The sequence below is a fragment of the Ammodytes marinus genome, assembly GCF_949987685.1.
Source record: "Ammodytes marinus genome assembly, chromosome: 11".
Lineage (NCBI taxonomy): Eukaryota > Metazoa > Chordata > Actinopteri > Uranoscopiformes > Ammodytidae > Ammodytes > Ammodytes marinus.
In genome coordinates, this window is record NC_137215.1 from 13,910,698 (window position 1) to 13,971,645 (window position 60,948).

The following is a 60,948-nucleotide window of genomic DNA, read 5'->3' on the forward strand; positions in this document are numbered from 1 at the left end:
AGTGCCTTTCCCCCCAAGGAGCTTTTTCTTGGCAAACAAGGCTGTTTATTTTACTAAAACGGGCCCTCACTTCAGCTGGTTTGTCTAATTAAAATGTTGCAAACACGTCGAGGAGGAGGTATTTTATTTAACAGCTAATTGTGCTGACGCCAGGGACTAGGATATTTTATGCATACACTTTACAGGATCTTAGAGAAAGATTGTACACACACACACACACACACACACACACACACACACACACACACAAACACACAGGAGATCAGCTTCTTGCTCATTGGTAGGATGAATTTTAAACAGTCAGGAGTATCGAGTTAATCAGTGAGAATTCTATGGGGGAATATCAGGTTGCCTTTTAACAGGGGAGGATGTGTGTATGATTAACGGTGGGCTCCCCATTGGACTGAACTGAATAATTGTCTTGTTTACCAACAGGTGTTTTTAATTTAGCCGCAGGAATTAACAGTCCTTGTTTGTAAGGGCGCTCGGGGGTTGTCATGTTTGAGATGTAATGACTTGCCGTTTTTCATGTCAACAGCTCATGTCATCCTAATTGAGTGTTTTACGTTGATGGGTTTAGAAAGGACAAGACGTATCTACACAAAATGCTTTGTTGGGGTTGTTTGTAGAGGACATTCCCTCAGTGTTAACTAGGAATTTTACTAAGACTTTGACTTTGACTAGCTATCAAAAAGTGAGTGAAAACAATGGTGATTGAGCAGCATATGACCAGCAGTCGAAAGCTCTTGTATTTGCAGCTTTATCGAGTAATACGACATGAGTGTCTGTGGCGACTTTCCCACACTACAATGTAAGCAGACGTGTACAACGGCCTCCACACACATCCTGCGTCTACCTCTGGAGCGCGTCGCAGTCCGTTACTGCTGCCTCTCTCGCACTTTTTTCGGCCACACACGGAGTAATCCGTGCGTTGCCTTTTTTTTGACACATTTTCGCTTGTTGGAAGTTTTATTTTGAAAAGGACACACCAGGAAATGGTGAAAATACAGTGAAAACTGCCGGTTTGAAGTCAATATATGACTTTCAGTATTTCTCTATCAGTTAAATCAGAGAGACCCGAGAGAGACGCGCGGCTCTCAGAAAAAAAGAGGCGAGCCTCCTGAGGTAAAGTGGAGCGTCGCTGCAGACTCGCCTCCGACGGGCATGGGCAGCGCGTCCGAGGTTGGATGTGTGGCCGCTCTAGGTCGGTGAAAAAAAGTCAGACGCAGACGCGCAGTAGACGCGCAGTAGAGGATGTGTGTGGAGGCTGTAAGCCTGGAAATCCAGACCCACCACTGGCAAATTTAAATTTGCTCCACATACTGTTCTGGGAACGAACCATGGAGTTAATTTACTATGTCGGAAAATTCGGAGCCACCAATCAAATCGTACTATCTGATACGGGAGGGCATGCGCCTTCAAAGTCGTGATAGTAAACAACAAAGATGGATGCGGACATGTTGTTGGAAACGGCTTTGGCCTCGACACTTACCAATTTGGAAGATGGCACTCAAATATTTCATTAGCAAGAAAGATGAATTTTCTGTTTTGCAGAACGACCACGGCAAACATTTAATTTACCAGTTAGCCCTGCTGTTCACTAAACGAACAAGGCTGAATATTTCACCTTGTTCATTGCTCTGACTGGTCACGGCTATCCAATTGCGTGCAGTGGTATTTGAAATGTGTTGAGTTGGGAAGGTCTTCTGCTCATCGCCAGACCCTATATCGTTCTAGATGTGGGTTTTGATTTCTCTCCAGGCAAGTGGTGTGTTCTATTGTACTCAGAACACGGAACTTCAGACTGTAGTTCAGAGTGCCAAAGCATCTAGAGTGCACCACATATCTTACTGAATTTCAAAACATAGGAGGAACTTTTACTTCACATCTATGTGTCCATACAGTACAGCGTGTGTGGTTTAAATAACACCCTGTATGAGTCTTCCTCTTAATTTGCTCTGCCATGACTTAATGTTAACGATGTGTCTGTTTGCGTGTATTTCTACTGACTTTGTATCCAATTGCATCACCTCTACATTTTGCATTCAGTCTGAAGCTTTGAAGGTCCTGTCAGACCAGAACGAGACAACTGCAGCAACCACTAATGTACAGTAGAGTAAAAGGTCTCACTAGAACCAGAGAGCAGTTAGTACAGGAGTCTGCTCTTTGTCCAGAAACCACCAGCCAAACAAGGGTCAAACCTCAGCAATAACAGCAGCAGAAAACTTAAAAGTCCATGTTCGTGATAGAGGGATGCAACCACATGTCCCACTGACACACAGGAGCATTATAAAAACCATGGTGAGACAGGCTAAACATCAACATAATGGGGTGGTCATAAAATCTTTTGCTTCACAAAACATCCTTTTAAGAAATTAGAGAATAACAAAAATCACTTAAATATTAAGGGCTTAAACTAAATGATTATTTTCATTATCCATGCCTTTGCCGATTACTTTCTTGATTTTGATAGTTGAATGAATGCATAAAACATCACAAAAAGGTCCAAGGTGACATCTTCAAATTTTTAATTTGGTTGAACAACCATCCGAAAACCACAAGATATTCAATGTACAATATTTTAGCACAGAGAAAAGCAGGAGATTGTTAGACAGGAGAAGGTGAAACAAGACATTCAACTGCACTTTTGCCTGAAAAACGACATAACTAATGAATCCATAATCCAAATTGCTGATTAATCAATTACCTTTTCAAGCCTCTAAAATGCCTTACATTTTAAACATTCATTGGAAGTGTTACTATACAGCATACAATTGTAAGGTATTAATGTTCATGGTCCGACCCTGTGGATTACTTAGAACAGATGTGATGCCATTGGGAAATAAATGTATCACATTTAATGTTTTTTACTCCCTGTTCTTTGACATATAGGGCAAATCCTCTTATTTAAGTGTTACCAATATGAACTACTAGCAGGATGTTTTTTCTCTAATGAAGTGTTAAAGCACTTGGGTTGTGGTTTTCTATGGCTTTGGATGGTTTGAGGAGGACAGTGTGAATTTGGTGCAGTTATTGCAGCCGTGAGGGGGGGGGGGGGGAGGCTAGCTTGTATTACCTTTTCACACGTCAGCCTGAAGCTGACAGGTTGCTAAAGCAAAGGTATTTTAACATCCAATTTCAGCAGCTTTGTGGCCCAAACGTGCGAAACTAGGGGTGAAAATTAAAATGGAGAGAGAGAGAGCGAGACAGAGGGACCTAAAGTTGGGAATGGATTGCAGTTTTTTATTGTCATTTATTTTGTCCTGCAAAGGGAAAAAAACTAACCCACACACCAATGCCTTTAATCGATTGTGCGTCTCCCTACTATCATTTCTCACCTACACCTAAAAAGAAAGGTAGTGGTTTAAAAAGTTCTAAATTACGAGATTTGCGCGCCAACAAACTGCATTTGGCTGCTCTACTGCCACGCTTGGACAGGATACATCTTAAAATGGTAACACCTGTTTTTTTATGTATGACCAACACCTTCAAATTTGCGGTCTACATTCAGTCAAAGTAGGAAACAGTTTGACATCCAGAAAAGCGGTCTGGAGGTGTATGGTGTTTGACTGCAACACTAGAGTCTGGGGTTCATTGTTCATCATTGGTTTACTTTAACATCAAAAACAATCGTATTGCAATAATTTCCTAATCTTAGCCTAGTACGGATTCAAGAATAATTCCTGTGAAAAGATGGGAGACATCAAAACATCTTCAAGTCAAAAAGACTCAGCACTTACCATAAACTATTCAGTACTGCAGCATAAGATTTGTTTTGTTGTGCACTATAAAGACAAGAACCCTAGCCTGGTCCTACCAGACCATCGTAATTCATTTCATTTGTACAGAAAGTCTGGAATCGCTCAATTGACAAACGTTACCTCACTTGAAGGCGGGTGTCTGTTGAAGTTTAAAACTATTGGATCTGCCCAGGGCCACTCTGGATCTGCCATAACCAATCGCATAACGTTTGGTTGTGACGTACAGTGCTGTGTGAAAGTTTGTGAACCCCTTGAGCCTTTTGGAATTTTATTTATTTTAACCATTATTAATAAAAAAAATTCAATACCAGTATTTTTTATATGAAATAACAGATGTTTGTTTATCAATTCAACATTTTTATTTTCCAGAAATCAACTGTTAAAACAGATAAAACCAATTATTTGACAAATGTTGAATCTACAAAAGTTTGTGAACCCTGAGCTGCATTGCTTAAATGGAGCAGGTAAACACAATCAGATGGGCCAAATTTAGTGATGAAATGGACCAATGTAGTGAGAGATCTTTGGGGAAGAAATTGGGCGGCACTAGATAAAACAGAGATCAAACCAGGTCAGTTTAGGCTCACCAAAGTGAACCCATACAGGTCAGACATGCTAAAAGCGAAAAAAATCTCAGAGGATCTCAGGAATAGAGTTGTGATGCTGCACATTTGTCTGGGGACAGCTATAAATTAATTAAAAAAAAGTTTGAGCTCCATCGGTCCACCGTGAGGCAAATCATCTACAAATGGAGAGCTTTAAGAGTGACTGAATATCTGCCTAGAAGTAGACTTCCTTCAAAAATATCCATAAGCACCACAAAAAAGTTATTTTTCAGTTAAAAGCCAACCCAAACATTACATCTAGTGATTTGCAGACCTCTCTTGCAGCATCTGGGACAGATGTGCATGGTTCCACAATAAGAATAAGAATAAGTCAACATGGCTTTCAAGGGAGGGTTGCTGAAGAAGCCTCTACTCTCAAAAAAGAACAAAGTGCGTGTCACAACTTTGCCAGAGAGCACCTGGAGATACCTGAAGTCTTTTCTGTGGGCAGATTTGTCCAAAATTGAACTGTTTGGTCACAACCAAAACCGCCATGTTTGGGCAAAAACGCAACTTTGCCTACCACCAAGAGAACCTTCTCCAAAGTGAAGAACGGTGGTGGCAAATGGTCTGCAAATCTCCAGATGTAATGGTTGGGTTGGCTTTTACCTGAAAAATCCCTTTTCTTGTGGCGCTTGAGGATATTGTTGAAGGAAGTCCACTTCTAGGCAGATGTTAAGTCACTCTTAAAGCTCTCCATTTGTAGATGATTTGCCTCACGGTGGACCAATGGAGCTCAAACTTTTTTATATGAATTTATAGCTGTCCCCAGACAAATGTGCAACATCAAAACTCTATTCCTGAGATCCTCTGAGATTTTTTCCCCTTTGAGCATGTCTGACCTGTATGGGTTCAGTTTGGTGAGCCTAAACTGACCTAGTTTTATCTTTGTTTTATCTAGTGCCGCCCAATTTCTTCCCTGAAGATCTCTCATTACAATGGTCTATTTCATCACTCAATTTGGCCCACATGATTGTGTTTACCTTGCTCGATTTAAGCAATGCAGCTCAGGGTTCACAAACTTTTGCACATACATTTGTCAAATAATTTGTTTTATCTGTTTTAACAGTTGATTTCTGGAAAAGAAAACATTTGAATTGATAAACAAACATCTGTTATTTTATATAAAAATACTGGTATTGATAAAAATGAATTAATAATGGTTAAAATACATAAAATTCCAAAAGGCTCAAGGGGTTCACAAACTTTCACACTACACTGTATGTCATGTGCAGGCTTCTGACTACAACTGAAACTGGCGCACATCGTTGTTCTCAGCCACTCCCTCTATATGCTGATTGGACCCTCAAAAATCTGGACGGAAGAAAACCCACAAATATACCACAGACCCAGACTGACAACTGAAGGGAAATGAAAATTTTGCGGAGGTACGTACACTGCGTCAGTGAACGGCAAGAACCACCGGAAAAGATACTGAACCAAATGTACCTCAGCTGTCTGTGAACACTCCACCAAAACCTCTCACAGCATCAACAGGGAAGGGATCAAAGTTATTGACTACAAGTCAATGGAGATCAAGGAGTAAATCACATCTGATGTTTAAGTAAGTCTCTGAAAAGGGAAGGGACTGTTGGGAGCTGGTGGGTTTACTACTGCTAGATGAATATAAGTGTGTGAAATTAAAATCAAGTTTATTGACAGGTACGTTTACTCATACAATTTGCAATTGTCTACTTAAAAAAGAGGAGCTGTACAATTGCAAAGTAGGCCTATATTTGATTGACCTACAGTTGTCTTCAGTACCAAGAGATCACTGAAAAGCGCAATGATTAATCAAAATAAATGATGACAAAAACATCTGGAATTACTACTTGTTAAGAGTAAGATACCACTCTATATGGTAAATAAAGATGTAGTGAGCAAACGCTATGCATGAATTAAAAACAAGAAACAGGGAGAAAAGGCTACCCTGCCTGCCTCCATCCAAAGGTAGGGGAAAATGCCCAGAAATGGTTAGAAAACTGTGAATAGACGTTTTATGAATTAAACAAACAAGATATAACGGAGAACTTTCTCTTCGCAAGATACACATAGGCATATTTACCAAAATGTCAAACCATTCCTTTAATGAGAGCATCAATTGAAGTCATCCAATATTTTTTTCAGTCCTTTACATTTCTATTTGTACACAAACTCTTTCTGATAAAATAAATCATATAGTATACATCCTAGATTGAGGGTAAATTTTGAGCTCCTCTTTAAAGCCCTCCTGCCCTCCAGTGAGCCTGGTATAGGATCTCGTCCTATTTGGAAAAGGGTTAGTCAGGATAAAAGGGTGTTTCTATTGCTCTTATCTAGCGTTTGAGCACTTGATCACGGAGGCGTGCCCTAATCCCAACATCGATGCGGTTCCATCAACACGCTCTCCTGGAGCAACTCGCCAACAAAGGGGCTGTTGGTGCTTGTTTTTTAGATGGGGCCACACACACCCACCCCCACTCTGTCTCACTCTCACACACACACATGGTTGGAGACTCACAGATCCCTCTTTAAAGAACACTGTTTCTGCTGTTGGTCGCTTTGATAGTTGATGCCAAACGTCTAATCTCATAAACTTCTGCTTGTTCTCTGCTGACGGACCAAAGACTTAAGATCTGTGAAGCGTGTGTGTGTGTGTGTGTGTGTGTATGAGTGTGTGTGTGTGTGTGAGTGTGTGTGTGTGTGTGTGTGTGTGTGTGTGTGTGTGTGTGTGTGTGTGTGTGTGTGTGTGTGTGTGTGTGTGTGTGTGTGTGTGTGTGTGTGTGTGTGTGTGTGTGTGTGTGTGTGTGTGTGTGTGTGTGTGTGTGTGTGTGTGTGTGTGTGTGTGTGTGTGTGTGCATTTGTTTGGAAATCTAAGTGGGAGATTAAGTCAGGTTGGTTGATCACCAGTGGATTTGTTTACTGCAGGCTTTAGACAGAGATGATAAGCTGTTTATGTCAGATCTGTTATGAATAATTGCAAATGTTGTCAGGGCCTCCTGATGTGTGTAACCTGATAGCCTACATGTGATGGGACTGTCCATCAGTGCAGATAAGCTATTGTATATTATTTGAATAGTACTTTAATTACCATTTGTGCCGATAAAAATGACAGTACGGAAAATGCATCATTAGACTCCATAGACATATTTCAACCTTGTCACTGCTTTCATTGCAGCCTATTAACAGATTTGGGGGGAGGGGGAGAGATTAAGCGTGGGTCTCCAAAAGTGCTTGATTTAGGGCAAAGGTTCCCAATTTCGGGGCCAGCACCCCCTAAAAGGGTCACAGGATTAATTTTAAGGGGTTGTGAGAGAATTATCAGGCAACAAAAGGACAACATTTAGATTTTGGGTAATTTTACTTCTTCAGGACACAAACGATAAGAGAAGGCAATTGGTTCAACTGAAATGGATTGAAAATTTCAGAGGCATTTAGGGCAAGTAGTTTACCGAGCCATGGGAGAAATTGAGCTCAACATGGTTTACAACAAACAACTAGTTGAACAATTAAAGACCATGTTTCATAGAAGATCAATAAATGGGGCTCATGAATTGTTTGTCAAAAGTGTTTTTGTGTGTATCTAAGAGAAGATATGTGTCTACGAACAAGGCAGAGACAGACCCACTGAGTATGGTCAGACATAGGAAAGAAATGACCCTCTGCTTCCCTTGTGTGCCTGCTGGCTATTTGACAGGACTGTATATCATACTCTTGGATGAGTTGTAATTGCAAGTGACTGTTCTGTTTCTCAGAAGTGGTTGTGCTGAATGTGTATGTGTGTGTGTGTGTGTGTGTGCGTGCGTGCGTGCGTGCGTGTGTGCGTGCGTGCGTGCGTGCGTGTGCGTTGTTGGGGGAGGCCAGTGGTGTTTTTGTAAAAATAAAAGGAGAAGTGTTGCGCTTGCTGCGGATTCTTTAGGAAATTGCTGTCGCGAAAGCAGCGGCTGGAGCCGGGGCCTGGCGACGGAGACAGAGTCTGGCTCCCAGAACCATTACTACGCCTGCTGGAGCCACGGAGGCCAAGCTGTGTGTGAGAGTCAGTGTGTTTTGATAGTACTCTTGCTAGCTTTTGGGGGCTTAGCTATAGACATTAGTTGCTAAGTGAGGGTTTAGAGCCATGTGTAAGTATTTTATTTTGGCTTAAGAATATGTAATGTTAGGAAAGTTGCCTCTTTTGTCACAACTACAGTCCCAGGATGACACCAGTCAGATCAGGGCCTTTTTTAAATCTACCAAATTAGAATCATGTTTTTCACAATCTCAATGTTTGCTTATTGTTTGTCTTTTGGATATGATCTCTATATCTTACATACAAGGGCCTTTTTCCAAATAGTATTTCATCATGTTGTCAGTTCTTTATAGTTAAAATGTGTGTATACACTTACATACCTAAATCAATTTCACAATGATATATTTTTGATTGGCATCTTTTGTTTTATGTTTTATTGTGTTATTGTTTAAATTAAACAGGAAGGATGAATATTGAACATGGAGGTGTATTTACTGTACATGTATGTGTATATATATTTTTTAAACATCAGCAAGAGGTTCCTTGTTGAGAAGGTACAGCTATAAATCAAGGTAATGTGAACAGAAAGTTGGAGTCGCCACACTGAAGGAGAAAAACACAGACTAAACACTGATGACCCCGAGTGCTGACCTTACACACACACACACACACACACACACACACACACATATTAAACATAAGGATTTTTCTGACCTGCTGTCCCATTGGTTAGGTTTATACAACAATATGTTGGTTATTAATACAGCAAGAAGAGAAAAATATGGTGTCCTAGAGCAACAGATCTGCAAATAATGCTCATTTGTTGTATTGATTAATCATTAGTCAAATAAAAAGGTGAAATATAAGTAAAATATAAAGTCACTGGATAATTGTTCTATGCAATTGACATGTTTATGCATAGATACTTTTTTTCCGTCAATTGACCTGCAAATTCACCAATCCTTTGCGCTCCCTTGTCCAATAATCTACTAGAATAAAATGGATTTTTACATATGTCTTCTCAGAACATAAAACGTGTATACTTTAAATGAATATAGTTCAAGTGAAGGGGCTTATCAGATGAAATGTGCAAAATCTGCAGTTTTAACGTTTCTTTTAATAAATACAAAGAAGTGCACCATACTCTCTTTTACTATCTGACAACCCATGTTGATGATTAGGGCAGTAGGCTACCCAGCAGCAGTGAGTCTCTGTCACCCTCTGCTGGAACATACTGGTGCAGAGTTGTGATGGTGACGCCACAAAGCAATAAAGCAAGGCAGAGGTTTGACCAGACTGGTAACCCAACGTCCCCATGACTTCAATTTGCCCTCAAAACCCCACAAGAACTGTTAGGTCGACCTTTGACCTGATACCACACACTGGGGCGACCTCATTTATCACCTGGATGTGGAGTGTTGTGATAGGGGGTGAAGGGAGGAAGAGGGGCTTTGGGAGGGGGGGGGGAGTAAGCACTCTTGAAGGGAAAGGAGGCTTTGGCTTTTATGTACATGTAGAAAAGTTACAGACAGAGTGACGCTGTCTGGTTTGATTCTGATTGGCCGGGGGGATGCAGAGAGGTCACGGAGTCAGAAGTCAGGGCTGATGAATGTTTTGTGATACTCAGATGGGGTCTCTATGAGGGGGGATTGCGGTGCAGTGTGGTTTGAATTAGAGACAAATTGCCCCCTTTAAAATCTTTTGTATACTGTTTTGACTGGGGCTGTTTCAACACATAGAGGTCGGAGCCGCAAACCCAATCCTCCGCACTAGATCTAAATATGAAGGTTTTAAGTGAAAGGCACACCAGAAAGGCAAAAACTCAAGAAAACATCAATACATTTTGTTATAAAATAATAATACTTTTAACAATATAATAAAATCACTCATTAAGTCAGTAGGACAGAAAACTAAAATTATGTTTCCACTCAGCATTCCCCATTTTTTTCCCCTTTTCAGAAGCTTCTAAGTTTGAGTTAACAATGATGGCTCCAACGTTAGAGAGACACCATTCAGGCTAATCTGTCACATGCTGCACGTAGTTTTCATTTAACATTATACTCTACACAATTTCAGGCCAAATTCGATTAAATTCCAGGACCCAACATTGCATAGTTTGAGAAACAGATCAACGTAATACTTACTGATATGTATGACATGACAATTTTTATAAGAAACAACAGTGTTACAGACGCCATTATTCGACTTCAATTTCTCCTGCATGCTTTAAAAAAACACTTTGCTTTCCCCTACTATGTCAAGTCAAAAAGTCTGCTTTGAATAAGGCTTACAACACAGGGGTCACCAACCTTTTTGAACCTGAGGGCTACTTCATGGGTACTACGTCATACGAAGGGCACCCAGTTTGATACACTCTTCTGAAATAACAAATTTGCTCAGTTCGCCTTTAGTTATATATTATTATTATTATTATTATTATTATTATTATTAATGATTAATGATATTCATATATGTGAAGACACTGATCATGTTAATGATTTCTCACAATAATGATCAACAATGACTTAAAAAAGGTGGGAAACAGATTATTATGCTATTCTTAGAACAGGTCTGAGGGCGCCTCATATGGTCCTTGCGGCTACTTGGTGCCCGCGGGCACTGTGTTGGTGACCCCTGACTCAAACCAACCCCAGGATACAATAGGGAGTCTTTTTGGGAATATACTTTCCAATGCTTTTCTTCATAACTTCCTTTAGGCCCCATACTTTGGGTGTATGGTACAATTAAGACGAAAAAAGCATCCGTCGTCTGTTGACTGTAGCAGTGCCACCAATTAACTCAGGGATGCAGGATTGTACTGGATTTAAATGTGCTGGGAGGAAATGCTTCTAAATGTCATACTAAATGTAATCTTTATATCAGAGTATCGAGTAAGATCCTTTAAAGTGGACCTATTATACTTTTCGACTTTTATGACCTATAAACGTTGTTATAATGATTTATGGTCATGTTTAACCATACTAGCGTATCAAATAATTACGTACATGCATTTAGACGTATTCCCTGCTGACCGTCTGGGGTGGCTGTGCAGAGCGCTAAACACTAGGGCAGCCGGTCGAGAAATGACGCGCGCTGCTGAAATTGTTCCGGAAGGAAGGTAACCAATCACAACGGAGGGGGGTTTGCAGGAGGGGGAGGGGGGGGGGGGGGGGGGTAGGGGAGAAGCACAAAGCCGAGTGTGGAGAGTTACTGCTGTGCGCGCTAGGGTGAGAGGAAGAGTGTCCCGAAAATCTACATGGTTTTTTGTGATGTGATTCGTGTCAGGTTGCTCTATAGCAGTTTTTAACAAGAAATTAAGACCAGAAAAGTAGTATAATAGGAGATCTTTAAACAATTTGAAAAAAAAATCTCACAATTGAAAGCCAACACCAACACCTCATATATCTCAAAGCAGACACGTCAATTAAAAGTGATTAACATGAGTGAACATTATGGGAGGGAGAGAGAAAGATAGGGTGGGAAATCTATGGCGGCTATGATAATCCAACTTCCACATTGCATGGGTGACGTGCAAAACTATCAAAACAACGGCAAACCAGGTTACGCTATTTAATTATACTGCAGTGCAATGAGAAAATACACCTTTGATTGTGTTATAATAAAGAGCTGCAACAAAGTCAGCTAGACTTGAGAAAAATATACTGTAATTCATATAACGAATTATCTATTTATCAGTTTTATAATTTATTGATTTCCTTATTAATTTTTCAGTTAAAGAGGACCTATGATACTTTTCGACTTTTATGACCTATAAACGTTGTTATAATGATGTACAGTCATGTTTAACCATACTAACGTATCAAATAATTACGTACATGCATTTAGACGTATTCCCTGCTTACCGTCTGGGGTGGTTATGCAGAGCACTAAACACTAGGGCATCCGGTCGAGAATTCACTTGTTCAAATTTCCGGGTATCGTGTCGTCATGTCCCCAGATGTTTCCATGTATGTTAATGCTGCTCAGGCAAGCTCCGGCCATGCCCCCACCTTCCTCTCTCCGAAATCTCCCCGTGCGCTGCTGGAAATGTTCTGAAAGGAAGGTAACCAATCACAACGGGTTTGCAGGAGCAAACCTAAATCAATATTTCGGCTGACTATCTTTTTTCCATTGAGTCTGTTGGCAAAATGTTTTTAAATATAGGTTATAACATGATAACATTTATAAAACAATTACAAGACACTGAAATACAGCCCAACAACAAAACACAAAGTCTATTTCAAAGACAATGCCATGACAGCAACAAGAAACAGTAAAACAATAACACAACTATACAGCAAAAAGCAAACATTTCAATAAGCCATGCAGGAAACAGAAAATCAACACGTAGGTAAGCCTACACAATTCATGTAGGCCTATAGGCTGCAGGGTAGCAAACATGCATACGATAGGCATTATACGCAAGTCTTCATAAAGTGGCATGCAGCTTTAGGTCAGAGGTAAAAAAAAAAGTTTATAGGGCCTAGTTGTAAAACATAGGTAGGCCTCCATGTGTAAGAACATATCGGATTGTTAATGGGGCAATAGCAGAGCTTACATATACACACAAATATGATACGATACTACTCATTTAAAAATACAACCATCTTACCTTCAGCTGATTGGAGAACTCCATATGAAACTTGAGCATCAACTAGATTAGTTTCCTTTAGTAGCAGGTAGCTAGTCTGAACTCATTCAGCATCCCAAACACGACAACTTTGAAACTTTTAGTCGAACAGCTAATGAACTAGCTAACCGGCTAACTTGAATCTACTAAGCATTCATTCCAAACTTGAATGACACGTCAAAGGTTAACAGACACACTTGTGTTCCTGAATGCATAGATTATAGGGCAAGAGGGCAAGACTATGCTCCATCCTTACAGTTTGGGGTTTCCCCCAACTGAAATAGGCCTACACCTGTCAAACCGGAGGAGGGTTAGTGTTTCCTACATTATAGCTGTGATAGGGCCTGTTTTACTATTTTTTATATAACTATCTGGTAATATCTTTGGTCACCGTCAACGACCCCTTCAACGAAACTATTTTAACTATTATTTGACCAAAAAATGGTTACATCGTAACGTTTCATTGACGAAACCATGACGCAACATTTCTCCCGATTATCCGGATGTTGTAACGCGCATGCTCACAACGGGTCTGTACCAAATATCAACAGCCTCGTTTGAATAATAGCTGTCTTGCTCAGACCTGCGCAATTATGACGCGCATCTTGCTGAGCGCACAGCATTTTTGAAGCATTTTTGCTGTGCGCTCAGCAAGACGCGCGTCATAATTGCGCAGGTCTGAGCAAGACGGCTCCTTCTCAAACGAGGCTAATATGTCCAAGAGACTAGGCTACTGCACAACATCAGTCCACTTAATAAAATGCGCCTACAGGCTGGTTTGAGGATCGATTATAATCAGAAGGTATAGAGAAAATAAGGTTTGTGACACGGTGGATTTAGTGTGAATATTTTAATTATTCATTTCCAAACACTAGGCTACAACGTTACAAAATTGCAGTCTCGCCAGGCCAGTTCCTCTTAATGGGATTTATTAGATTAATATCACATCTCTAATATCGATGAATATTATAGGCTACATAATTTCATTGTATTAATCCTTTTGAAGAGCATGTTCTGTGCTTAAAAATGTATTAGACTTAAATCGTTCAAATATGATATGTCTCTTTTATGTTAGCCAACAGTAGACTACACACACATGCGTCTAGATAACTTAAATTATTTTATTATTGTATTTATCCTCTCAGCTCCGTAAAACATAAAAAATCTGAATTGTCATTTATGCCTGTTGTGTTTTTTCCACACAGAGTTGAATCAACTGTTGTATAGTCCCTTGAACTTCACCCCCTCACTAAAAAAAATCTGGGTATTGAAGTTGTATGAATCTGTAAATATCTTAAGCTTCAATTGAGCTGCGAAAGTCGACTTTCAGTTCCACTTGACAGTTATATAAGTTGCATATGAACCATACATGATGTGCTTTGAAAGCAACACGTTGTGGTGCCTTTATTGAAGGATTAGACCACTTAACATATATGTCATATGATATCACTGTGAAATTAGGATATTATGAGTATCTGTCTCCCATAGCTGGGAAACAGAAAAATGAGAGGGAATCTGTCTGTTTACTCCACTGATGATGAATGAGAGGCTGACTGTGTGTGGACTCATTAACTGTGTATATACACAGGGGAGCTTTGGATGAATGACCCTTCAATACCCTGAGGGAAAATTGCTGTTGCATGAAGTACATGCAGAATATAAAGCAAATATTAGGACAGCATAAGGATACAAAAACAACACACACACTGACAGAAACCAGACACAAGTTAAATTAAATATTGTACCCACCTAGTTTTGCTTCTTATGGTAACAGAGTTCTCAAATATAAAAAATGCAACTTGAGGAAATGATTTAATAACATAATAATCTGGTGACATTCAACATGTTTTAAGTGCATATGCATATAGTAACCAAGCTCAATTTCAAGTCAAAGACAGGTTTGTCTTCCCAACAAGGAATAAGTAGATGTTTTGAAATGCAGTGAAATGATGTGACTTCGCCTTATACATATATGGCATATTTATAAAAGTATGTTTTATTTTGTTTAGAACATAAGATGGTACTAGCCTGGCTCCACCCGCCCGGTCTGGTAGCACCAGGCTAAGATGGTACAGGACTGCAGCCAAAGCGTGCTCCTTTTAATGGTGAATATTCATGTTTCTACCACACGGTGGCAGTCTATATGTCATGATTTCTCAAATTACAATGAGATTTTGCGCACTAAAATTATTTGAGGTATTTGGAGATCATAACAGATGGAGTTTATCTTTAAAAAAAGAGAAAGAAAATAAGTTAACGACCCAACTTTGCAGCTTGCAAGGTATGACATACAAAATAAGTGTGTGCATTATCAGCTGCTTCAAAGATGAGTAATTATTCCAATAAACAGATACTCACGCTCCTCTATCTGAGATTCCGAATCCTCAGAGAGGGCCATGCATTCTATGTAGTAGCTAATACAATTTTGTGTACCTTATTGTAAAGTGTTACCGAAAATAATTGTCTAGAGTCCACTGTTAAAAAACAGGATGAAAAAAAGCTGATTGTGGTGTAGTGGTTAGAGCGCCCCCCAATAGAGGCTCAGAATCATGGCTCAGAATAGTCCTCAGAAACAGCAGACCACCGGTTCGATTCTAGCCCGTGGTTGTTCTCTGCATGTCGTTCCCCTCTCTCCAATGTTTCATCTCTGTATATCCAAACTGTCTGATGGAGCATCAAAGATGCCACAAAATAATCCTAACCAATCCAGAAGTCTTGGTGTAGTCATGGACTCAGCAGGATTTTGGAAAAACTTGACCACTTGACCACTGTATCAGTGTCTGTGCAGGTCTTTCTCAATCACTCAGACAGCTTCAGCTGATTCAGAACGCTGCTGCTCGCGTCCTCACTAAGACCAATAAAGTGGACCACATCACTCTTTTTCTGAGGTCTTTGCACTGGCTCTCTTTCATTCAAATAATTGATTTCAATATGATGATTTTGGTTTATAAAGCACTGTATGGTTTAGGGATAAAATATATTTGAGATTTGCTGCTACAATATGAACCATTCAGACCTGTCAGGTCGTCTGGGACAGCTCAACTACCTGTCAATTTTATTTGTTTGTTTTCATTGTCTTTTCAATGCAATTACTTTGAATTTCTTAACAATTTGTCTGCCCTTTTTTCACTTTTCTTTGACTATCTTTTAAATGCAATTTTCAATATTGTCAGGTGGCTTATTTTCTTTATGTATTTTTAGCAATTTGAATGATTGTATGTCTGAATTGTGCTATATATATAAACTTGCCTTTCCGAAAAGTGCGTAGAACACAAATACTGTTGTTTTGAGAGAAACTACTCCATGAGTTTCTCTCTGTTAAAAATACAGCTAAATAGGAATATTTGTATGGCATATAACTACATTATAAATAAATAACAAATACATATAACTTCAATAAACTGCAAATTAATCAAGTGAATCAGCAGCAGTTTTTTGGTAATGCTGCTGACTTTTGCACGGATTATTTGAAAACACAGCTGATGAACTGGATTCATGTAGTAGGTGCTCTTTAAAACTGTTCGAATGATACAAGTGTCCAAAGGAGCCATTAGGTATGACAATGAATATTATGTCAGTTGATTTGTGAGGAAAGATCAGTCGTTTGCTTCTGAGCCTATGATCCACTCAGTTGCTCCTTTGATTGGGATGTCACAATCGCTGAGCTATTCACTAATCTCCCTTATCTTCTTTCAGTCTTGAATTCCTCATCAACGGTGTAGTCACTGTGTAAACTCTAAACTCTGAGAGGTTGAAATAACAGCGTTTAGGAGTCTAACACTACTAATTAGAAAAAAATGGCTATTTATTATAATGATTATGTCAAAAGTTTATTTAAAAAAACGAATTGTTTTAAATATGAAAAGTTACCTCGACTGCAATCTTTTGGTCAAAATCCTTACATCAAACAGGTAGGGTGTGGGAATCGCCGGCTGAGGGCGCCACACGACCACAGACTTAAAAGGAGCTGGGTTGACCGTTCGCCCAGGCATGAACCTGAAAACAATACTGGCAACTGTTTGTTGCATGAACTAATTTGGCAGCACTAACAAAAGCAGCGAACACAAGTCTTTTCAAAAAGGCAATAAAAGGCTACACAGTTGATAGGGATTACTCACAGATAGATTAGTAAAAAAAAATGAACAAGATTAACCGGAAAGCCCATGTAATCTGTTTTTGGTTAATCAGGCATACATTTGAAGTTTATACATTTTAATCTTTCAAAAAATAGCATATGTCATGAGCAAAAGTGTTGGTATAATAAACTCCGATTGACATAATTATTTAGTGCCTCTAGTAGACAACCTAAAGACATCTATTGGAATTGACTGTTATTTTGGTATTTTTATTTTCCTATGGAATATCTCTAATGCGCCTATCCTAAAAAGGAGTTCAATGGATTTTCATTTGAGAACAAAGGTGACATGTCCGGATTTGAAATCAAGGATCCGGATGAGGGGAAAAGAGGGAGGGGGTCATTTATCAAGGGCCCCTACGGCTTTTAGCCATCGTGGGCCCTTTACCAAAACGTAGACCGACGTCACCGCTTCCGCCCTGCACGCCCTCCCTCCTTCCCTCCTCCCTCCTCTCCCTCCCCCGGCGTCGTTGGAGAAGCTCTGCTGCCTGCAATCCAACATGGAGTAGAGAGAGATGGGGCTCTAGCGGGGCCACCCCTCGGTAACAACAGCGACGAAGCGCTTTTTACGCACAACTGGAACCGGAGTCGTCGGTAAAAACATGCGCCTTAGGATTTAAAAACCGAGTGTGTGCCTTGTGTGTGCGTGCGTGCGTTTGGGGAGGGGGGGACGAAGTGAAGAGCTGGAAACGGCTACTAAACAGTCCGTGTAGGCTACGTTACCTTCCTTCCGAAAGGCGATGGGGTGTTAAAGTTCTAGGAAAGGGGCATTTGCGATCCAGAAGAAACTGGGTGGCTCCTGCGGGGGAAAGAGGGGAAAAGTGAGGAAAAGAAGAAGACGGAGGCACGGCCAGTCGAAGGCAAAGCCAAAGAGCCGACACTCGCACAAAGGCGCAGGGGGGATTTATGCGGAATTGGAGACAGAATCGGAGGAGCCGCGGTGAAAGAATGACGAGCGAAAAGTATGCAACCGCCGTGGTACATTACCTGAGGTGAAACGAGAAAATGATAGAAGAAACACACCCAAACGAGTAAGTACTGTGACTCTTAAGATTTCTCTACCCGTGTGTCGTTTTTCGCTTTTCCCAATGCTTGCAAGTTGGAGATGATTAGGGCAACTTGGGGGAAATGTGCATCTTTAAACTCTTACACGAAGCTGTTTTGCACTGTTTTTTGTGTATGTGTTTTTTTCAATCGATTTGACTGTGCTTGTTGCTGCTGTGCAGTAATGCATTGACAGAGCTGTGGAAGAGGTTTTTAGGGCCCCCACCTTGGTGTAGACTAGTCTTGAGAAGGCAAAGAGTGAAAGAAGAAGAAGAGTAGGAGGAGGGGGGAATAAGCGTGGGTGGATCGGAAACATTTTCTGAAAGGATCTGAAGCGAGAGCAGGCCCTGTTGCAGCGTAACTTAGAAACTCAAACACGCCCCAAGTTACACCTTTTATAAACACCTAAAACAGCAGCGAGCGCACGCAACGTTTGTTTGTGCGTTGTTCGGCGGAAAGAAATTGAAAACCCGAGGCGTTTGCAGAGGCTATTTGGCCACATCTGTATGTGTTTGTGTCCAACCGAAGGGGGAAGTCTCACAGGATATGAGATATCCGATATGCCTCATCCGCCATCTCTTTCTCAATCGCCCTCATTTGCATAGCCTACCGCGCTCCATTCATAAAAAAAAATACCGCTTGTAAACGACGACTTGCCCTGTAAATAATAGAAAATATAGGCGTCTGTTTCTCTCGGAGTCGAGTCTCGTGAGCCTGTCTGACAGACGGTCCCGTGGATCGGGGCTGTTGCGTCTTGCGAAATGTAGCTAATATAGAGCCGTACAATGTGTAGGCCCACAGACCTGTTTATACGGCACCCCATTGCCAGGCCTATATGGAAGCGTTTGGAGTTTAAAATTAGCTTCACCGAGAGATAGATCGTAGCTTAATCTGAATTATATTAAATAGGCCTATTGGGCAGGTGGCAGAGCGTTTATAGCCTTTATGTGAACGTTATCGTCAACACAAACACGAAACTCCGGGATTTCTGTTATGAAGGTAGATATGCAGTGGAGGATTTGCCAAAACAATCTATTTAAGGCTTAAATGGAAATGTGCAGACATATGAGCAGGAACCGTTTAAATTACTGGCTCCAAGTGCCTCTTTTTTCTCTTTCTTTTTGTTAACAAATCCATTCTAGCCCTGGCTGTATCGACCACGTCCCTGTCTGCCAGACTACACGGGGCTGTGATCGGTAGGAATGCCTGCCTTGCAGATCTGTGTTGGCGGGGGTGGAAGGGCGAAGGGCACCGTAGGGGATGTTTGCGCTGCTGTGGCGGTGACGCCGGCTCATTCATAAAAGCCCTCTAACCTTCAGCGCGTCCCCATTCATGCCTGCTGGCCGTGCTTTGCTCTGCGAAGCCAGCTATAGCTACACACCAGCTTTGTCTGGCTGGCTGTCCACAGACCCACAAGTAGACAGACAGGACAATTTTAGCCCCATTTTGTGCCTATATAAACTGGCCCTGGGTCTGCTGCAACCATGATACTGGTCTTAAAACTAACCTGAATCCCTACTGGGACAATTTAAATGTCCCCCCTGTTCCTCCATGACACTATATCTTCACGACCTTGTCCTGAGTCACAAATGTCTAAATAAATAATTGAAGCGTTTCTATGGTAATGACGCAAATTGGGCCACGCCCAGCACGTCCTTCACGGTTTATTGCCTTTTAAAAGCTAGCAATTAGGCCAAAATTCAAGACTTTTTGTCCTAGGATAATGTTAAACGAGAAATATGGTTAAAAAATAGATGTGTCAAAAATAGTTGGGGACCAGTGTAACGATATGAAAATCACACAAGCCCAACAAAAACGCCTATTAGCGCAGAGAGAATTTGGACTCCAGGAAAATGGTAATAAATAGGCTACATTTGGTCGAATTCATTAAAAAGTAATATTAAAGCCAATCTATCATTGAACCATGTTCCCTTCACGATATACTGAAATTCGACTGTAATATACAGCCTTTGACAGAATGTTTGCATGTATCTTACGTTTCAGTGGCACACTGTTGTCAGTCTAAATTCATTTATTTTGCATTGTACAGTACGGTACATTTAAACTGAATGTTTCTACAAACAACCCTTTGTATGCTTCCGTTACTACTATACTGTTTCATACTTAACGCATTTATTGTCCCATGCTGGAATGAACTGAATCAATCTGCACTTATCTGCTGTTTGTATGTTGCGGTTTTCTTATCAGAAGTTAAAGCCTGTTATGGGATTAAGGCAGGGTCAGGAAACAGGAGACACACCTTTATACCTTTTGTGTCATGTTCAAAGGTGCAGCAGTGTGACTTCTCTTCAGATTTTGCAGCATGTGTCACAGGTTATATATTTCACTGTGTCCCTTTCTCTTTAAAGGCGTTCATTGTATGTATGTAGTTAAGCAGCAGTGGACGTTTTTCTATCTACTGAGGCATACCTTGGAGATTGAGTCACATGCACACATTTGAATGCCTCACCTGCTCAATGGAGCGATCAGATTTGATGTCAGTTGTGTTATCAGCAGTCAATGTGACTACACATACATAGGCAGGCTACACACTCGCACACATAACGTTTGTGAGGGCTTTTTTGTTGACTACTACATGACCTAAACACAACTATAACTGTAGCCATCATGTCCTCAAATCTTCTCAATAGAAGAATGAGATCTCTCTCTCTTTCACACACAACACAAGCAGAGGACGTATTGATCCGGTGTGTGCTGCTGCAGGGTCAGCATGTGCACAGTCAGTATTGGACAGGAGATGCCGGGTGACATTCAGCTAAGGTCAACGTAGCAACGAAACATAATCCATCCCAGAACAAAGAGCACTCATCAACTGGCAAACACAGCACGAGGAGTTAGCAGGTCTGCATGTTCCCTCAGCATGGTTGTTCTGTTCCTCCACACATACATTTTTCTGTTTGCTGCATTTAATACATGTACATATACACACTCGCACACATAACGTTTGTGAGGGACCATAATAAAACTTGACAGGTGTGTAATCCTGGGGACAGTGGAAACATTCATTACCCTTCATTTTGAATGCAATAATCCAGCTGAGAATACCTCTGAAACAGTTATTAGAGTAGGTGTGTGTAGAAAGCTACTTACTTTGTATCCACCTTCCGCTCAACAGGCATGGTCTCTTGTCTCATTTGAATGATTTCCTACATTTCCCACAATACAACAACCAGCCACAAGGCCTGGGTGTGTTAGTTGTACACGTGAAAGCGGAAAGAGCGATTTGCAACAAAGGCAAAATAGGGTGTTTCTTGTACTAAAAAAGAAAGCCCAATGACTTCCAATGCAACATGTGTTGGTGCTGCATTTTATTCTGGTCTATCGAGGCTGCTAGTAGCGTAGAAAATGGTGGTTCTGACTGCGATGATTCGGAGGGACTGACTATAAAGCCTGACATTTTCTGTTTATGTTTAAAACTGCTCATATATTTCTTATTGTCCAACGCTTGTTTCTGAATAGCTGGCATGTGTGTTATGTATACAGTATTTGCGTTTCATGTAAAAAAAAAAAGTTCCTTAGTTTTACTGGAGACGAGTACTTGTGGTGGTTGATATCACACTCAAATGCTCAGTCATATAATGAACACACATTAACAGAGAGAATATCAACACATACACGATGTCCACAAATTAACTTCCTTTGCATTCCCCTCTCTCTGTCTCTCTCTACACACACACACAACCTCTCTCTCTCTCTCTCTCCACACACAACCAGACACACAAACAGACGCATCATGTGGAACAGATCCTTGTTCACAGTATTTCCTGTGTTTTACAGAGCAGCTCATCACTGGTTGCTATCAGGAGCCTTTATATAATGGCCTGGGCTGTTTATATCTGGAGAGACTAAACAATGGACCTGGATTGTTTGCCTGTAACTTTTTTTTCTTTTTCTTACTAATCTGTGCCCATCAGCTGACTGGATGACCAAGATTATAATAGCTTGAGTTTTCATTCACTTCACTCAGTGTGCTTTTGCCTTGTCACACCAAGTATACAACAACCCACCAAGCTCACATTCTTTTCAGCGCTTCAGTGAATGAACTCTGTTATGCGGGAAGTTCAGGTTTATGCATTGCTTAGTTTACTCAAAAGTGCTTATTTGTCTCCACATATGATTTGATATTATTTAAGGAAAGGAGATTGTTTTTCTGAGATAAATATACAGTATCTCACAAAAGTGAGTACACCCCTCACATTTCTTCACATTTTTCATTATATCTTTCCATGCGACAACACTGAATAAATGACACTTTGATACAATGTCAAGTAGTCAGTGTACAGCTTGTATAACAGTGTAAATTTACTGTCCCCTCAAAATAACTCGACACACAGCCATTAATGTCTAAACTGCTGGCAACAAAAGTGAGTACACCCCTTAGAAAAAATTTACAAATTGGGCCCAAAGTGTAAATATTTTGTGTGGCCACCATTATTTTCCAGCACTACCTTAACCCTCTTGGGCATGTAGTTCACTAGAGCTTCACAGGTTGCAACTGGAATCCTCTTTCACCCATTTATGACAACATCACAGAGCTGGTGGATATTAAAGACCTTGCGCTCCTCCACCTTCCGTTTGAGGATGCCCCAAAGATGCTCAATAGGGTTTAGGTCTGGAGACATGCTTGGCCAGGCCATAACCTTTACCCTCAGCTTTTTTAGCAAGCCACTGGTCGTCTTGGAGGTGTGTTTGGGGTCGTTATCATGTTGCAATACCACCCTGCGGCCCAGTTTATGAAGGTTGAGTGCACGTGGTCAGCGTCGTACACAGAGGTTGGCTTTGGAAAATAGACGTATGAGTGCTGCCAGCATTGCTGAAGGGCTTGAAGGGGTGGGGGGTCAACCTGTCAGTGCTCAGACCATACGCCACACTCTGCATCATACTGGTCTGCATGGCTGTCATCCCAGAAGGAAGCCTATTCTAAAGATGATGCACAAGAAACCCCACAAAAAGTTTGCTGAAGACAAGCAGACTACGGACATGGATTACTGCAACCATGTCCTGTGGTCTGATGAGACCAAAATACATTTATTTGGTTCAGATGGTGTTAAGAGTGTGGAGCGGCAACCAGGTGAGGAGTACAAAGACAAGTGTGTCTTGCCTAGAGTCAAGCATGGTGGTTGGAGTGTCATGGTCTGGGGCTGCATGAGTGCTGCCAGCAGTGGGGAACTACAGTTCATTGAATTCTAACATGTACTGTGACATACTGAAGCAGAGCATGATCCCCTCCCTTCATAAACTGGGCCGCAGGGCAGTACTGCAACATGATAACGACCCCAAACACCCCTCCAAGACGACCAGTGGCTTGCTAAAGAAGCTGAGGGTAAAGGTTATGGACTGGCCAAGCATGTCTCCAGTCTTAAACCCTATTGAGCATCTTTGGGGCTTCCTAAAACGGGAGATGGAGGAGCGCAAGGTCTCTAATATCCACCAGCTCCTTGATGTCGTCATGAATGGGTAGAAGAGGGTTCCAGTTGCAACCTGTGAAGCTCTAGTGAACTACATGCCCAAGAGGGTTAAGGCAGTGCTAGAAAATAATGATGGCAAAACAAAATATTGACACTTTGGGCCCAATTTGGAATTTTTTTCTTAGGGGTGTACTCACTTTTGTTGCCAGCAGTTTAGACATTAATGGCTGTGTGTCGAGTTATTTTGAGGGGACAGTAAATTTACACTGTTATACAAGCTGTACACTGACTACTTGACATTGTATCAAAGTGTCATTTATTCAGTGTTGTCGCATGGAAAGATATAATGAAATATTTGAAGAAATGTGAGGGGTGTACTCACTTTTGTGAGATACTGTATATATACGGAAGTTCATCTAGTTTAGTTTGTGTCTGGTGACCTGGCTGACGGTAGCTGAAACTATTTTAGGCTACAGGGTTCATTCATGCAACATGCACGTCAGTTTAAGTCCTCCCCTGTCCTGGTTTATGTTACTGTGATCTCTCCAACACCTAAAAGTGTATATATGTGAAAAAGTTACACTCATACAACATGTGTGTGAATATAGTTTCAATGCTGAGATGTAGAGTCACGAAAAGTGGTTTCAGACGGATACTTCTTGGAAACTGCATTTTTTCATGTTAAATTATAAGCATTCCTACAACACAAAGTTGAGACTACAAGCTATTTAAAAACCAACCACAAATAGCATGAGGAAATGTTGCAGCCCTCCATGTGTAGTAATAAATATACCGGCATATTTAGGCTAGGGAAGCCCTAAGAGAACAGACTTCCTAGCGTTCATTATGCAAATCATTTTCAGTTGGTTTGGGACCCGGGAGGTGGACCACAGGCCATGCAATTACTAGATAAACCATTGACATCTGACAGTTTATGCAAACGAAGACTACCTGATGAAACACACCGAGGCTAAGGAATATTGTGACGGATGCAGAGACCATTAGAAAGCCCCTTATCACTTACATTGACCATAAGCGGTAAGCCTATAACACAGTATAAGAGGATATGAGGCATTATAAAGGGTTTTGGTTTGGCTTTTCAGTCGCTTTTTAAGAGGTTTAGAACCAATCTGCTTACTTTCAGTATGGTTTCAACCTGGCTAGCGATGGAAGCACTGCGACAGAGTCACCTTAGGGATTCCTCTTGGAGTCCAGTCAAAGGCTGGTGGATAACATGTTGGAGCTGCAACACAATTTGGACCAAACAACATCAGAGAGTTTTCCAATTTCTTTGTGCATAAGGGCTGCACAAATAATGCATTCCACCTTAATAAAGACTGACTTAGTGTGATTTTGAGGCCTTGCTTAGTTGTTTTGCCAATTCAAAACGGCTTTTGATTAAAGTTGTTTATATTTTTAGTGCTGAGAAGGACTTAAAATTACACAGTATTAAACAGTATTTAAAATTATTTTCTGCAGTGATACTATTTTTTTTTTTTTTTCAGCCACATGGATTAATAACCATGAATAGGTCACCCTAGACATGTGAGCGTTCCACATAACTCTGGCTGATTGACAGAAAGCCGATCAAACTTCCCCCCACAAGCCTCCAGTGTCAATAGCGGTGAATGATCTCGTTTCACCACACAACTCTTGTCTATTGCTCTCTTTTAACATTCTCACATTGAAATGAAAAAGAAAAAAATATATAAAAATGGTATATCTTATTTCCTTCCTAGCTAGCATCCAATTTAACAGAAATGCATTGAGATATCAATACAAAACTCCATAGAATTTCTATTTTTTAAGTTGTCCAGTACATTCTAATAATGAATCCAGAACAACCAATCATTCTTATGCATATATGGCACATTCTCTACTTTAAAAAATTGTGTTTTTATCAACTAGGGGTGGTGAAAAAAATTCCTATCTTATGAGATTTTGATTCGATTCATTATTTGCACAAATCGATTTAAATATTATATGTATTTTTCTGCCGCTGATAATGTTGACTTGCCTTAAAATGACATGAATTCCAAGTTTCATATTAACCAAAGTCAATGTCATATAGAAGGTCTGTCCGCATGTGTTGTGAAAACACTTTCAGCATTCAGCTCATCAAAAGTACAAACCAAGAATGAAATAATTGTGATAGTGAAGCCCCTTTCAGTCACTTCCTTTTTGCTGTGTGTGTGTGTGTGTGTGTGTGTGTGTGTGTGTGTGTGTGTGTGTGTGTGTGTGTGTGTGTGTGTGTGTGTGTGTGTGTGTGTGTGTGTGTGTGTGTGTGTGTGTGTGTGTGTGTGTGTGTGTGTGTGTGTGTGTGTGTGTGTGTGTGTGTGTGTGTGTGTGTGTGTGTGTGTGTGTGTGTGTGTGTGTGTGTGTGTGTGTGTGTGTGTGTGTTCTACAGAGAGAGGCGGACCCTGTGCGGGGTGTGTGTGGTTCTGTTGATCAGGCAGAGGCGCGGCCGGTCATTCCTTATCAGAGGAAGTATAGCAGCCCTTATCACACATGGCTGGGCTGCCCTCACTGGCCCTTTTATCTGTCACACATGAGCTGGATTCCAGGCCAGATAACCAGACTGCTTCCAAGACACTTTACTGTTTTATTGCAATATTGTTACAAACAGACCACATTGGGTATTTGCTGGGCCGGATCACTAAGTAGCACTCCTTACAGTATATGCCCTTAAAGTAATTATTTTAAAAGCTGTACTTTTTGTTTTGATGGTAAATGGGACCTAATGTGGATGCTGAAATGGCTTACAGGCAAATAAATTTAACAAATGTAACTTAAGAGTTAATTGATGCTGTGTACTAATGTGGCTTGGCAGGGAAACAACAGGTGTGTAATCCAACCATTGCTCATTTCCTCATTATGACGCTGACTTGTTTGTGAGGTTTGGACCAGACATAGAAATACAAAGTATAGAGCCAAGCCAACACAGCAGCGCTGCAGAGACCAAGAAGACATATGTAACGAGACAATCGATTGGCTAATTCCAGCTAATGCAGGTGTCATTGAGCTTATATTAATTATAAATGCATTATTTACAGTAATATATATATATTGCTTTATATATTACTGCATTTATAATTTATAATTCTAGCAGCTACAATCAAATATGTAGGTTAGGAGTGTAGGTTATCACTTGACCATGTGTTTGTGAGAGGGCATGCAACAGTAAATTGACTAAATTCTGGTTTAGTGAGAGGACTCTGCAAAAAGTTTGGCTAGGAACCACAGAGAAGTGCATTTCTTCAAGTAGAAGCTCATATTAAATTAGAAGAGGATGTGATGCATGAATGACTGCTCTTTCCTTATCAGTGAACAGGTGACCAAATCTTCTTAATTAATTGAGTCATCATTCAACTTGTGACGCAACATTTTACATCCTCATCCCACCTGAAAGAGGGTTTGAAAAGCACTTGAAAAGTGGAGATCACCAACACACTTTATTTTGTTCAAATATTTGGCAACCGTAATGTTTGGGAAAGTTGTGCATGTGACTTCCTCCAAAAAAGTGATTATTAATAGTATATTAACCATCTTTTCTGAAAGTGGGTGTCACAGTCCCCTTTTCAGCATCGCTACCTCGTGCCGCATTCGTGTGTACAGAATTAGATTCACAGTTCCCGAATGAATGTCTGTGTGTGTTTGTGCCAGAATGTACGGTCACTCCCAAGTGTAATAAAGTAGTGTGTTGCTCCTGGTTGTGGCCCTTGTGTGTGTGTTCAAACCACAGATTACAGGTCCTGTCGGCAGACGGGGCTCTGTACACGGGTCACGAGACAGCCCAAAATGTGTCAACTTCATCTCAGAGAGATGTTAGCCGGTATCGCGTATCTTAACGCACATGTGCATATATAGCACAGACTTTGGTGTTATTTATGTATGCCAGTGGATTTGCTGTGTGGTTTCCTTATTCAAATGTGGCGTAGCCTAAGTGTTTTTGAGTCATGTAAAACTGCTGTGGTACTTTGTCCATGAATGCAGCACTTAAGTTTTTCACGCTAAACATTTTTTTAGTGGTGGAGCTTCTCTGAGAGCAAAAATAATGTCAAAGCTTAAAGTATGTGCATTACAGTGGAGTGAACTACATACATGGCTACATAACTACAGGTTATTGAAAGCACTCCATTGCTAGCATGACTTACTTTATCTTTTGAGACAATGTGCAAACTACTGTGTATTAACCCACCACAGAAATTTAGCATGTTGCTTACCATGACAATCTTGTAACCAGCTATTTCAACTGCAACACATGTGTTGGTCCTACATTAGTTGACCAAGAAGAGGACACCAAATAAAAAGTAGGCTAGTTATCATAAAAAGCCAGTGAATGGAAGCCTGTGTGACCTTATATATTCAAATGAGCTATTTTAGCCTCTAGCTACCTGCTACAAGGTAACCTAGTTTAAAGCCTGACCTTTCATATCCAATGAAAAAATGGAAATATAAATAGGTCATTGACATTTGTATTCTGAATTGCCATTATGTCCTTTAATGCCATTCAAGTTTCCCATGTTGCTAAGTAGAACGCAAATGACTTTTTGTCTTTTCCCATTGTGGTTTGACATGACAAAATAAATTACACTTGCCTACACACTGTATCACAGTCTGCCAATAAAAAAATGTAGCTACTCTTCTAGTTAATGCCTTTGGGCAAATATTGAATTTCTAATGTTTTAATTGAATGTTAATAGTTTAAAACTGCTTACACAAAGGTATATTTTTGTCTTGCGTGTTGGCAAAACTTTGGTGTCGGAAAGGAAAGTAATTATTTTATGAAGTGGCTTCACAGGAAGTGTGTTTTTTTAAGTGCGTGTGCATGTGTGTTTACACGAAAAGCACAAACCTTGCGGGTGAATCTGTAGTTGCTTTTCTGTACGAGCTGTTTGTCTGCTGCCATTCAGTCAGTTTTATGAATGTGTGTGGGTGGGAGCTGGAGAACCAGTTTTGCCACCTGTGTGTGTGTGTGTGTGTGTGTGTGTGTGTGTGTGTGTGTGTGTGTGTGTGTGTGTGTGTGTGTGTGTGTGTGTGTGTGTGTGTGTGTGTGTGTGTGTGTGTGTGTGTGTGTGTGTGTGTGTGTGTGTGTGTACACACATCAAATCCCTTAGACTGTCTGCAGGCTAATTATATAACAACACCTCTCTCATTCACTCCCACTCTGCCTCTCCTCCCTCCCTCCTTCCCTCTCTCTCTCTCTATGTTTCTCTTTCTCTCTCCTACACACACACACACACACACACACACACACACACACACACACACACACACACACACAATGCAGCTTCGATGGAATACACAAAGGTACATCCTGTTATTGTTGGATCATTCATGTGGATTGTGACCATGTTCATTGTGTCCTTGTGTGGCTTGTCATGCTAATGCTTGAGAATGTCTTGATTTTACCATTCAGCCTCCATTGTATTTTCTCATGCTATAAGCAAGGACGAATAGGTTGACTGCAGAGGGAGGTTTTGTCATGTATTGTTTTGTGCTGCTATACAGACTAAAATGTAGCTTTATATGATGTGTTTTTGATCACTGGTCCCATCTACTGGTTTATCACCTTTTGCAAGTACTCAAACTAACTGGTGTGTGGTTAGAATCAGGGTTTTTTCAGTGAAATCTAAATAATGATCTGTTTATCGGATGTTTAATAGTTTGTGTAACAAAGTAATGTGGCCCGCCCCCATATATGAAACACTTTGAGAAACTCTGAACGTGTTTGTGTGTACTGTTCTCGTGCTGACTTGTCCTGGTACAACACCTCCCACCTCAGCCCAGCGAAGACCAGGCAAAGTCGTGACTTGGGACGCCCTCGAACAGTCTGCCACGGTGTGAATCCAGCTCTATAATAAACTGCTGTGGTATTAACCCAGTCTTAGACTGCTGCCAGAAAGATTAAGACAATACAGAATAGTCGAGTTGAGACCACAGGGAAATGTACGTTACTGCACGAGGGAGAATTTGAGTTGCCTAAAGACTTATTATATATTTCTTGCCTAAAGAAATATTTTTACCAATGCCTAAATAGAAATTTTTTCACCTTCCCACCTCAAAGCTCCTCTTAAGTGCTGTCCTTGTGTGTGTTGTTTTGAATACCTTTTTTGGATTTTACAAAATGATCACATGGCGTAGGTGCAAATTCTTTGTATAGTAGTTACCAATAACTTTTACACAACGTATTGGAATTATCTCATAGATGGAAAGTAACTGGTTATTTCTATGCAATAATCTGATCATGGCCTTGGGTTGATTTTTTTAGCATCAATCTAGCAATTGATTTGAAAAGGTAGCATGCAAAATTCACCATGGTAACATGCATTTAGAAGGTGATGCAGAGTGGTGATTTACTGCAACCCTACATCAGATATTGGTGAATGTTGATTGAAACCTCCTGTGCTTTTCTTAATGATTTCATTAGCTAACATGTTTACTGGTATCACTTACAATCGCTTGAAGTGAAACATTTGTAAGTCGTATGGATTTGAAAAGAGATGAGGCAAAAAATATTGTTAGTTGTTACCAAATTGAAAATATAGAACATTTTCCAGCCCAAATTTTAATCGTTCAGTCTAATTAAGATGATGGTGGTAACAGAACCATTTTATAGGGGCAGCTATCTGTCATGTCTTGAACTTTCATATACCCTGTAATGTGACTGAGGTTCTTCTTTGTCAATAGTCAGAAAAGGGTCTGAAAGTTATTGTGAATTTTGCTTGAGTGATGTCATTTCTTTCCCTGTATGATTTCAAGGGGCTTGGTCTTCCCTCCTAAGAATATGTTTTTAAGAGCTGCCACCCCCTGACATGATTGTATTTGCCTGCATTTCCATGATAGGTTGAAGTGTCCCACTTCAAAGCATCAATTTTCATATTTTCTGCGCCCCAAAAGAAGAACTTCTTTCACATTTATGTGAGTCACTGCTCTCACATGTGTTGGCTTGTTATCCAAAAGTCAAAGGTGTATGGATGGGGGGAGCATTGCCGTAACAATGTTTATCCCCCAAACCCTGTACAACAATAACATATCCTACTTAATACTGCATAATAAACATACACATTTCAGTTATCATTCTGATAATCCTCCCTCTCTCTCTCTCTCTTTCCAGTGACAGCTACATCGTGCGTGTGAAAGCGGTGGTGATGACGCGGGACGACTCTAGCGGTGGCTGGCTGGCTCAGGACGGGGGCGCTCTGAGCAGGGTTGGCGTGTGCCGCCTCCTGCCGCCAGAGCTGGCACCCTTGTCGGCCTTCAGCGGCTCCCAGTTTCTCATCCGTGGAGAGCGGGTGCGGGACAAACAGGTGAAAAAACACACACACATAACTTCACAACCAACAACAAAAGCAAGTCAGTGTGAGTTCATTTAAAGGATGATATAAGGATGTTATGCCCTGTTGTAATTGGCCGATGGATACACAGGTGATCCTGGACTGTCCACTGAGGAAGGAAGGCCTAGTGTACACCATAGCGACACCCACCTTTCACCATTGGAAGGTAGAGGACAGGAAGTGCGGCCTGTCCTTCCAGAGTCCAGCAGACGCCAGAGCGTTTGACAGGGGGGTCCGGAAAGCCATCGAGGACCTGGCTGAAGGTACGCTTGTTTACACATTGTCGCTATTAAAGTCCCTGCCGACAAGATGCTGTGGACTTTTTTGGAGTCAAGGACAATGTCATGGGGTCAGAGATATGACTAAAACATTGTCCATGTCTTTCTAAATTTAAGATTTAATGTGGAAAGAGTTTGATATGAAGAGAAATGTCGCACATGAAGATGATGACTCAACTAATTAACAAAAAAGACCTTTCACAAATTAGTGCAGAGAAGCTTAAATGTTGCTTTTAAAGCAGAAGGTGGATGTATGTTCAAATCATACAAGTGTAGGACTACTACGATGTCAGATGCTTTGGGGTCTTCACCAGCTCCAGGAATTAATAAAGCGTTGGATCCTTTAATTAAAGGGCTGTTTCCTTTTTTCTTCTCTGTAGGCTCCACCACCTCTTCGACAGCACTCCAGAATGAGGGCGAGCTGGGTGACGACGACGTCTTTACTGTAAGCATCTTTTTCCTACATTCATGTACTGTCCGAGTCACAATTGTTGGCTATAAAGTTCCATCTGCTCATGAATGCAAGCACCTGACAAAAAAAGGCTTCATGTTACTATAACTATGACGTTTCAAGGAGACAATGCTGAAGGAGTTGCACTTTTCCATATTAGAGTTGAAGTCGAAAAAGCAATGTGCTGGTAGCCTCCAGGTTGTAGGTCATTGGAATTTTCTTTGTGTCTTAAGTTGCAGTGGGCATTACCATTGTGTTATTTCAAGGTTCAGTTTGCAATGAATGGCATTCTGACGTGCCTCCAATATCCCTGTGTTACAAGGCTGCGTTAGTGTGGTGGATTTAGTTACCGGTGAGACAATTGAAAATGATCCAGGAAGGCCGGTTTACAGATCCATGATACTGAACTAGGGAACTCTAAGTTTTACAATGTTTTTAGTGTATCATGAGTGGGAATCAAATAAATGCTAAGAAAGTCACTTTATGTACTTGACTTTTCTTCAAAAGATTTAGTTCAAATCAAAAGCAGTGCAATGAGCCTGGGTGATTTGCCTGTGAACGTTAGCATCCGTCTGATTAGCTGCAGTTGTATGCTTCGCTCGTAGGTTGTAGCTACAACTCGTGCATATTAAGTTTGACATGTTAACCGAGCCGTTTGGGAGTTTTTCTTAAGTAAGGCGAGCAATTCAGAAGTGTATTGTTGTTGTTCGTCTCCATGACTGCGACAGTAGGAACTTGCCGGAAGCTGCGCAGTTTCTACCAGTAGTACCACCAATCTGCATCATCACTGAAATGGAAGTGGTAGTACTAGTGTGCGCTGGAGTAAACCAAACGGTTCCAGTAAACTCTGATATCAACTATTCAGCCAAGACCCCAAAGGAGTTTTCTTCATACAAATGAACTTTGGGAGCTTAATGTATGTCAACTCAGGATCTCCCTCCCTGTCACACATACGCAAGCACGTACGTGTGTGTGTGTTTGTGTGTCAAGGCCTCTCTACCTTAAGTTAGCATGAAGGACCCCTTCCCCCACTCTGTAACCTGACACCAGTAGCAGCAGGCCGGGTCACAAGGTCACTTCCTGTATCCCATCACCTCACTCTCTCCTGGTGACCCCCCCGCCCCCTCCTGCCCCTCCTCCCCCTCCCAGTAGAAAAAGAGAGTCGCCACCAAACTAGCAGCGAGGAGCAGCTGTTTCCCAGCTTAGTGCAGGGCCGGTGATTTACGAGAGGAAGTGCCTCGTGGTTCATCTTTGACTCGAGCTGTCTGTAAGGGCCAAGACTAATAGGTGCTCTGCTGGGAGTGTACAGCCACCACAGAGACGCATACAAACACATGAGGAGGGGCGGGGGGAAGGCTACAGCGCAGTCAGAGTGTGGAACAATTCCTGAAATGGAGCATTGGGTTTTTTAGGAAAGCAAACAATTTTTTAGTGCAACAAATCCAAGGAATTTCTTCGGTATAGTTGAGTATAGATATACATTCTTCTCCTACAAATGAGGAATTAGCAGCCTGAATTGCAATCCTAATAAGTTGGAGGAGGAAAGGCTAAACAAAAAAAATAGTCTGCCATGTCCCCTCGAAATATGTCTCAGAATATGTCGCTGTAGAGTTTAGCTCTAGAAAACCTTTTTGCTTTGCTTTCTGCTGCTCTCACCTTTTTAGCTCTCCCTCTTTTATTAGCCCACACCTAGGCCTACACACAGGTTCATTCTCACACATTTTATGTTCAAGTCCAAGTGATGGGCAATTCTAGTGCCGACTAGTAAGGCAGCGGACGTTTAACCGACTATGCATCCTTAATAAATTCACGTCAGGAACGCCGCCTGTGCGCTTGCTTGTGTGTGTGTGTCATCTCATTAGCATCTGTACCGTGCCCGGGCAACCTCTCTCAAGCATGCCGTGGCCTAGGAAGTGTTCTGTGCTGGAGTACGGATGGCGTGCTCACACTAGCCAAACGATCAAGACTTTAGGGGGCAATCGTGCTCGGGCACGGAACAGATGGCCTAGTGTGAGTGTGCCCTGAGTATCTGGCCTTTTGAGAACCCTGCTCTTCACTGTCTGCCTTTCCCACTGTTTACAACATGCTAAAGCCCAGCTTTCTCTGGGCAATCTTTTTCTGGACAGACTAGAGAAAGTTAAGGTAATGTTTGACAATAAGAACTCGATGACAGCAAAGCGACGCACATATTACTTTCCTAAAAGGGCTGCAACAAGGCTTATCCGTCAAATTGAACATTAACAAGAATGTAACACAAGTTCAATATGGAATACATTGATGGGCTCTTTACTGCTGGTTGCTAATGACCTTTCCTAAAGTTAGCTGTGGCGGCAGAGTTTGCGAGGCAGTCAGTCGTGGACAGGGGGAAATGCTGCAGCAGATTTACAGCTTTTTTGGGGGGACGGGGGAGGATGGCGGAGGGCCTGCAGAAGGGGTGGATGGGGGGGAGGGGGTCTAGGATGGACATAACTTCCCTAAATGATTCCTCGTTTGCCAAACCTAAACTTAACCCAACCCTTCCTCTGTCCCTCCCTCCTGCACGTCTCTCTCTCTCTCTCGCTCTCTATTTTGGCTCATTCACAACAGGGGGAGTAAAAGCTATTGAAGCAATTCTTGGCTCATCCCAGGAGAGCGAGATGGGCCTGTTGAAGGATGAATCCTCCCAAGCTTTGAGTCAGGACATGTTTTGTGTCAGAAAATAACTTGAAATGCCCTCTGTCCAGCCTTGGGCCAGAATATAAAGAGAGAGGAGAGATGTCCAGAAATATAAACTCTCCCCATCAACTCCTCCTCTCTCGTCTCGCTGGCCTCTTGGAAGCAGTTTCAGCTCACAGCAGAAAAGTCTGGTCTGTGTTTTGAATTAGTTGCAGCCGTGGAGGCCAGACTGGGAACTGGTTTTAAGGCATATCTGGCTCAGCTCCTCCCCCCTGGTAATGTCTTCTCCAGGGGGGCGGGGCCTGGAGCGGAGGCAGCATGTTATGTTATTTTTGGCCGGCTGCTCTGAGGGCTTTGTAAGAAAGCTGGGGGAAATTCTCAGCATGGCGGTATCCATGTGGGGAGCAGGATATAATAGGGATAGCTTCAGCAGACAGACAGACAGACAGACAGTCAGACATGCATCATATCTGGGTCATATAACTCTGGCAAATAATTCATAGCTTTGGTTTTTAGGCCCTGTTTTTGAGGGCCAGATGTTGACACATGGGGTGAAAATTTAGTCAGCTTCATAAAGTCTGAGAAAGGGTTTGTTTGGATTTCCAGGGGTGATGTGTTACCCAACAACCAGCCATTATTACACTGCAAGAAATAAAGTTCTGTTTTGGATTTGACTGTTGGATCATTCTCGGGCAGTTTATTGGGGGTAAGAAAGTTAAAAGTGTCAGTTGGCTGGCCGTGGTCCCCAGAAGATGAAACCTAACTGCCCCTGACTACAAACGTTTGTAGAAACATTCATGGTTACCAGATGATAACTTAACTTTTCATATAGGGCCATTTTCAAGTTGGAATTTCAGTTTGTCCAAAACTAATGACATCCCCATCACTTGTTTTTGTTTAAGGTTGTGGGAACTATATAGCCTCAATGGCATTACTGAAATCTAACGTCTCGTCTATTTGCTACTTGAAAAAGTCTTCTTTGGCTCTGCTGAGTTCTGGTGACAGACCAAGTGTTAACCAAAGCCAGATTAAACTACAGACTTTTTTTAATTCAAGTTGTGTTAAGAAAGACCTTTTGGGCACAACGTTATCTCCTGCATAGAGATATCGCTATCGCTAGATGCTGAATTGCAGTCCAATGAAACCAACTTTAAATCTCTGAAAAGTTAAAGCAAGTTTATCTTCTCATACAAACACCTGCAAGCTTTTGATTGGGTCAAACACATTATGTATATGTCTATCCATATGCACACACACATAACCAGGATGGCATGATAAGAAAGGAGTCCCATCAGCTGGTACACTCTCATATCCATAAGAGGCTGGTGCCCTGAGCACTACTAGTGTCTGGCCAAGGTTTGAGTTGAAGTGGAGCCCCGACAGCCTTCTGCCGTTCTGCGGGAAGGGGACAGGGCTCTGTTCACACACAGTGTTGGAAAAGGGGGAAGGAAAGGTGGAATATGTGGAAAGTTAGTTTGAAAGAGGAGGAGGGCAAGTTGAAGGGGCAGGAGGAGAGTCGAGACTCAGGCGAGAGGCCAAAAAGGTGATCGTTGAAAACTAGCTCCGGGTTCCACCAGTCTTGACCACCATCTTTTTCTCATTGATGATAACATCTCACTGTTAACACATTGAACAATATTGTTTACAGTCAAATGTATTGAACAAGGGGCCTGTTTCAGAAAGCCGTGTTAACAACCACTGTGTTCTTAAATCCTGTTTGTTAAACAGGCTATTGCTCCTTTTACACGGGCAAATACTGTATCGTCAGACAAATTAGTACAGTATTTATTGAAGAGCCCGATTGATTTACAACCAAATCAATGGTCATTGAAATATCTTGACTCTTGGGTAACCATGATTTGGCATTTACTGCATTGTTTATTTTTAGTGACTGATGCTGATGTTTTATGGCATATTTGGTTAATAATAAAAGTTTAACGCACACAGCGATCCGAAATTCTGATCAAGTGGCTCTAAAAACAGATCTTGTGCTTCCTGTTTTCCCAATCAGAGCTGCGCCGAGGCTTCCTGTTTTTGTTTGTCCAATGGTGGTGTCCTCCCGCACTATTTGTATGGCGTATCCAATCAGAGTGCAGCTCTCAGCCCCGCATCCTGTGTTTGTTTGTCCCCTTTAGAACACCACAGACAGCTCATCCAACTCCTCCCAGAAACTGGAGAGCTCTCTGCAGCCGCTCGAGTCCTCGCCCCTTCCGCAGAGACACAAGTGCATACTGGCACATCGCCACCATGACCCCCAAGACCCCTACCGGCTCTCAGACCACTACTTTTTGGACCAGGTGAGACAAAGAATGTCTAGTAAGAGAAACACACCGGTGCTCTTTCAAAAATGACAAATATTCTGCCAAATTCTGTTTTTGTTTTTTGTTTGGCTCTTCAGTAACAGTGCAAGAGTTTTCAAGATTAAGATATTCTCAGTTTTCAAAACGAAATTCAGCTGTTTACTGCTCACCCGAAGACAAACGAAATGGGTTGATTACTGACAACAGTTTTTTGAAAGTCTCGTTCTTGTCTTTCTCATTAGCCGTTATCTCGGCATCCCCGCCACGTCACCTTCCAGGAGGACGAGGAGATCGTCCGCATCAACCCCAGGGAGCGCAGCTGGGAGCGGACCACCGAGCGCCACTATGGTCGGCCGTCGGATCGCTCCTGGCTTACGGGCTACGAGGACTACCGCCACGCCACCGCGCGCGACAAGTTCATCCAGATGGACGACTCCATGGAGGAGTCCTACGTGGACTTTGCCAAGACGGAGGCGCAGAAGCACGACTACACCTACCCGCTGGCACCGGCCCTGTCGCCCTCAGACTCTGACCCTGCTCTCGGACCCTTGGTTAAAAAGGGCCACGGTGGGGGCTCGTACCGGCAGGGCTTTCTCTCAGCGGTCTCTAGCCAGCCCCGCTCCTTCCTGCCCAGCTCCCCGTCCAGTAATGGCGGTAAAGGAGGGAAGGAGGAGGGGCTGGAGCGCTCTCAATGTGAGCACTGCGGCGAGGCCTTCTTCCTCTCTGACAACCGGAGAGGCCGGTGCCAGGACGCGCCGGACCCCGTGCGGGCGTGCATCCGGCGGGCCAGCTGTATGTGGCTGGCGGACACTATGCTGTACCACTGCATGTCCGACCCAGAGGGAGACTACTCTGACCCCTGCTCCTGTGATGGAGGGGGCGAGGGCGGGGGAGGCCGACTGGGCTCGCGCTGGTTAGCTCTGCTGGGCTTGTCTCTTGTGGCGCCCTGCCTCTGCCTCTACCCGCCGCTACACGCCTGCCACAGGGCCGGGCTCAGGTGCGGCTGCTGCGGAGGGCGACACAAGCCGCTGAGCTGAGAGGCCGCCGCGCTTGGAAAACCCTCTTTAGGGGAAACAACAAAAAGCCTAAACCCAACGCAAGCACAGGGAAAGGGAAGGATGGGGGGAAATACACAGAGAAGGGGACGAGTGGTCCCGGCCGCTCGCTCTCTTGCCTTGGTTTCTCTGGGTTTCTCTACAAATTCCAGACGCTGAAATAAGCCAAAAACAAAACAACTGTTGGTGCATTTTCTGAACGGCCTGGGAAGATAAGCTCCCCCTTACGGCAGACAGTTCTCTCAGCTCTCCACGTGGCCATTTCATGCTCTGTTTCTAGTGAGAGAGAGCACTCTATTTCAGGGGGCCTTTATTTTCTTTTTTTTTTATAGCTGACCTATACGTCTCACATGTATCACATATGCAGGTACTTTATACTTTGTACACTGACTCAGCGTCAAAGAACTTGAATTGTTTCTTTGTTCTCTTTTTCTCTCTCTCCTTTGATGTACGCGTGGCCATTTTGTTTATATTCTATTCCAATATCAGGCCCGCTCTGATCAACTCCAGCTCCAAGAGAAATCAGACACTACACCTCTTTGCGTGTGTGTTCGTGTCTGTGTGTGTCTGTGTGCGCGAGTGTGTGTGTGTGTGTGTGTGTTTGGATGATCTATGTGCATGCTTACAATGTGCGCCGAGGCCTTTTGTTGTCTGCGCTGCAGCTTAGTAAAGCTCATGTATATAGTCTACATGGCTCTCCACCATCAACATCTTCTTTGTTCTCTGAAACAAACGTGGTACTCATCTTATTCTTCTAATATCCCAAAGATTTGTGTTTTTAACCTATTTATTTTCTCACTAAATTGATCTACCAGCAAAAGGGTGCTGGGTTGCGATTTTCTCGCTGAAATGAGACGGGGCTTTAAGTCATGCTGCGATACTTTGTCTCCTTGCTCTTTTCGCGTTATTTCAAACCGTGCCTAAACAATCACCTAAACCAGGAACCCATCCAGTCTTGGAATTGCAGAAAAGTTTTTTTGGCTCGTGTTATTTAACATGCACTTGAAGCAGTGTGAGATTTTAAGGCTCTGATTTCCTCATTCTCTGCAAAAAAAACTCAGTTAGCAGTCTGTGTCGCATCGAGGACTGTATAATCAATCAGATACCATTTAGAATTGGTGCCTGTTCTGCCTTAAAACATGGAGTCTCACTCCAAACTTCACCCCCCGTCCCTCTGAAGATGTCCGCGGTAATGATTAACGTGAGCGTGGTCACAGCTCCAAGGAATCAGCCTTGCCGCAAACTCTTTTAAACTTGGTTAAAACAATTTTTGTAACGAAAAGGAACTTTTAAAAAAGGTTCTTATCAAGTGTGTAAACAAAGGACTCCCGCTTGCTTGCGATGTACAATCAGCTTCCCTTTTCACGCCCTGCCCATCCAATGCAGCCAACCAGTCACATGTGTGGACTAGCAACTGATTGGTTTAATGTAATTAGTAAAGGACTGTGTTCATAATTAATAAAACATTAGGAATTAATTAAACTGCCTAACTAGTCAAAAGTATGGAAACCAGAATTATATAATCTTAATTGACCTTTTTATATGTTCAGTGTCATCACCTCATCAACCTAAAGTTGGGAGGCAGTTAGCATAGTTTATGTTAGCGTAAACACTGACAACAAGGCACAATTTTGTCCTCTGGCTCCTTCCAAAGTTCCCAAAATCCACCTCTTAAACTGATTCACTTCATAATATTTTTTTGTTTATCAGTGCATAAATTAAAGTTGTAATGTTAGATGCCAGACTATTTCTTGGCTGAGGGCAGTGACTTCTTGGAATCTTTGTGGTTTAGAAATGTATCAAACAACTTACAAATGAAATATGACATGTTAATCAGTGAGCTTAAGATGTGTTTTGTTTATTTTTTTATTTTTAACCTTAACCTTAGCAGAGCTAGGCTAGCTGTTTTCCAGTCTTTATGCCAATTTAAGCTAATCACCTCTTGGCTGCTGGTCTCTTATTGAAGTCTCGGCAAGAAACCTAATTGTATTTCCTAAAATGTACAAGCTCAAATATTTTGATGCTGAAACCACAGTTACATGTGACTGGTGTGCGCTGTTCTCCCATCCTAAATAATTTTCTGGCACATCATTATGCCCACAAATAGGTTTTAATGTCCTTCGACAGCTGGACTCAAGCAGTTAAAAGTCTGTTAATTCAGGGTGGGAGTGTGTGTGAAAGAAACAATGTTCTACCTGCCGGTCTCACCTGCTTTTTAAGTGACACTGCAGCCGGCCAATCACGCCCTTCATACCGACAGCACAACACTAACCTGATGACCCCATTGGGTGTTTTATGCTTCGTCTTAGCTTGGTTGTTGGCAGCATTGGGGATGTGACTGGGAACACAATAAGCTTCTTTATCTTTTTTTTTTAAGAAAAAAAAGCGGGACGTCAGTTGGGTCCCATTGGAGAAGAACAGTCCCAAAAACAGCTGAAAGGCTGAAAACAAACATCCATCCCTGACTGTTTTGCCAAGGAAATGTCACTTACTGTAGTTAAAATGCAGAATGCCTGAGGATGTCCTTCTTCCTTCCCTGGTTGTGTCCGTTTCATACATCCTAGTGTGTGGGTGTTGGTGTGCGTGTGTGTGTGTGTCAGTGTGCGTGTGTGTGTGTGTGTGTCCAACATCCCTTTCCCTGCACCTTGATCCAGAGCTACTGGGTTCAGCTGAATAGACCGTCACATACTAACACTTATCCAGTATAATCAGATCTTTAGATGATGTGATGAATCAGGGACGGGGCCAATCAGATTGGAAAGATTGTGTGTCTGTGTGTATCTTTTTTCTCCGTCTCGTCTGGTGTTTGAGTGTGTTCTCACATGTCGGAGCCATTTACAAGTGCCTGAATGCATCTTCTCTATCTCCTTGTGTATTTAAATTGAAAACATTTAAGAAACGACTCCCTGTAATGAATTAGACCCATTTTTTTACGCTTAATATTTTTACCTCTGTAAAAAAAAAAGTGCAAAAATTATATTATATATATATCAAGTGTATGTTGTAAATTTTTATTTCTATTTTGTTTTTTTAAATAACTGTTTCTAACATGTACGATGGATGTAGCTCTTGCTTTCGAGAAGGAACAGGAAGTACTTTGTAGATACTGAAGGGTGGCCAGGTCTGTGAGAAAAACTAAAGTGATATGTGTGTCTTACCTTCCGCCTCCAATAAAACGAGAGAAAACGGTGAAACCACACACGAGTCTGCTGCTTAATTGTACTCTTGGATTGAAGGAACTCCCCCATTAAGATCTACTGTAAAACACACAAAAAAAGGCCTAATGCTTTTTCTTCCAAGCGGACTACAGCTTTATACATGTGTAACCACTCACCTAGATGATCCTACTATTTCTGTGATTTAGCATATTATATCAGTGAATCAAATCAAAGCATGGCTAATTCAAAGGGATTCCGATTCTGATAAAAAGTCACTTATAAAAACATGAAAATAGACATTTTACAGGACAAACACGATGGGAAAACTAAGACTGAAGAGTCTATATTCATTCATTCCTGTGGCAGAGCAAATCTAAGGAGGTAGTTTTGATTACAATGAACTGCATTTTTGGCTGGGGCAAGAAGTCCTCATTTCAATACTTAAAATGTCCCTTATTCAGAATCTAAAATGGTTTATCGAAAGTACATGTACTTATATGGGCCAACTTGGCATTCAACAAATAGTTTGAAGCCATATAGCCTGTAAGTCCATAGGGTTTTTTTAAACAACCAAAACATATTGCTGGGGCAAAAGGATGTCATCTAGACCTTCATGAGGAGATCCACAGGATTAAAAAAAGGCCAGTCAAGGCTTGACGTTTCTCATGTTTTCAAAACTTATTTTAGTTTGATGCAGAAAACTCTTGTTAAAGCACTTAATGAAAGTAAAAGCGCAAATAAAATAACCTCGGACCTCGTACAGTTTTCGTTTCTCTTCAAGATGTCTTTTCCCCGCCTGCTGCCTCCCTCCTCAGCGAGAACATGTGATAGCCATCGAGGACGCCGAGCTGTTTCACTCAGGATGTCTCTGGAAAAGCATGTGGGCGATAATGATGGAGCGCGAGAGGAGGAAGGAAGGAGGAGGAGGGAGAAAAAGAGAAGAAAAAGACGGTCCCTGGGGGCTTTTGGGGGCCTGCTAAGCAGCTCAACGGCTGAAAACTGCATCACAGTCCACATGTGCAAACATTTAAGATATCTGCTCGTGTAATGGGGTCAGCGTGGCCCCTCTCTGGGTGCACACACACACAGCACCGGATTACACTTCCCAGTGAAGTTTACGGGAATGGGTGGCTTTGTCCCTTTTCACCAGTGCTACGGTCTCACGTCCTTAAAAATGGGCAGATTTTTAGAATATTTCCCTCTTCACGTCTGAGATGATGTTCTACATTTTGCGTGTTAGGGTTAGCATTACTTTTGCATATCAACTTCTTGTGTTTCTCTGTCTCTCGGTTCAAAATCGCCTGATAAACCAACGCTGAGCTACAGAGGTAAAAGATAATTGTTAAAGCATTGCCTGACTGAGTTCAAACACAGCACCTCAGATAAACCAACCGTGCAAGACTGCAGAGGAGAACATCTCTCTACTCCCACCCTGTGGAAAATGTTCAAGCTGGAAAGGCATTGTGCAAAAGCAACCCTAACAAACTGTTGTTTTATCCTAAGTATAGTATAGTAAAGTAGTGCAAATGAATCATTCTTGGATCCTCAGAAAAGTTGATTTCAAGCAAACACATTATGCTAAATGTTCTAAAACACGTACAGCTTAAGTATTGATAGTGAAGAATGGTACATATGTCTAATCTAATTATCTGAAACAATATATATGCGTTTTAATGTAAGACTCTAAATCTCACTCAAGGTCCATTTAGTAAGTGCTTGAGGTTTTGATCATACTGCATGATCAACAAATGGAAATTGATTTATTAATCATTACTTTTGTTTGAAATGTCTTAAACTGGCTGCAATCAAGTTTATATATGGGTATTTTTTCATAAGTCCATGAAAAGTTGATATGTGGTTGCAAGAAAAGTTGAGAATTTACCATAGAAATATGTAGGCCTATATAATTTATCTGATATTGCATAAATGTTAAAGTACAATATTTATTCCTGAGGGGCTGTAAAGGTGATGTTCAGAGTCTAAAGAAAAGTTTAAGATCATTAAAGCAGTAGGCTACCAAAGTATTTCAGTCAATGTTGTGGCTGCATCCCACCTCTAGTCTGTTGAAAGCCGGTGATGCGTCTTGTTTGTGCTCTTGATGGGGAGGAAACTTCAAACGGCGCTTCAGAGAGGTAACAGTTCAGGGTCACAAGAGGGAAGTGGCAAAGAGTCGGGGGATTAAAAATGGAACAAGGCCGGAAGAGTCTGCAGTGAGATCTTTATTTCAGTCCACGGAAAGAGAGCCTCTTCCTCTGGTGGCGCCAGTCCTCTGCCACTGTTCCATTTCCTCTTCCTCCTTCTGCTGCGTGGTCCGAGCATCCGTCACCTCCTAGCCTCCATCCTATCCTCTGCTGGCAAAGTTGATCTGTCAACGTCTCACCTCAAGCAAGTGCAGGAGTCAAATACACAGAGAAAACAAGAGACAGTAAATGTAACTACAACTCAACTCTTTTGATCAAAAATAAATTCTTTCAAGAAGGACTACAATTCCAAGATCTACAAATTTGACAATTTTTCTGCTTTTCCTTGTCTTACATTTAGTTAAAATTGAACATATTTGGGTGTTAGGCTGTTGGTCAGACAAAAAAAAGATACTTGGTCATTATAATAGATCATTGTTGGTTGCGGAATTAAAAGTCCCAAAATGTTACATCCGCTTCTTACGAACCCAATGCTCACACTTACTACTTTCATTCCAAACAGAAATAACAAGGTTTGAAAAAAAAATTGTAAAAACCTGTAGTAGTATGAAACCTCTGCTTCAAGAGCTAAAAAACAGGAATAATAAAAACCTAGTTTCCATGTTGCAGAGCTGTTTACAGTCATCAATGCAACAAGAAAGGTAACTTAAACCGAGAACATGAAACATTTCTTGCATAAAAGTCACAAGTCACAGGTAAGGGATAACGCTAAAACATAGTTTAACAGTTTTATTGTTTATTATGAGTTTAACTTTCTGTCTGTAAACAAGGGAATGTGTTATTTCGTATTTAAAAAGTGACCAGTCTTGCTTTAAAGGTTAAAGATGAGCAGGGAAAATTAAAGCAGCAGTGGACTAATATCTGTTCTGTGGAAGCTCAGTTTGTTTTCCTCTCAGCCCAAAGATGATTCACAACTTGAGTTAAAGCTGGGGTATATGATTTGGGGAGAAAATGGCAGTTGGGCTAGAGCTTCGAATCCAAATACCTCAACCGCTCCACTTGTTCTCTGTGGTCCCTCCCTGACACGCTCTACACCAACAACGTAGTGCCAAAGTGAATCGACAGTCCCAACAGCCAATAAGAACAGAGCATCGGAGCCTCGCTCTGATTGGTCAAAGTGTACAGCTCATGTTAACTTTGACCAACAAGAAATCATATACCCCAGCTTTAAGTGGCTGAATGCCAACAACTAGAACATTTCTTTACAGGTTTTGAATGTTATTTGGATATCATACTGACAAAAAGAGGTGGAGCTGTAACTTTTATCACATGGAAGGGTTTGGATATGTTTTGTTTAAACTGTTTCCAAGGTCAAAAACAAACTTTTGATGGCCCTCATGAGACTGTTGGTTTGATGGCTCTGAGGAATTGTGATGGTCAGTTCTCCTCTATTTTGTAGACTAAACATTTAATCCATTAGCTGAGAAATAATTCAGTTATGAAACTAATAGTAAGCTGGAGCCCTGCTGTGAACTGCATGGTAACATGTCTGATTCATTGAGCAAGTGTTTTTCTATATCAGTTATCACATATTTAAAATGTGCAGGCTCCAGTTGTGTCATAATATGAGAACCTGCAACGCAAAACTTATAAATCACTTTTCTTTATTTAAATCAGCGTTAGGCAGTTATGCTATGAACAATACAGGAAAAAAAATATGACAAAAAGAAAAAGACATTAAAACAAGAGATCCAGTTAACATTAACTGCACTTGGCACTGGATAGACGCTTGTGAAAAGGAGGGGGGAAAATATACACATTTTTAGAAGTGCCTCCAAATATCATTTATTCAACCGTTGGAAAGACTGGAGAACTTAAATATGGTCTCAAATGTGTTTCAACATCGATAAAATACTGTTTCATCTCCCCAGTTTTGTGGGATGCTTTTTGCCCAGATTCAATATGGATTTCATCGTCAACCTACGTCTGCCTCCGTGCTGCTGTGCATCTGAAGGAATCGGACAGGTGAGGTGGCGTTGGCGTCTTCACAGTCTGTAATGTTAATACAACTGCTTACACCCATTCATTCAAGCTTGAGATTTAAACAGAGAGGAGGCAAGAGGCCAAGCCGTCTGATGAGGGACAAATAGTCTAACCCCCCCCTCCCCTACACACACACGCCCCATCATCATTTCACCACCCACAAACCCCCAAGTACCGTCACACAGCCAACGTCAAGCTCAGGGCCTTTTTCCTCTCTGAATTTGTCCCTTTTATAAATCAACCATCAATTCTTCATAAAAACATGGAGGAACTTCTTTTAACCACAATACACTCCATTTACAATGGTAGTAGTGCACAGCAACAAAATAACTCAATGCAAAAAGAAAGAAAAAGTAAGATATAAATCAAAAGTCATAGATCCAACAAAACAAAAAAAAATAAGGAAAAGCAGAACAAAAAGTAATCCCTCTCCCAGAAAATAAAAACGTCATGATATCATTTATAAAAACCGACATTAAAAATGTGATCAGTTATCGCTCAGCTGGAACTGATGCTGAAAGCGGCCCGTGGCTGTTTGTGGTGGACCCTGATTGTGATATTATTACAGACGCTTACGAGTTGCTTAAGAAACTTTGCATCAACGTGAATCCCCCACCCCTTCCCCCTCTGGAGGTTTAATCAAGGGGGGGAAACTTTCTGGAAATCAAGACTCCATGATACACCAGCGGGACAACATTAAACCTTCAATTTGTATTTTAAGTAAAGGAGGGGTGTTCAGTGTAAATCTGCAAACATGGGTTCTCTGGAGGGGGGTTTGCAAGGAAAAGTGTTAGCCAATCCTAAACCAGGAGAGAGAGGAGACGGCACGATTCCTCTCTGATGTTTGAGGAGAATCAAGAGCCGAAAGAGAAAAGAAGAGGGATAAATATATATATACTCTGCGATGTGGGCGAGGGGGTGGGTGTGTGTTTGTGTTTGTGTGTGTGTTTGTGCGTGTGTGTGTGTGTGTCTTTGTTCCGTCTGTCCAGTGCTTTATCTGACGGTGACTCCGAGTTTTTCCAGCACGCGGACTCCCTTCTCCTCGTACTCCTCCCGGGTCAGCCAGAAGTTGTCCTTGTCCTTCATGATGTCGGCCAGCACTGCTCCGCCCAGGAACACCATGTGCTTTCGCCTGGGAGGATCCTCGATCCGGATCTTAAATTTCTACCAGACACAAAAGGGGACAGAGACACATAAGCTGCTGTGTAACAAAGTAATGTGTTGCAGCAGGCCAAAAAGGCTGTTGTTACAGTGTCAATATTTTTCTCATCACTTAATTTTGCAGAGTTTCAGACTGGAATGAATGGAGATTTGCATGAGGACCCAGAACCTAGACAAGTGATTCTGCAGGGTTCAGTACAAGTTAAAGCATTTTCTAAAACTTTTTTAAAATGCAACATAAGAAATACCCGTTTCATTATCATATTGGAAATATAGAAATATAATAGAAAACAAGTTAAACAAAATGGCCACAAAGGATTTTTTTCACTACTTCCCAAGCAGTATAACAATATTTCCTCTAGACATCCTTAAACAAATTTGGCCAAAACCTGCAGAAAATGGATGAATAGAATAACCTATTAATAATAATTAATTAAAATTAATTTTTTGCAAAAGTCAACACTTGCCCATTAGGAGACAATGAGCCTCCTAGCTACTGTAGCAAGCTATGGTACCAACTGAAAGTACAGACATTAAGACCTGCAGAGATACTCTACTAGTGTACATTCAAATAAACATTTTAGTGCCTAAAGCAACTTGGCTCAACCTGTGAAGCAGCATTATCAACATACATAACATTCAAATCAAAGAGCTTGAGGGAACTAATATTTGAAGTATCATCTACAACTCAAACTGGATATGGCAGTCTTTGTTTGAGGAGATCAATAGAATATATAACATTTTGACATTAAATATTTAGACTATGCAGTGTGAACATTGCCACCACCTGCATTGATAGATTTGATTTGTGGATTAGAGTGGAGTGTGAACCAAAACAGTAAAGTTTGAGGGATGTAAAACCAAGAAAATAGAGTTTTAGACATAACACATTAATGAGCCATTTGATATTTGTTTATCTAAAATATTGCTTAATGCAGCTTCACTCATAATTAGCCTGAAAGGTGGTTTTCTCCAACCACTCCTGCCGCATAATCCACTTCTCTGCTCTCCGTCTGAATGCTCATTATGTTCTCATATTTTCACCAAATAGGGCAAAAGACACGGTTTCTGTTTGTTGCTCACGTGGCTAGCTTTCTAAACGTAGTTGCAAGCAACAAACAAACAGCTGAAAGGTGCAGGCTACAAATGGAAGTGGTGTCTTTAGGCATCGTCTATGCGTGGACAATCAGACAGAGCATATAGAAGTGTAGAGAATATGCAAGAGAAATGGTTTAAAACAGTTTCCTGGATACTTTTAAATTCTTTCCCCACTTTGAAACCTTGCCATGAAATGAATTCCAACGAACCCCAGCCAATGCTCTCTATGAAAGAGTAAACTACACAGCCATCTTTAAGTATTTTGTATAAAAAAATATTTGGGGACCTATCATCACATTGCACGCATCCAAGTTACTTTTAATAAATGCAGAAAAGAAAATCTCCATCTCTGCATAAACAGATTCAGTCAAAGCTGAAGAAAGCTGAAGTCAGCTGGAGTTGTGGGCTAGAAAAGTTAAGAACATCATGACTTGCGTTTTAACTTATGACTCATCTGTAGACCTTTGTTTACAAAATAGTTCGGTGAAAAATCCTCTGACTGTTTGGGACACTGTAGTGGGAATGTGATTTACTGATATTTTCCTGAAACAGGTATTTATCATAGGGAGGGGAACCCTTCATATGTTGTCATGAAAGTACTCAGTTGAAGCTTAATAGATGTCTTTTGACTTTGGGCACCACCTGGTGGTGGTGTACACGGCAGCAGTCTGAGACATCACATGATGATTCATCTTTGCTGCTAAAACTTGCAGATGTGTTGGAGACAGACACGGTTCGAGTAATAACTGCACATCATTCTAGGTGTTTAATTTACTCTCCTGTGAACTCATAGTGTGTGGGATTGAACCTCTTCAGGACAAAGGGGATGCTGTAAGGTGTCAGTGACCGTTCACACACTAAACTGACTCAAAGTCCCTTTCAGGCACTTTACTGCTCTCTCACATGTGGGAAACCCCACCCAGCCTAAATTAAACAAACCCAGAGAATCACCTGGAAATACTAATTCACACCAACAGCAAGGCCCAGTGCATTGAAGACAGACTTTGGCTCATCTGAAAGTTCAATGGGAGTCCTGTACTTTTTTTTTTAGGTTACACTGGCCGCGGTGAAATTAATCAAGTTCTAATTCTAGCTAAAGTTAATGATGTATGACCTGTTTCCAAAATCACACTGTAAACCACATCCACTCAGTTTTACCTCGAGTCCTTCCCCATTTCTCTTCAGAGGCAACAGTAGAATTATAAATGAGGCGTCTCAAGTTTATATCTCACCGAAAGCTTGTCCACATCTCCCTTCAACACACGCTCCAGATACAGCTGCTTGAGTTCCCTCTCCAGGCGAGATGGCAGACCCGGGTACATGGTGGAGCCTCCCGATAACACGATGTGTTTGTAGAACTCAGGCCTGAAGACAGAAAGACAGAGAAGGTGAGTTTATAAAGTGGTGGCAAACACCTTGTATGGTAATTGTGATCATTTAAGAGAACTGGGAAAGAGATCTTAATTCTGTTATTACTGAGGATGTCTGGAAAAGCATAGTGGCCAATGCCGAAATGTCAGTTAGAGATGCACTAGGCAGATTGACACACCACAAAATCATACACAGGTGTTTTCATACTCCGGTTAAACTTCAAAGAATGGGAATGAAGCGGAACTGTTGCTAGAGGTGTCAAAAGGAAGTCTGGTCTGATTTTTTTTTATGAATAAGATTCCTTTTGACTGCATGGAAATGTACCCTTTTGCTGTTCCCATACTTATGTCAGAGGTTAGTCAATGGATACATGGTATCTATCTCCTTATCTGTAGAAACATTTTGTTCTGTTTTATATATATTTCCTGCTGATAATCTTGTGTCCGGGTCTGTTCTGTTGGTTTTCCGTAATTCGGTTGTTCATTGTGATGTGTTGTCGTGTGGTGTATTTAGTGTTTATATGTTGAAAACTGAATAAAAACTTGATTTCTAAAGAAAGAAGGTGAGAACAGGAAGAGACACAAATACATGCAGACAAGAAGAGCAGAACGATCTTAAAATTGTTGATAGTTTCCCTCCCAACAGGTATTTTAAGACCACAAATGTGGAAAAATGTACTATCAAGACATTCAAGTCCTAAGTGAACCCTACAAAATAGACCAGTCTTATTATCCAACAGCAAGAAATAAATGATGACGAACTGGATATCCACGCGTACATTTACTTAGTTGGACTTTTCCACTCTTATACAAACCGAAAAGATCAACTTTCATACTTTCCATGCAGTGCAAGAAATACATTTAGTTTTGATTTCTAAACCTATTATTGCAACGGTTGGAGGAGCTCTGTTAGGGCCCAAAACCACCATTTTGCATATCTCGTGTCTCTGTGTGTGTGTGTGTGTGTGTGTGTGTGTGTGTGTGTGTGTGTGTGTGTGTGTGTGTGTGGTGTTGTATTCATCAACAGTGGAGTGTATATCTGAACATACACTATGGTTTTTAGCCTCACCTGGTATCTATATCGGCTGCCTGGATGGTGTTGAAGAGGAGCTCGGCCACTCCGACACCCTCCACGTTGATGAGGTGGGGCTGGAACAGAGCCTCCGGGGCCTCAAAGCGCTCTCCTCCCACCTTGATCAGACGGCCATCTGGCAGCTGGAGATGCGTGGGAGGGAGAAGAAAGGAGAAGGGGAAAAAAGAAAATATGACACCGCTGAAGAGGTAGGATTTAATTTATGACTCAACACAAGAGTGAAGAATGGTACTGTTTCACATATGAAAGGGAAGTCTTAACTTCTCAATGAACTTTGAAGAAAGAAAAATTAATGTGTGTTTGGAGCAGACTGAAACCAAAAATCCTACATGACTAGTATAATACTGGAGAGCAAGTTAAAGCTGAGAGAGTTCATAAACTCCAAACCTGAATAGAGTGAATTTGTGTGTGTGTGACTATAAAAAGGCTTCATTCAGCTTGAGGGCAGTAGGGAGGAAGCGGAGCCCAGCCACCGCCACAAAGTGGCTGCACAGGAAATGATGTAACGCACAGTTCAGGGCTCCTTCGGCCAGTTACATTGCCCTCCTTGTTTCTCGGCACACTTGTACACACAAAACGATACTAACGCATACATGTTCACACACCTACACACACACACTCCTACACACACACACACACACACACAGTCGCCTACACTAACCCAAACACTCATGGTCAGTGAGCTTGGAGACACAACATGTGCTCGGTAAGGCGTGCAGTAACACAGACTTCGGGACCTGCGTTTAGATTCTGTGGTTCCCTCTGCAGGGAAAAGGGCCGTGGAAAGAAAAGCAAGTCTGGTGGAAGGAGCCCTGCCTACACCCCCATATGTTTGAGTCCCAGAGAAAACAGTTAGTCAGCAGCACTGCCCTTGTCCTAAAGCAGCCGACAAGAGCCAACAACAGGCATGTGGCAGTCCACTTAGCTCAGTGCAGAAACAGATTAAGTTACCCCATTAGTTTTGATTACTTCAAAATACTGCCACTTCTGAATAGGAAATCCGTTGGGAGGGATTCTTTTCTACAATCCTATTTTAAGCAGAAATGTGAAATGTGTGTAAATGTGGCTGGCATAGAAAGAAGTAATTTTACAAAATGTACATTAAACTTAAGTGAGAATCCCCAGAGGGCTGGAAATATGTTGAAATTAGCTGTTTAATGTGTCTAACAAGAAAGGAAAAAACTGAAAGGTAAATCAATGGTGTTGTTTATTTAGCAATTATTGAACTTTTGCCTCCCAAAATGTGCTTTGTTCTCTTAATCAGTGGCTCTGTCTACAGACATGTTTTCCTGTTCTCATGTCACTGATTTAGTTAAGTCCTCTGTTGTAATAGCAGGTGTTCCTTTTCATTAGCGTTTTGTCGCCTGTTTGTTGAATGGTTGATTATGAAACATGGGGACAGTGAGTGAGATGAAACAGCATCCTTTTATGAATGCTAGGCCATAAAGCTCCGCATGTTGGCGTTTATTTAACTATAGAAAATATCCATCTTGTCTTTGGGTTTTTATTCAAAGTTCTTGTTTATTTTATCCTATCCATTGTCCCTTATTTGATGCCTACTGAATAAATAACACATAAAGTGTATGTATGTGCTAGCTACAGTGTCCCGGATGACGTGACAGCCACAAACAACGGGTTACCCTTTGAGCTCAGCAGCATTAGATCAGGTACAGAAAAGCCACATCCTAGGCTTTCTCTGTGGGTATTAATAGAGTGACTGAACCAAAAACCTACATACACATGGTTCAGTCCATTTTGATGATAGTGTATAAACCTAGTAGATGTGTCAGTGTTTCATTTTTTTTTAAAGTGAAAATGTGTGACTATATCTACCGTATATGATTCCACCAGCACGGTGGTCTCCAGGGCCAGCTTCTGCTCCTGCTCGATGTTGTAACCCACGTAGCAAAGCTTCTCCTTCATCATGCGCACTGTCTCAAAGTCTGCCGAGTGGTTGAAGGCGTAACCCCTCAACAACAACAACTGCAACCAGAGAGGGAGAGAAAGGCCAATGGGACAGAAAAAAGCAGAAAGAAAGGCTGGTTAAAAAGTATTATTCTTTAGGAGATACTTACCTACCCTTGATAGGTTTATTAAAACAAGAGCTAGAGGGCAGAAAGAAGACCCTTTTACTTCCTAATAGAAAGTCCAATTTTTCCTTCCGAAATAGCCACAGGAATCTACACCAAACAGTTTTTTCTTCATGATTATAACTAAATTATAAAGAGACTGAACTCCAACATACATGAAAGTAAAATGTAACCCCATAGTTTGGAAGAAGAAGCACCAGAAAGTCTTAATATATACAGTCTATCATCTGAGGAACAATCCACATGATTGTTTAACTCAATCAAAATGACACATTCCTACAGTATATATTCTATTGACCGTGTTGGCAGTTTCTTTTTGCTATCTAACACTGAGAGACTGTCACCACTGACTGGATACCTTGATGAGGTAGCGGGTGATGTCCCTGCCTGCAATGTCCAGGCGTCTTGTCAGGTGGGGCAGGCTGAAACCCTCGTACACTGGACAGATGTGTGTCACACCGTCCCCCGAGTCCACCACCACACCGGTCAGAAGGCCTAAAACACACACACAAACACACACAGTTAATAATCTACAATTCTACCAGACTAGGTGTGTTTATATCCGGGGTTTGTATCCAGTGTGTGCTTTGGGCTAGTGATTGTTTGCCTTGTTGGCTGGGTAAACACACAAAAGCTAGAAAGATAACACGTAGGTCACATGATAGGTCCATGGTACACACACACACACACACATATACGCTCGCCTGTCATTTGTTCGCCGTCATTATCGCCTTCGGTAATTTCCTGATTAATATAGCCTATCGCTTTCTACATGTCCACTTGATGCGGTTGAACATGTGTTATAAAGTGTGGGCTACTTACAAGCGTAGTTCACGTCAACTGGGTAACTTTAATCTTTCATCACTCGTCCGTGGCTGTGACTCAAGCCTGATGGCGACTCCCCGTTTGTGTTGTGTGCGCGCGCGCTCATTGTTTTATTTGTACATGTTATTGTATTTTAAATATTATTATTATTATGATGATGATTTATTATTTATTACAGCTTGATAATCCCTTCCTGTAATGTTTGTAAAAAAAAAGAAAAATCAGAAATATGGCATTTGTTTTGACTCGTCAAGTTTACATGTCTATGTATGCACTGTGCCATATTTTCAATAAAAATATTGAAAAAAAAAAGAAAAAAAAAGAGAACTGTTATGGGGGCGCCTTTAGCTCAGTCGGTAAGGTGTCCCCCTCCCGGGCCGGGCCCAGCAGCGGACCCGGGTTCGATTCCCGCCCGCGGTCGTTCTCTGCATGTCACTCCCCTCTCTGCCCCATTTCACCTCTGTCTCTCTGCACTATCAATAAAGCATAAAAATGCCCAAAAAATATCTTAAAAAAAAAAAATTAAAAAAAAGAGAACTGTTATTATTGCTTTAATTGCTTAAAAACAGGTCACAATTCCATATTTAGGCCTACTAATTATTTTATATTGCTGGGAAAACAAGTTTTTCACCTAAACTGTATTATTCAAGCTTCTCGCGAAAAACTAAAAAATATTTTTTCTTGATGTTACATTTGAACACATCATGATGTCCTTTTATTGACCTTTGCCTAATAATCATTTTACTGAGCCGACCTGAACACATCACATTTGAACCGTTTGCGTTTTTTTCTTTTTAAGCCAACTATTATTCTGCAGATTTTAATATGGATTTACGGACTTGCTAAACAGTCTCTCGTTTGTTGATCACCGCTGCTTTGAATGAATGTCTGCAGCGGCAGCGGCTCAGCGGACGGGTTTTTTATTTTATTTTTTTTTATTTTTTTTGTTGAAGCGGGTTGAAGGAGTTTCTTCAACACAGTCGAAGGTACAACACTTTAGTTGAAGATGACCCGACTCTACTCGATATTTAAAATTACATCATGTGACCTACTGGACTCCATAGCGGTATCGATAAGCTCAAACGTTAGGCCTATTGATTTCTGGGTTTTGAATATAGCGGAACCAGGTCCGTAGCCTAATAGAGCCGGTTTTCGGAACGTAGACAGTGAAACTGCGCGCACACAAGCTGTTTTGTGTGTGTGTGTGTGTGTGTGAGAGAGAGAGAGTGAGAGAGATAGAGATAGAGTGCGAGAGAGAGAGAGAACGTGATGCTGCTGGCTGCCGCACGCAGATGCTCAATAGCAAATATAGCATATCTATTTTGTGTGGGTTAGTGGGAAAAAAATTGTTTTGCTGACTGTAAAACACATGAATAAATAGCCTAGACTACTGACAACCCCTCTAATATCCACTTGCCCATCCAGGCAACCAAAAAGCAATCTCAACTTGCCCGAACATTATTTTCAGTTGCCCCGGGCAAGCGGGCAACCGTTAGTGTCAATGGTTGGCACGTGATCAATTTCAGTAGCAAATGCGATAAAAACTGTCGCACTGTACAGCCCTGTACATACACATGCCTGATGCGGGCTGTGTGTGAAACATACGTTTGTAACTGAGGGTTTCATTATATGCGCAAATAGTTGCACAAACCGCACACAGGTGGGGTTTAACACATCAACAGACTTTAGATAATGTCAGGAAATCATGCCTGTAACGGGGAACATTGTAAAGTGATGTTCATGTGACTGTCTAGACTTCTTGGCACAAAGAATAACATATCTCAAATCCAAATAGTCTCAAAACAAATCTTTGCACAAACTATTTGACAAAGGTGTGGTAGTTAAATAAATACTGACAGACAAGAATAATTGCACAGTTCAATGGAAGCTACTGAGCTACTAATGATTTAACAGGTATAATACTGGTGTTGAAAAAAATCTTGAGAGTGGTTTTGAAGAGGTTAGACGGATGGAAACTGTGGAAGTAAAAATAAAAAGTATTAAACTACATGTGTGTTTTTCTTACCCTGGGCATACAGTGTCAGTACAGCCTGAATAGCAATGTAGACTCCTCCAAACTGGTAGGTCTCAAACATCACCTGCAGGAGAAGACAGAGAGAGCATTAGTCTTTAGATGAACACATTAAAATATCTAGTAACACCCGGAAAATCATTTCTGTAGTAGATTAAGCAAAGGGCCACTTCGGCAATGCCTTAAAATACATTTCCGGCAATGGCTGTAAGCAGTTGGTCCCCCCCCCCCCTCCCAAAAAGAACTGCCAGAAAGATCTGACAATTACAACTCATTATGTCAAAAATGTCACTGGAAATTAAGTGAATGAGTGATACAAAGTAGAAAAGACCCAAAGTAAAAATGCATAAATTATCCATGTTTCCCTCTTCTGTTCCACAAATAAATACCAAAATACCTCAATGATTTTTTCGCGGTTCTTGGTGGGGTTCATGGGGGGCTCGGTCAGTAGGATCTTGCAGTTGCGGGAGTCGATGTTGAGCTTCTCTGGGCCGAAGGTGTAATCCCACAGATGCTTCATGTCGTCCCAGTTCCTGACGATGCCGTTCTCCATGGGGTAGTTGACCTCCAGCATAGAGCGCAGCTCACTGGCCTCGTCCCCCACCATCAGGTCCTATACAGGGAGGTCAAAGGTCAACACACATACATATTGAGAAGCTCTGCAGAGGAGCTCTCTACTTCTGAAGCCCAGTTTGAATCAGTCACTGGGAGTAGGGATGAGCACTGCGTATTAGTTTAGAGTAATGAAATCAGTTGTTTAGTCTTGCCCTCTTGGCCTGCTGGTCTCATAAAAGCAAGCTCTCACTCACCTTGAGACAAGTCATCCATCAGATGTCCTCGCCCCAAAGTAGCGACTTTCTTTCAAACTTAGTTACCCAGCATGCACAACAAGCCATTATTTTCCATGCATGAACACCTGGAAACACTTCTGTGTTCCCTCTGGCTACAGAAAACCACTTGTTTTAGCACCATTCAACTAGCTGCATGCAAGGCAGCCTAGCAATGTAAACAACCGCTGGGTAAGCGCTCAGTGTTAGCCAATAGCCACACAGTCAAGCATCTCACGTTCCATTTGGAGACATCAAAAGCCTACTGAAGGCAGCCATTTTATAGGTTCATCCCGTCTGCTTTGGCATTAACAAAGTACGAGTCACAGGCATTGCCTCCATGTGGTCTCAATAATAGAATAGAAAAAAAATTGTAAAAATAAAACAGATGTGCTTCCGTCTCCAACTTTCAGCTGTCTGCCGTGCATCCTCGAGTTTGGACACTTCCTCTGCACTTGTAGAGGTAAAATACTCAGATAGTGAGGCAAACACTCAAACTAGACATTTCTCAAATACAATGTGTTAGCAGCATAATTACAGTAAGGTAAATTAAGCTGTGATTAGGGCCCAACTGATATGTCGATATGTGTACAGGTCAGGAACTTCTATTTATTGAAATATGCATTATCTAAAAAGAAATAAAGTGTTACAAATATGTCTAAAGTGACATGACACATTTTTAAACTCGGATATTAGGCATTTTATTTAACTGCACCCAACCCTCTGGAACTCCCTTGCTCCAAATATCAGCAACTCAGACTCAATAAACTCATTCATAAGTCAACTCAAAACTCACCTCTTTATAAAAGCATAATGACACATGACTCCACTCCAAACCTTATCTTTAATTTGTCTGTATTTTGTTTTCTCTTTCTATAAGTATGATTTTCTATATGCATGATGTAAAGTGTCTTTGAATGGCCTCCAATAAGGCACTATATAAATTCTATCAATTACTATTAACAGTCAAGAGATGACCAATGACTCTGCTATTGGTGTCAGGGAGAACCGTCAAGAGTGAATTAATCTAATGTATTACAACACACCTGCTGCTGCTGTTAATAGGCTATAACCTTAATGTTGTTCATGTTAGGTTATCTCCAGGGCAGCAATGCATTTCACTCAACATGATTTATTAAAAAAAAAAAAAAAAAAAAAAAGACTCATGAATGAGTCATAGTTGAACATTAGAATGTTAGATAAATCGGTCGGGCCCTAGCTGTGATGCAAAAAGATAATTCATTTATTTGGTACGAAGCGTTTTAGCTGCAGCTGATATTTTCTTATCTTTTGCTGAAAATGTTGTGATTAATTTGTCCTTAAATAGCAGCAGGATTGGGAGGCAGAGGGGGTGGGGGTGGGGGGGGGGTGTAGCTGTCAGGATGCACCAGCACATCAGAGGCTCTGGAAATGGAACCGGTCCAAAATCTCTTTTAGCACTCCATCGATAACAGCTGGCCTATGATTCATCCCCGGCAATTCCTGCAACACTTTCAGCCTGGAGCTAGGTTGGCATTAACGTAACGGGCTGTACATATATTCAACTCTCTGCCACTGCTCTGGCCAAAAACACTCAAACTCAACACCACGAACCACCAATCTAGTTTGGATAAAGAAAAATGAAATCAAAGAAAGAAAGAAAGAAAGAAAGAAAGAAAGAAAGAAAGAAAGAAAGAAAGAAAGAAAGAAAGAAAGAAAGAAAGAAAGAAAGAAAGAAAGAAAGAAAGAAAGAAAGAAAGAAAGAAAGAAAGAAAGAAAGAAAGAAAGAAAGAAAGAAAGAACGAACTTTCCGTTGTTATCAAAACATGACAAAACTCTCCGGAGCAGGCAAGAACAGGAGGCACACACACCAACCTGAACTTACCATCTTCTGGGCATTCTACTTCATCGTAGGGGGAACAAAAGATGGAGGAAGAGGAAGGTAGATATTTGAAGGGGGAAAAAAGATGAATAAACAAACAAAATGGAAAAACAGGAGACATAGAAAGAGATTTCATGATAACATTATTGGAATCGGTTAGACCCGTAGACCTCTGCCTAATCAGCTGACCTCTACCCAAATTACAGCATCCAATTCACAGATGTAATATTTGCAGGAAAGCACTGGATATACGAGCATGATGTCTTACTAGAACCTGTGGTCAAGGAATTGAGTTGGGCTGTAAACTTTTATTAGCCAACTATAAAAATTATAACAGATATTGACATTAGACAGCATGTGGCTTTGATGTAGCTCTTAGAAACTGACTTTGCTCCATTATATGTGATTTCATATCTTGCTTTTTCAAGTTTCCTGATTATATTATTGTCTTGACACTAGTTTTCCTCACCAGGTTTTGATCCTGAAATTGAGGCTCTCTGGGCGAACTAAAAAACCCTCCCAAGAAACAGAACCATGTGTGGACAAATTCTTACCTTGATCTCAATGTTTCCGACTTTGGCCGTCGAGCGAATGATGGGTCTCCCAACCAGCGCAGGGAAGATGTGCTCTGGGAAGTTGGAGCCTGCATATCCGCATTTGACAAACTAAAAGGAGACAAGAAAAAAAAACACAACAGAGAGGAAGTTAGGAGGAAGAACATTTAAGCTCTGATGAGATAAACTAACTATGCAGTAGAGCAAGACGATATAACTGCCACTGTGCTGATAACAGTGGGCTTAATTAGCATTGAGATAAAAACGTAACCACCGACGCAACAATCACAGAACCTCCATGTATGTACAGTTAAAGTATGTGTGTGTGTGCACCTGCTTTCGCCACCAGCACAATGGAAGAATACCTTGAATGTATTTAAGGTTCATCTACAGCTTTAAATAATAAAAATAAAAATAAAATGTAAGTTCAGTTCATTGTATACAGTGATTAAAATGACCAAGCATATTTTTTGTTGGTAGCCTCAAATATCGAAAATGTTCATGATAATTTAAAAGCAAAAACTATTTCTTGTCTCAGATTAAAATACTGATTTATAAAGACCTTTCTTTGTGCATGCAAGTTGTAGGTTAAATCTTATCTCAAAGTTATCAAAAGTTATCTCAAAGAATTTCAATTGAAAATGTACAATCAAATAGTATATGAGTGCTGCAACACATATGTGAAGTGATTTAGTGTGCATAGTTGAACGTTAGAATGTGTGCCATTTGTGTCACAAAGAAAGCATGTGCCTAAAGATTTATCTTCAAACCGCCAGTGTCACTGGGTAAATTCAAAGATGGTAAGATTAAGTGATTTAATAACTAGTGTAAATAAAGTTAACTATTAGAATCAGTAGTGTGCACACACAGCTCACTACACTACTGACCAGCCCCAGACAAACTAATCTAGTACAAACCTGTAAGAGAGTAGCAGTTGAGTCAAACCATGTTTATAGAATTTAATTGAATTCAGTTGCTGCTTTTGCTTGATTACTCATCTTACAGAACCAGTTCACCTTCCAAGACAAATTTTAACAGACGATTGTGCAACTCAAGTTAGCACTAAACCAAATGCATGTGCTTGTAGTCAGATTTAACGGCGGCATAAGGCGTGAAACAACATGTATCAGGGCCCTGAAAGGGTGACACATGTGGCTGTGGTTCAGACTCTTCTCTCACTTCCTTTTGACTTCTCAGTGCAAGTATGACACAGAGCAGTTTTTTTTCTGGCTTTGCACAGTGCTCTACAAAAATTCACATCTCAAAAAAGCCTTATTACTCAGTAACATGCTGAGCCAACATCCTTTTTGGCAGCAGACAGAGTTTAGAAAGGAAGTCCCTACAAAATAGACAGTGTTGTACTTGTATGTGTGTGTGCAATAAGTAACTTCTGAATATAGACATGTATCAGAAAAATGCATGCTATATGCTGAATGGGATAGAAACTAATTTTATCTGCGAGCACCAGCAGTTTGAAAATCACCTTGATTCATTGGCCTCATGAGCTAGGTCTGGGACAATAAGACCACAAACATTTATTTAATTTATAAGTATGTAAGCCATAATAGGGTTCCCACAGCTTAAGTTAGACTAAAGACTTTAAAAAAAATTGCCACTCGGAATGAAATTTAAGACCAAGTTTACAACAACAAAAAAAAACTTTAGTAGAAAAAAAATACACAAATTACTCTGTGTTAGGGAGCTCTTTGGTCCAGTGAAAAAGTAAATTAAATGTTTGTTTTTTTTTTAATTCAAAGGATCTTTAGGACCTCTGGACACCTCATTATGTGCATTAAAGCACCTGCTTATCATTAATAGTAATAGTTAATAGTCTGCTCTTCAACTAGGAAATTGAAGCTGTATGCTGTAATGGTAGCCTTATTTTTAGATTAATGAATGAATTGCTTATGAACACTGGACATCTCAATCTGTGCATTGAAGGACATGTTAAGTTAACTGGATGTTGTATGGTAACTAACAGTTATGGCATCATCTATAACGACCATATTTTTTTTTTTAAGATCTGAAAGGAACGCTGCATGAAGAAAAACTGATAAGGAGGAATGCATAAGTGACTAAAGTATGCAGTGTGGTCTTTCCGAGGCCTAAAGACCTCTATAACAGCTAGTTATGTGACATTAATAACCGGGAAGTTGGTGCAAGCTGCTGCACAGGCAGAAAAGGGAAAAGATGGTTCCCCACTTAGCCTGCCCTGCAACCAGGGTATCGGTAGAAAAGTCTAACCACTGTGCTTGAAAATCAAACAGAATAAACAAAGAGCAATACTTGCACATCATCTAGAATCTACTGAAATGAACGCCGCAGCTGCCAGACAGCCAGCTGTTAAATGCTAAAAGGCTAGTTAGCTGCTTTAGCTTAGTAACAGTTTAGTCGTTCGCATTCATTGTGTGTTTATGCAACCATAAGAGCTATACCCAAACGCGTTTATACAGCTTTTATCCTGATAATTAGCCCCATTATACGCTCTGTTTCCGTGTCTGGCGTGGATGAATGAAAATCAGCTGAGCTAGTTACCCACCCAGTTGACGCTAGCTCGTTAGCTTTGGATGCTGACAGCCCCACTTCCTGTTTCATGCAAACCCTTCGACATGATGGCGCCGTTTAACCAACAAGACACTGATTCGAAGCGTTTAAGCGGTTAACTTACCCCGGTCCCATTGTCACAGACCACCACTTTCCTTCCCTGGCTGTCCATTATGTCAAAAGCCCAGTTGCCGCTGAACCTCCCTCAACTTTCTTTCGGCAAGCCGGAAGGAAGACACGCCAACCCGGCCGAGAGGAGGAAGGGAAGGGCGCTCATCCGGTGACCATTGAGAGCTGCTACTCTGCGGTTCTGCTCATGCGCACCACCAAAATATAGAGCTCTTGCTTTATGTAGGCTACCCTACTGTGTAGCCTACATAGGGGCTTTGATGGTGATCAATATCTTTAAAAAAAAGTTGTGTAAATGTTTGGCATACTCTCTGGCTTTGCTCCAGGCAAATTGGATAGATTTCCATAAAAGGA

General features: G+C 41.3%; 2 protein-coding genes across 2 annotated transcripts; one reads left to right on the forward strand and one right to left on the reverse strand.

The window, feature by feature from the left end:
• Positions 1–17,614: 17,614 nt before the first annotated feature.
• On the forward strand, positions 17,615–40,485 carry LOC307257372 (sprouty-related, EVH1 domain-containing protein 2-like). The gene is made up of 6 exons (XM_080036596.1): positions 17,615–18,150; positions 30,710–30,902; positions 31,021–31,192; positions 31,588–31,652; positions 36,449–36,610; positions 36,856–40,485. Exons 1-6 carry the CDS (start codon positions 18,125–18,127, stop codon positions 37,648–37,650), a joined length of 1,413 nt encoding a protein of 470 aa, XP_079892722.1. The 5' UTR covers positions 17,615–18,124; the 3' UTR covers positions 37,651–40,485.
• Positions 40,486–44,614: 4,129 nt separating this feature from the next.
• Positions 44,615–60,727, reverse strand: LOC307257406 (actin-related protein 2-A). Its single transcript, XM_080036632.1, has 9 exons — positions 60,590–60,727; positions 57,922–58,032; positions 55,077–55,292; positions 54,674–54,746; positions 52,181–52,317; positions 51,566–51,715; positions 49,709–49,854; positions 48,502–48,634; positions 44,615–46,174 (listed from the first exon to the last, which is right to left on the reverse strand). Exons 1-9 carry the CDS (start codon positions 60,635–60,637, stop codon positions 46,004–46,006), a joined length of 1,185 nt encoding a protein of 394 aa, XP_079892758.1. The 5' UTR covers positions 60,638–60,727; the 3' UTR covers positions 44,615–46,003.
• Positions 60,728–60,948: the final 221 nt, after the last annotated feature.

What these genes read in the sequence shown, in the direction of transcription:
- LOC307257406 (XM_080036632.1), bottom strand. Translation starts at nt 60,637, where the DNA reads ATGGACAGCCAGGGAAGGAAAGTGGTGGTCTGTGACAATGGGACCGGG. An exon ending in ACTGACACTGTATGCCCAGG is followed by an intron (nt 52,318 to 54,673) that starts GTAAGAAAAACA and finishes TGTGTGTTTTAG; the next exon opens with GCCTTCTGACCGGTGTGGTG. An exon ending in GCAGCCGATATAGATACCAG is followed by an intron (nt 48,635 to 49,708) that starts GTGAGGCTAAAA and finishes TTCTGTCTTCAG; the next exon opens with GCCTGAGTTCTACAAACACA.
- LOC307257372 (XM_080036596.1), top strand. Translation starts at nt 18,125, where the DNA reads ATGATAGAAGAAACACACCCAAACGA. An exon ending in CATCGAGGACCTGGCTGAAG is followed by an intron (nt 31,193 to 31,587) that starts GTACGCTTGTTT and finishes TCTTCTCTGTAG; the next exon opens with GCTCCACCACCTCTTCGACA. An exon ending in ACCACTACTTTTTGGACCAG is followed by an intron (nt 36,611 to 36,855) that starts GTGAGACAAAGA and finishes CTTTCTCATTAG; the next exon opens with CCGTTATCTCGGCATCCCCG.